Raw genomic sequence first — 64,941 nt, 5'->3', positions numbered from 1 at the left:
TTCCATCCTCACATACTCCACTCCTATTCACCCTACTCCCTCTTGTCTTGACTCCTCCTAATAATAGTAATAATAATAATAATAGTATTAGTAATAATAATAATAGTAATAATGATAATAATGATAATAATAATAATAATGATAATAATAATAATGATAATAATAATAATAATAATAAATACATACATATACCAAAGGCTCTTTCCCCCTAACAAGTGAGGTAGCCAAAAAACAAAGGCATAAAATCCACTCCCACCCATTCCATCCTCACATACTCCACTCCTATTCACCCTCCTCCCTCTTGTCTTGACTCCTCCTAGATGAGGGTTATCCCTGCATCTTGCCCACTGCCCTGGGTCACAAGCAGTGTCGCAAGACTCTGTCTGGGATATTGGCTTATGTTATTATGGGGTTAAAAGCTGCTCAGTAGCATGTAGCTGATACTTCAGGGTCTATATGGGGCACCCCTGTGGACCAGAGCCACACATCATTTTGTCTGTGGTAGAGGAAATCTGTATTCATAGAGAAATGATACTTTATTATACTGCGACTGTCTCTGTTATGCTGTCCCCCTCACTCTTGTTACTGTCCCGTACCATTTCTCTAAATATTCACTTCTCATTTCGTTGAACCCTGTGGTGGGGGAAAAGTATACTACCCCCAAGTATATCCATTTGAGTCATAAAATGCGACAAAAACGGGACGGGAATAGGACTAGGTATCCTTCTCCCTGTAGCCCCAAAGGGAATATTCCTTAAGAAGAAGAAGAAGAAGAAGGAAAAAAAGGCATAATAGTAATAATAATAATAGTAATAACAATAATAGTAATAACAATAATAGGAATAACCATAATAATAATAATAATAATAATAATAATAATAATGATAATACATATACCAAAGGATTTCCCCCCCCCCCTACATGGGGGGTAGCCAAAAAGAAAAAGGCATAGAAACCACTCCCACCCATTCCATCCCTTACATATTCCACTTCCCTCCACCCTCATCCATCCCTCTCATCTTGGCATCTCCTGGATATAGGGTCATCCCAGCATCTTGTCCACTGCACTGGGTCAGAAGCAGTGTCACAAGACACAGCACATCCACAGTAAGGCCGCTTCATTAATTTGGCGACCCCCCTCTCCGTCCCCTCATGCAGAAAAGGAGATGGGGAGAAATCCCTTCGGGCTGCATCAAATTATTTCTCATACATTTCTCACCCCCCATCTCTCACCCACTCCCCCTCATGCATCACAGCATCATCCTTTTCCATTCACCTCGATCTTTTGTTCTCTCCCGTCCTTCCTCAACAGACACTCCTCTCTTTTGTAATGCCCCTTTTACCTCATCCATCCATCTCATCCTAGGATGCCCCCTCATATTCACTCCTTTCACCTCTGCCTTCCACACCTCTTTTACTAATCTTTCTTCACTCATTATTTCCATGTGTCCAAACCATCCTAATACTCTTTCAGTTTTACTTTCATCCACATTAACTTTGAAGAAACTTCCTTCCACTCCACTACACGCTTACCTATCTCTTGACCAGGAGGCTTTAGTTTGATTAACTACTGTCAGACTGTGAATATTTGAACTACATGAAACAGAGAGGTTATTAGCCAGGTTCGGAGTAGTTCATTGATAGAAAAACCTAAAAACATTTATGAAAATTGATTAACTATAAAATTGAACAACTTTGGCCTTTGTAAAGAGGAACACAACGGACTTTGCAATGGAAGGAAACAAAAACTAATTACAAATACATTAAAAAAATTACAATATGAAAATTATTAAAATGGATTAAAACTCCCGCTTTTAACTTTTTGCTAAACCAAAAATAAAACACTCCTAAGATAAGATGAAAGTCTGCTCCCCACGTGTCTCACTGAAGTACAACGAAAAGGGTAACTAGAAACACACTTGGTTACCTTTAACTCACAGAAGGCGGCAGCTTTCTCTTCGGGGGGGAAAGATGGAAAAAAGCCTCTACCCTCGTCTGGTCAGTTCTTACATAGTCTGACATGACCACGGGGTTGCCAAAGACCGCTTAGGGCATGGGCTGGCACCAAATGGCTTTTGAATAAAACAAGAAAACTCAATCCTTACTAATCTTAAACCTATTCAGAAACCATTACAATACTTATGGGACTCAACCCAAAAATATTAAATGCCATACAAACAATAAAAGATACGATGATCTGGCAATTCCCCTTGAATTGCTGGTCAGACCCAAAGTCAACGGAAGCTTGTGCTTGGCATAGGAAACCCAAGCCGTGGGACAGTCCTGGGTGCCCACTGGCTAGCCATAAAAATGTCAAAACTGACAGACTGCAGAATCCCTTGAAAACGGCGGGGGACCGTGAGAATGGGAAAGGTAAGAGGGAGAAAGAAAAATACGTATACGAATTGGGAAACGTGATACGTGACAATACATACATAACCAAAGGCTTTTTCCCCCATACAATGGAGGTAGCCAAAAAACAAAGACATAAAAACCACTCCCACCCATTCCATCCCCACATACTCCACTCTCATTCACCCCCTTCCCTCCCTCTTATTTTGTCTCCTACTGGATGACGGGTCATCCCTGCATCTCGCACACTGCCTTGGGTCAGAAGCAGTGCAGCAGGACACAGCACATCCAAAGCAAGGCTGCTTCATTAAATGGGCAACCCCCCTCTCTGTCCCTTCATGCAGAAATGGAGAAGACGGGGAAAAATCCCTTCGGGCTGCATCAATTTATTTTTCACACATACTCTCTCATCCCCATCCCCCACCCACTCCCATGCATCACAGCATCATCTATACACAACCACTCTCCATTTACCCCTATCTTCTGTCCTCTCCTGTCCTTCCTCAACAGACATTCCTCTCTTTCCCAATGCCCCTTTTACCCCCATCCAACCATCTCATCCTTGGTTGCCCCCTTCATGTTCACTCCTTCCACCTCTGCCTTCTACACCTTTTACTAATCTTTCTTCACTCATTCTTTCCATGTGTCCAAACCATCCCAATACTCTTTCATCAACCCTATCTCCCAACTCCCTTTCCACCCCTGTTCTCCTCACCTCCTCGTTTCTCATTCTATCCAGCCTAGTAACCCCTATCATACTTCTCAGGCGCCTCATCTCAAACACATTTACATTCCACCTCTCATCCTCTCTTATGTTCATGTTTCTGCCCCATACAGTGCTGTCGTTACAATCACTCCTTCACAAAATCTCCTCTTAGCATCCATTCCCAAATGTCTATTTCTCATTACAATTTTTAATCCCCCAAAACATTTAATTGCTTCTCTCAATCTACATCTACCTCTACCTCCACTCCTCCCTTTCCCGCCACATTCGCACCCAAGTACAGTATCTAAAATTATCCCCTTCCTCCAGTTTCATCCCATAACACTCACTTTCAGTTTGCTGCCACATTCTCCCCTTGTACATCTCATCACCTTACTTTTACCCACATTTATCTTCAACTCTCTTCTTTCGCACACTTTCCCAAACTCTGATCCTGCCACAAGCAGTGTCATCAGCAAACAACAACTGCCTTATCTCCCACTTTTCTCCATTTCCTTTAACCATCTCCAGTCCCTGACCCATTACCCATGCATTTACCTCGCGCAACACCCCATCCCTGTATAAATTGAACAACCAAGGCGACATAACACATCCCTGGTGAAGTCTCTGCTTGCGGACACTTTCCAATCACCGACCAGGGCCATAATCACGCGGTCCAAGAGGAAACCCGCGAAAAGGAAGGCCCGCGAAGGCACGGTGCCCTGGACAATGACTGCCCCGTGGACAGTGGCGGGCCCAGGAATAGGCATCTAAAACTCACCACGACCATCTCACCACGCCCCTCTCTCCGCCAACCAATAGTCAGCGGCTGCCCGAAAGAAACGGTACAGCGCGAGAGGAAAATCTATGCGTACGCGTCGGAAGGTGACACACCAAGATGAATCCCTAAGGACAACAATCACATCGATGAAAAAACCCTCCGCGGAAACATATGCCAACATGTAAGACACAGGGGCTGCTGCCCCGCGCGCAGCTGACGTTCGTCTCCGCTTCGTCTCTGGAACTGCGGGACATCCCCCGTCGATCCGATGTGCTGTGGGGTTGCAGGCGTGTTTTCTCTTCTGTCGCCCTGCCGCGGCGCTCCGCGTTGACACTCCAACTCGCAGGACGCCACAGTGCATCGCGCTGCTGGCTTGTTCCTTGCAGATCTGTAGAAATCAACAGCGGCAGAAATCTTTGCACAGAGGGGGTGGGGGTATAAGAACGGATCACACCCACAAAAAGTATCTACTGCTACAATATTTTCATGAAAATCGCCAACACTAGGGAAGTAATGTTATGAAAAAAATACCTGGTCGCTGGTTTGAAAATATCTGCCAATGGTGGTAGGTTTGAGTTCCTTCGCACGTGTGGTGAACGCCCTTGCGTTTGTGTTTTTGCACACGGAAAGGTTACTTAATTTATACTTAATGTTACTGGTTTGCGTAGAATCGCTACTTTGAGGTAGGTAGTCACTATCCTCTAGTAGGTCTGAGCGTTCCTTCTCATGTGTGGGGAACGCTCTGCTAAGTTCTTATTTTCGCACACTGAGAGGTTTCCCTCTTGCTTGATCCTGTCTGTGTGGACACAACTCCCGGGCTGAGCGAATGTGCTTAATGCGGTATACGACAACGCTAACCCTTTTAATCTCCCTATAAGGGTCCTGGTACAGAGGCTGTAGTTTCTTTGCAACCCCTTGCCTGGGTCTGGCGGTGACGTATACTCTGTCACTGAGGGCGAGCTGTTTTATCCTTGCCCTTGGTCTTGTGTGTCTTTTATCTGTCGCAGCCTCGAGGAACTTTTGACATCTATCAAAACAAGAGTTGGCCAATGCCATTGTCTCAGCTGCCAAATTATCAGTATTGTACCAAGGGGTGCTTGGTTTTGTGAACTCAGTCATCGGTAGGACGGGGTCACAGTGAAAAAGAAGGAAATGTTGGGAATCTCGCAGGACTCTGGTAAGCCGAGGTACAGGCCAATACTTACAGAGGGAGCATCTGATCCCAGCCTGTCTGGTTGTCCTGGACAAGGGACCGTAAGATTTTAATGATGGTCCCATTCACCCTCGCAACTATTCCGTTGCTCGACGGGTGATATGGGGTTATCGAATGCTTGGTGTTCGCATTTTCCAACACCGCCTTGAACATTTCGTTCATGAACTCCCCTCCACTATGGTAGAATAGCACGAGCGGGTGTGAGGCTGAAAAAAACCGGTTGTGTTGGCTCACTTTATTGTGCAAACTGCGATTATATTTCGGAGTCTGAAGGGAAGAGAGGTGGCAAGTGGTACTTACTCTTTGTGGAGCAACGCCGTACTCTTTGTGGGGCAAAGCAAGCCGTGACCGGGCCACGCTGCCTCGGGGTGCCAGCGGGCTCTATGCCTGCGGAGACTGTCCAATCACATCCCAGGGCCACAATCACGCGACTTCGTTTGGGGTGGAGTAACCCTTGAGGACGCCACACTGTCCAAGAGGAAACCCGCGTTCAAAGGGGAACGCGTGAAAAAGAAGGCCCGCGAAGGCATGGTGCCCTGGACAATGGCTGTCCCGTGGACAGTGGTGGGTCCGGGAATAGGCGCCAAAATTCACCACAACCAAGTCACCACACTTACAAAGACCCACATATCCCTTCCCAGTTTCACCTTCATCCACATTAACTTCGAAGAAACCTTCCACTCAACCACACGCATACCTATCTCTTCACCTACTAGTATAGCCACCTCTTCTCTCCCTTGTCTCTTCACTCCTGAGACCCCACTCAATGCCAACACATCTTTCTTACAAACATACTGCCTATCTCTTCCCTTTTGCTCTCATCTGTACCACAACCACGCTCATTAAAAGACCCAACCTTAGGGTTCTGGTTGTAAAACTCCTCCCAGACCCTCATATGCCTTTGATTTTTTTAGTTATGTCCCCTTTGGGGCTGCAGGGAGAAGGATGCCTAGTCCTATCCCCATCCCGTTTTTGTCACCTTTTACGACTCAAGTGGAAATACTTGGTGGCAGTATCCTCTTCCCCCACCACAGAGTTTCGGCGAAATAAGAAGTGATGCAAGTCAGTAAAGTGGGGGGACAACATAACGGAGGGACAGTCCCAATATAATAAAGTATCATAATTTTTTCTATGAATAGAGATTTCGGACAATTTTTCACGTAATTTCATAACAGCTACACCCGATTGATACGTGATTCCTTCAATTCCATTTTCTCCCTGTTAATGGGAATAGTTGGGGGCGTAATGCTCCTCTAAATACTTAATACTAACACCTATCTATTATATTCTCAATGTATGTCCATTTATTTCAGTTATGGTCATGTATTTAATTTTACAGAACACACTGACATATTCATTAATGGGAGTAGTTGGGGCGTAGGCGTAAGATACAAGAAGCATAAAATGATAGGCGAACGCATTCGTATTTATGTGTAAAGCTACCGACTCCACCATCTCGCTTCTCAAGTCAATCCCTAGCCATCACAACCCCCCATATATATATATATATATATATATATATATATATATATATATATATATACACACACACATATATGTGGAAGAAAGTATACGCTGGACTCGACGTTCGTCAATTTATTCCGACGTTTCGAACCCTGTCTGGGGTTCGTCTTCAGGGTAATACAGTGGTAGCCATAGGAAATGTACATAAATAGGGGATACCTGGTACACTGGGACAGGTCTTCCGTTAAATTCCAACACCGGTAGAACATATAAAAAACACAAATGAAAAACAAAACAAAAATATTATTAAAACTATAATACAAAATGTGCAATGCTACCTTAAAAAACATTCACAGTTTACCATAGAAAATTAAAGAAATACAGTGATGGCTGTGATAACTCAACCCGCTGTTGATAGGCCCGCACCACAATGCACCCCGTGGAACAAATGTCACGCGTAGCATGCATTGTCACAGAACAAAGAAATTGGAACAAGAAGAACGTATAATCCATCAATAAAAAAAACATGCAAAAAGGAGTTCACATTAAAATAAAAAAAGAAAACAAAATGTAGTGTGAAAAATGCCCCCAAAGATTGGGTGTAAAAGCTGCACGCTGTGACGTTCCACAACAATACGATAAACTACAACTCGCCACGCGGAACAAAAATCACGTGAAACATGCACTGTCACAAACCCCAGAAATTGTAACCCTAAAGTGAAGCAAAACCGTCCCTCACAGTTAATGAATTACATAAATTAAATTACATAGATAAAAATTACATAGATAAAAATGTAATAATACAAAACACACCAAGAAACACATTACCGTCGTGTTAATACAAATAAAACAAATAAAACACACAACATAAACAAAATGAAAAATGCCCCCCTAAGATTGGGTGTAAAAGCTGCACGATGTGACGTGCCACAACAATACGATAACTACAACTCGCCACGCGGAACAAAAGTCACGTGGAGCATGCACTGTCACAGACCCCAGAAATTGTAACCCTAAAGTGAAGCAAAACCGTCCCTCACAGTTAATGAATTACATAAATAAAATTACATAGATAAAAAGTAATAATACAAAACACACCAAGAAACACATTACCGTCGTGTTAATACAAATAAAACACACAACATAAACAAATTATGACGCATGCTTCCTCTCCAGCCTATCCTTCGCTCCCTTATAAATTGGGTTTAGAGTGATGCATCTGTTGACACTATTATCGTCACTTGACCAAGCTTCCAAGAATAATCTGGCGCTTTTTCCACTACCTCCGTATTTCACCTCCGCATTCTGCCAGTCCATCTCGTGTCCCGTTTCCTCGCAGTGTCTTAAAATGGCCGAACTCATGTCCCTCCTACCGACAGCCCTCTGGTGTTCTATCAGTCTAGTCGCTAATTTCTTGCTAGTTTCCCCGACATAATGTGTCTCACAGTCCTTGCACCCGATGTCATAAACCACCCCTACTCGGTCCGCTTGGCTCACAGTGTCCTTAATTTTGGTCAGGGCTCTATGTAGAGTGTTCCTCGGTTTGTGTGCTATTTCAACACCGTGTTTTCTTAACAGTCTGGCCGCTACCTCAGAAGCCCCTTTCAAATAAGGGACCGTAACCCGCGGCGCGTCCGGTCGTCTGTCGTCCATCCTACCCCTCGGTTGTCGTGCCGTCCACCTTTTTACCACCGAATTTGGGTAACCGTTGTCCCTAAATACCTTCTTCAGGTGACTCCTTTCATTCCTCTTGCTATCTTCCGTGGAACACACCTTTTCCACTCTAGACCACAGAGTCTTAATCACACTTTTGTGCGTGGCCGGATGACAGCTGCCATAGTCCAGAAGCCGGGAGTTTATAGAAAGGACACCCATACAGACCGGACTATGGTGCTACTATAGCGTGAGGTCTACCACACTATAGCGTGAGATCTACCTCCCGTTAGTACTATAGCGTGAGGTCTACCGCTGCATTATTCATCCCTCATGGATATCATACATTTCCATACATTTATTTTAGCGATAAACACATAATTTGTACACATCCTAGGAATGACTTAGATAATTGGAGTTCTAATTACATCCATATTAAAGGAAGAAAGGTAAAACTAAACATGTTATCATATATTTCCATACATTTATTCTAGCGATATTCACTTCGTACATCTTCTAAGAATGACACAAATAGATCATTGAAGTCATTTTTCATCACTTTCCAGCAAAAATGATAAAGATAAGACTGGAACAGCAGACAACCAACACCTCGCGTTCTCTTCAGAACAATCGTTTTAGCGTTCAACCACGATCTTGCCTCATCAATTTAGACGGGGTTCTGTAGGGAAGAGGCCAAACGCAGAGTATGGGAGTCCAATATATTTTACGTTTCGCCCAGCAGGGCTTCTTCTGAAGAAGCCCTGCTGGGCGAAACGTAAAATATATTGGACTCCCATACTCTGCGTTTGGCCTCTTCCCTACAGAGCTGTTGCAGTCATTGCTGCCTTTACTCTTAGACGGGGTTGTCTGTTGTTCCGACCATCTTTCCTCGTCATTGATGAGAAACTATGGCTACACAGACCTCTCGGCACATGTTGAACCAATCAGTTACATTATTGGCAGATTTTCCTGTGAGAGTCGTTATTGTGGACATCGGTATATCCAATACAAAGAGAAATATTAATTCTAATATTTCACATAGGCTCAGGTTGCAGTGCAGTTTGTTGTTCATGTTCGTATAAATAGAAAATGTTATTTCCTGTACGAACAGACCGTGTACTTTGACACCTCTTTCGAGGGCAACGTAGCAAAGGCTTGAAGTCTCCTCCTTTGTTACGCTTTCTGTTTTTTCCTGCATAACAGAACCACGTTTATGGCATGGATCTGCTTCTTGAACAGCATCCAAGAGATTTTGCTCTTTTTAAAAGGCGAATGCTGCTGCTTCTGTCAGAATGGCTTCTGTAAAACTCTTTTAGCAACATTTTGAAGTACTCTCAATCGATGTTAACTATTTTAGGCAGAGGAGGAATCTGATTTAGGAGCTCCATTTGCATATGGTCAGGTCATGTGGACAGGTCACGTTTTTGATCGAGGTGGGCAGAGTCACATGTTTGATGTGTGTGTGTTTAATTTGGGAGAGAGGCTCCCACGGGCTTTAGGTGTGAGCCCGTTTGGTGGGTGATTGTACATACGAGTGTGTGTGGGCCCAGCCACACTCACTCATACATTCACAAGATGTGCACACGCATAAGAATGCGCATGCACATCTCCGTGAATGCACCCTTCTCAATGTAACTGAATTTGATGGTAGGTGGTGACATCTTCGTATATATAATGTAAGAAAAGGGGAGGGGGGTGATCCAATGTATGAGTGTGTGTGACCTTGGCCACACACACTCATACATACATTGGATGTGCATACGTATGCAATATGCGTATGCACATCACCATGAATACACCCTTCCTGACAATGAGCATATATATATTGAAATTAAAGGGGGGGGGAGTGATTCAATGTATGAGCGTGTGTGTCCTTGGTCACACACACTCATACATACATTAGATGTGCATACGTATGCAATATACGTATGCACATCGCTATGAATTCACCCTTCCGAACAGAGACATGTATATATAGTAATTAAAGGGGGGGCTGACACTCCACCAGCCGACGCAGTTCGTAATCGCTAAGGTGGCGGCATAGGCGACGCACAAGACCCTCAGATGTTGTCGGAGGCCCTCTCCTCAGAAAAGCAGTTGCGGGGCAATGCTTGAGGTAGTGGTTCAGGGTGGCTTCGGGGTGGCTGCAGTGACTGCATCTTCTTTCTTCAGGAGTGGAGTTGGTCTTTATTTCCCAGAAACAACGGTCCTCCAGCCGCAGACGGAAGAGCAGAGTTTCCACTTTTCTTGGTGTGGAGCGAGGAAGTACAAGGGGCTCATAGTCTGTGACTGCCCTGTACCACCTCGCCCTCTCTGACACCTCTGCCTCCAGTCTGTGCTGAAGGAACCGTTGTACCTGATTCAGAGCCCTGGTGCGTAGGCGCAACTGATTTCTGCTGAGGCATGTTTGATGGACAGGGGCGGGGAGCGTCCCGGAGGAGCGCGGGTCTAACGGTAGACCTCAGGCTGAACCTAGGTAGGCGACATATGACAGTAGACCTCACGCTATAGTAGCAAAAAAAAAAAAAAAAAAAAAAAAATTATATATATATATATATATATATATATATATATATATATATATATATATATATATATATATATATATATTCCTCTAGTGGAATCCTGAACTTTTTTTTTTTTCATACATACATATACCAAGGCTTTTTCCCCCTTTCAAGGGAGGTAGCCAAAAAGGGAAAGGCATATAAACACTCCCACCCATTTCATCCCTAATACACTCCACACCCCTCCCACCCTCCCTCTCATCTGAGCACCTCCTGGATGACGGGTCATCCCTGCACCTTGCCCACCGCTCTGGGTCAGAAGCAGTGTCGCAAGACACTTTTTTTTTTTTTTTTTTTTTCAATTCTGTTAAATCTTATGGTCGTAGTCGTCTCCGTCCGAACGCTTCTTAGTGACGTCACGGATGGGCGGAGCTACAGTACACTCGTACAATACACTCTAGAGTCTAGAAAAACGCAATTAAACGAAAATAATATTTTGAGTTTCTGGCCTTAGAAGGTGCGACTCCCAGAGCTTTGTAAAGACGGGAGGCGGGAATAAACGCATACGCACACACAGTAGATAAATAGTTGCCAATTAGTGAAATAACAAATAAAAGTAGACAGATCTCAGTTACTTCATATTTTGTAAATAAGATCGCCCTTTGCAAACGCTGAATAAGTTGTTGTTACTAATCAGGTTTGAGCTATAGAAATATAAGGAATTTTATTTTGATCAGTGAAAGATATGTTTCCATAGAAATGGGGATAATGTCAGCCGGTAGGCCACCATTACTTGTGATCTAGGGTCTGGAGCCACAGAATTCCTTGGTAACTGTGCGCGCAATATTGAACCAATGAAGATTAGCTGAGGTGCGATTATTGCTTGTTGATAGTGATGAACCCGCCTGTCGGCTAGTACTAGTCGGGTTTGGTAATTTTTGTGAGCCTGGTAGTCGGCTTAATGAAATCTTGATTGTCATTGTGCGTGTATGTAAATTTGTAAGGATTCACTGATAAAATAAATTCATAGAAAGTGTAAGTCTACATCCGACTTGATCGGATACATTATTAATTCTAAATTGTTAAACGTAAATACATTTACAGTATTGGGCTTATGAAGCGATTGTAAGCAAAACTTAGGTGTAGGCATCCTTCCCGTAACAAGTTAAAATGAACTGCCCCCTTGAACCTGTATCAAACACGAAATGGGATTCATTCACTCGCTGACGGAACAACATGTGGAAATACAAAGGATCGTTTTGATAAACTGCAGGGATCCACACTATCGTGGCCTCGTGAACACAGTGTATGTGGATCGAAGCTTTGCAGGCTTAATTATTATATGTACAGCTTGGATGAATATGTACAGACCGTTGGCAGTTATATTCTCAGAATCCCCAGATCTGAATAGGTTGCACACACACTCTTGCGGAAATAAGTCCCTTGTTGGGCCTTATGAGCTATCCCTTGTATATTATTATATTCTTACCTGTGACTCGGTCTATTCTTTACATTTGTTGATTGATTAATTTGTATTGGTTATTAGCTTGAATTGCTTGTAAAATTATTTCACACACACACACACACACACACACACACACACACACACACACACACACACACGTCAGAGAACCGGGGTTCGATTCCCCGGCCGGGCGGAGATAAGTTGGGTTTGTCTCCTTTCACGTGTAGCCCCTGTTCACCTAGCAGTGAGTAGGTACGGGATGTCAGTCAAGGAGTTGTGACCTTGCAGTCCCGGTGTGTGACGTGTGAGTGGTCTCAGACCTACCCAGAGATCGGCTAATAATGAACTCTGAGCTCACTGCCGTAGGATGGTGTCTGGCTGTCTCGACAAGAGGCTGGAGCAGATCCGTGGTGAATACACACACACACACACACACACACACACACACACACACACACACACACACACACACACACACACACACACACACACACACATATATATCTATATATATATATATATATATATATATATATATATATATACCTAACTGTGGTTACCGGGTTGCAGCATATAGGTTAGAGGTACTCAGATGGCTCAAGGGCCTTAACATGGCTGATGCAGGCAAGGTCATCATATTAATACAATAGGGCAGGACTCGTAGTGCTGGCCTTAAATTGGACAACTTTAGGTTTACGAGGGAAATAGGCAAGAACTGGTTTACCAAGAGAATGGTTAACGAATGGAATAAATCTAGTAACAATGTAGTGAGCGCTTAAGGGATGAAAGGTGGCAAGGGACATGGAACTGCCAAGTGTAGGCCTTATGGTCTTTTGCAGTCTCCTCCATTCTTATGTTGACAAAACTCGTGGGGCTCTGCCTAGTTTTGAATTCCCTTCTTGTTTCTAGTTTGGGTAATTTCGTATTCAGGACTAGTATAGAAAGTCCGTATGAAAAATCTTCTTTACATCCTTTTGGCATATATTTTTCTTCCTCTCCAATTTGTTCTCGTGACTTCTTGTCTCCTGTGTTCAGTCTCTTCTTTCACGTTTGCCTTTCCAAGATGGTAGGATCTTTCGGCATGAGTTTTATCTGCAAGGCTGAGATATCTTTTGTATTTTCTAAGTATTGTTGGTATTCTTCATTGAGCGGACACTAACACCAGCATGCATGATCATGTTTGTCATATACTCTGAAATAATACACTTGGTCATTTGCTAGAAAATTCCTGAATAATTCTTCTTCGAAAGGTCCATATGCAGACATTTAAAAAATTAAAGTTACCATTTTCTAATGGTTATATTGTCTGCGCAATTCATGACTCGAACTGCATGATTTCTCGTTACTTCAACTCTCGTGGGCGGGGAGTTGGGTGTGTGTACAAAGGATTACAAAGGCGGAGCACGCCAACAGGAGATCCGGTCCATATCCAGGTCGGATGCGAAAAAATCATAATAATGATAAATAAATAAATGAAAACATGATAATGTAGATAATAAATAAAATACATAAATAAATGCATAGGTATAGTTAAGTAATAAACAAACAGGTAAACAGTAAATTATAATAAATTGACATATAACTAATAGTAACTGAGTATCAAGCAGATAGTAGTAAACGGGCACATGATAACAAAACAAATAAGTCATTACAGCATCTTACAAAGGAGCATGCCGACAGGAGACCTTTTGGTCCATAACTAGGTCGGATGCGAAAACATATAATAATGATAAAGAAAAATATATAAATAAATGATAATAAATAAAATAAAATGCATAGGTATAGTTAAACAAACAGGTAAATAGTAAATAATAATAAATTGACAGGTAAATAATATTAAATGAAAATCAAGCAAATAATAAAACCAAACAAATAATAAGGGAACCCGGAGACAGCGGCTAGCAAGTTCGAAAACCTGGAAGGCGGCTTTTGTATAAAGGTTAGACATAACAACAACTATGTCACAGGAAACACTGTACGAAGACGACAATTTTATCACAGTCCTCAGATGGGGGGATATGTTCGATTTGCACGGATGGTAAAGGACTTTTGCCCACTCTGTGCAGAAGGGACAAAAATAAAATTAAATAATGAAAAGCTCAGGAGAGGTGTAATGTTGCATTTATTATTCTCAATCGTGCTGGAACAACGTATTGCATCTGTTCCTAACATAGAAACAACAATCACACGGAACACAGACATATTTCATATTGCACCTTCACTATTCCACTTATCTTGAAAGATCCATGCACACTAAGTTACCTTTAATAACTATCCAGCTCCTTTCCATTACTTTTGCCTGAACTGGGCAAGTGCCCTACACGGTAATCAAAATCCTTATTGAATGCGTTTGAAATTTTATAATATATAAATGATTCAAGTGATATCGCAAGCCTATCATTACTGTTTTTTCAACGAGAGCAAACGATAGTCCCGACCAGTTGTCAAATGACCATTAAGCGATAACGAAACATGCATACTACTTACGTTTGTGGAGCCCCAATCGGTTGGGGTGTGGGGGAGGGTGGTGGTGGAAATGTGTGTGTGTGTGTGTGTGTGTGAGGTCACAGCATTACCCATAGATCGGTCATACATGAGCTCTCACCTAAGAAGGTAGTAGCTGTCGATGACAAGTCCAGCACGTGATCCAAGACCATGAATTACACGCGCACACACACACGTTCATTGAGATTACTACTACTACGACAATTACTACTACTACTACTACTACGACAATTACTACTACTACTACAACAACAACAACACAGGAGTATAAGCTAATAATTAAAGTCATACCTATCATTTCCGTCCACGTCTTGAAATGTCCCACGGATTCAACATGTAAATACAGATTTCCTTGCTCATTATTTGATATAAATTATACTTAATACTCAAGTTATACTAAAGTATGTTTTCTTGTACAAATAAATATGTCGAATACTTGACAACAAACGGTGCATTTTATGTAACGCTCCGTCTGAGAAACTCCCAACTCGTATGCAAAATAACGGTCATCACCAAATATTCAAATTACCCAAGTTTGAATATACAAGGAACTGTTGATTATTTATTTAGCCTAGATCTAAGTTCTATGGCTAATGGTGTGCCTTATTCTTAATTTGTGTGCGAAGAATTCGGAGAATCATGACAGGATATGACGTCATACTAAGATTTAGTATAATGCATTGGGTGGGGGCCACATTAATACGGACATTTTGGAGTTAAGCTTTCTAGCCTATATTTGTTATTTTAAGAAAGTGGGTTAACAATTTTCATTATTTGGATCCGGTCAAACATGATATGTATTGATGTTTTAGTATTTACTTAGTTGTATTTTGCGGGAAGGGGAGCTACGCTCGTGATGTCCCCCCTTTGTATCTCGCAGTGTTTAGTTTGATCTTTAACTCGTGAATGTTTTTTGCGCACACTATTACATTGTCCAGTTTGTTCCAAGTGTCCACCACTCAATGTGGAAAACAGTTTTTCTTCAGATCTCTTCTGTAGCTATGTTTTTATGATTTACTTTCCACGTCCTCTTGTGCTTCTCTTGTCCCAGTTTAACAAGTCCTCTCTATCAAGTATTTCTGTGCCTTTCATGATTCTGTAGATGGTCAGTAGGTCACCTAGTAATTCGTGTGTGGTGATAATGTGTTTCATGTAGCTAGCTCTTGTTTTCCTCAAAAATAATTTGTGTTGAAGGAAATAGGAACATGATCTAAGCAATATGGTTTCTGAATTTATTAAGGAAGCTTCAGTTGCCAATTAGTGAAATAACATAAGAGTAGACAAATCTCGGTTATTTGATATATTGTGAGTAAAGTCGTCCTTTGCAAACATTGATTTATTTATTGTTACTAATCGTGTTTGAGCTGTAGAAATATAAGGAAGTTTATTTTGATCAGTGAAATTGGTGTTTCCATACAAATGGAATGGATCGTCAGCTGGGGAGCCTCCATTCCTTGTGAACTAGAGCCTTGAAATATTTGTATTACGTTAGCTTTGCGCAGTGGCAGTATCGTAACCAATGAGGTCCTACCGAGGTGCGATTATTGCTAGTTGAAAACTTTTCCCAATACCCCGCCTGTCGACTTGCTCTTTTGTAAGTCGGCAATGGCAATTTTTAGGAGCCCGTAAAAGGGCTATCTAACACAACATATAAGAAATCAATGACGTCGAGCTTAAATAGCAGCATCGAAATTATTTATGGAAGTAGGGATTGTAGGTCGGATGTGACATACTTTTTCCCAGTCAGTAGTAATGTTACGTCTGGAAATACTTGCTAATTAGTGAAATAAGAGTAGGCAAATATTGGATGCTACTATAGCATGAGGTCTGCCGCCATATGTCGCACAGTGTTGCCACTCCAGAATTTCGGAAAACACAAGATTGTCCCTCCAAAAACCACAAGATTGACCTAAAAGACATAATATATTTTTTTTATAGTACGTGAATATTTTCTCGTGTTACAATATGAAAATATGTACTACAATATTGTCTTACCTAGGATTTACATGTAGACCTGTAGTGGAAGCTCCTCCACATCTTCGTCCACTTCTTCCAACTTGGAGCAACTATCCATATAGCGGTGGTGACACTTTCCACTTTTGATGTCACTAAGCAGAGATTTTGATGGGCTCCAATTGCAGCAAGATCCCTCTCTAGCGATTGTTTGGTTTGCAACAGTTTCAGTTAATAACCTGTTGGAATGCTTGGTTTTGATTATGTTGATTTTCGAAAACATTCGCTCAACTGCAACTGATGAATGTGGCAAGACCAATATATCCCGCATGAATTCTGTAAGGGTAGAACATTTTGCTTCGCCTCTTGCATCCTTTACTTCAAATAATTCTTGCCAAAAAGATGTTGGTGACAGGCTTAATTTTCGAAGACTTTCCTTGACATGCAACAGATCTTCCCACTGTCCTTGCAAGGTCTGACTCTTTCATCAGTGTAGGGAAATGAACAGGCAAATGTGCAATTGATGTAACTTTTCGCTGTGGGGAGAGAGCAACTTTCGAATCAACAACTGAGAGTTGCGCTAGGACACCATCTTCTTTTAGGGGAAATTTCATTCTTATTTGCACACACAGTTCCACTAGGAACTTTTGGCAGTCAGCAAGGAACCTTACTTTTCTTTCCCCTACTGGATCTTTCACCATCAAAGCTTCACATCTTCCACCAAGCTTTGTTCTGTTCAAGTCAAGGTATAGAGATACATCACGAGGGTTAATCACAGATAGTTGACACTCAAGCACTTCATTCTTCTCAAACATACGTAGGATGCTTCGATATTCATCAGAAATCGAGGAGTAGAGTTTACTAAGCCTGAAGCATTCTGCTTGGAATTCTGTGTTCATCTTATCCACTTTTCCAAGTACGTAGTTCAGGAACAACAACATGTGTCTAGTTCCCCGATTTAACATTGTCTTGTATATTTGTGAAGCCCCATCGAATTTATCTGATTCCGAAAGAGATTCATAAGATCATCCCACTGCTCAAGTACTCGAGATATTACCTGCCCTCTAGACAACCACCGAGTACGTGAAAGTTTTAGAATTTTGTGCTTCGGGCTCTGAACGACCTCTTGAATCAGTTTAAACTGGTGCTGACGTTTGCTACTTCGCGAAAAGTAACAGCAAATGTCCTTAAGAAAGGCTTCAAGGAAGGATGGCAAGTGTGGAAACATGCATGGCTTGCACACAGCGCAAACGAATGGGAGACACAGCCAAGAATATACACGGATGGTACATCTCCCTTCAAGCGTGCCTGAAAACCACTACGTGCACCCATTATCGCTGGCAAAACCAATATGTTTGTAAGTGGTGTCTTTGCTTTGAAACCATTTTTGTACAACTTTGTACAAACTTTCTGCACTGACATCTTCAACCTCCAAGATGTCTAATAATGCATCCATCACTTTCCACTTGTTCTTGTCGTAGTATCTTACCATGACAGCAAGTATCTGCGACACTGATACGACTGTGCTTTCGTCGATCATCAAAGAAAACTTGTTTTTCTTGCACATCTCCGTAACTTCTTCCCGTTCTTCCCACGCTAATCCATATTGCATGACATATGAGGCTTTTGTTTTTTTCATAGTCATTTTCTTTGCAGTTTCACAGTCAGGAAACATCCTTTTCATTACCTCAATCAAATGGTCTACCTGGGAAAATGCTATTCCATGTTCTGCCATATATCCATACAACAATAATTCTGCATTGTGAACTTTATCTTTCGGGTCTTCCACCGCTTTCTTTATGAAATGCTGAATATTCACACATTTTTTCTTTGATTCATATTTTTTTTATATGCTTTGATGTAGCTTTGTGGCTTATCAAACCAACTTTGTTAGGATTCTTTAGCTTGGATTCACAGACTACACAATGAACAACATACTTATCTTTGGGATCTGGCTTGATCCAGTCTTTTAATTCAGGATCAGTTAACAAGTCCTTATTAAATGACTGGCTGTACCACATCTTCTGTTTTTATTTTATTTTATTTGTTTATTCGGCGGAGTTCTATCTCCACAGGCTTGCGGTAATAGAATCACTCATTGTTGCCACTTATCACTGCACCCGTTTGTAACCGCGATCTTCACCAAATTGAGCAAGGTATAAATAAAAAACAAAATGATAATGTAAAACATGACATTGAAACTCAAAATGTCTCAAAAAGAAATAATCACGAGTTTCTTAAAACCATGTACTTTAATGCTCGTAGTATTAGGAACAAATTTCAAGAAATACAGGCGTATGTCAAAAGCGAAAATCTCGATATGATAGGAATAACTGAGACATGGTTAAATGGTACAGAGTTCGAAGCTGATTTTAATATTGCGGGATTTAAACACTTTCATCAGGATAGAAAACACAAGAAAGGTGGGGGTGTTCTGTTGTACGTTAAAAACAATGTTCATGCTTGTGTTTTAGAGAAAGTGAAACAGGATGCATATGATAGTTTGTGGGTTGAGTTAACCCAAACAAATGGACAAAAAATGAATGTAGGTGTAATATATAGGCCAAAGACATTATCATTAGCAGACGACAAACTGTTATTTCAAGAAGTGTCTAGTTTCTGCAACCGGGATTCATTGATAATGGGTGATTTAAATTTTACTGACATTGATTGGATGACCCTTGAACATGGCCATATAGGTAGTCGCTTGATTGATTTTCTTGGTGACAATTACTTAATTCAGCATGTAAAAAAGCCCACAAGATATGGAAACTTACTCGATCTATTGATCACTAGCCGCGAAAGCATGGTAACTGATATAGAAGTCGGTGAAACTGTTGCAAATAGCGATCGCAACTTAGTTAGATTCAAACTCCTAAAAAAAATTAGAATAGATACTTGTGTTTCTAAAATACCCGATTTCAGTAAAGCTCAGTTCATAGGACTACGTCAGGAGCTTCAGTTTACAGATTGGGAAGCAAAATTAAACGAAAGACCTGTAGATCAGATGTGGGAAATATTTGAAAATACGCTCACTAAGATGATTGATACTTACATTCCTTTTAAGGACAGACGTTCCCCAAATCAGGCTCGCCCAAAGTGGCTCGACAAAGAAACTGAAAAAAGTATTGCTAAAAATAGACAGGCTTATAAGAAATATAAGTGCTCGGGTGCATCTAATGACTATGAAATTTATGTATCAATACAGAGAGATTTAAAAAAGACAATAAGAAAAAGAAAACGACAATACGAAATGAACATCGCTGATAAATCCAATGAGAATCCCAAAGAATTCTATAGTTACATTAGAGATAAAAAGGTTGTTAGGAATCACATTGGTCCACTATTATCTGCTGACGGTCAATGAATGTGTAATATCTTAAACAATTATTTTAGCTCGGTATTCGTAAACGAAACACCTCAAAGTGAACTCCAAACTGACCTGTGAAAAGTCTAGGGTAAACTTACTACGGTAAATAAAAAAAAAAAAAATAAAAAATAAAAAAAAAATAAAAGGTGTATAGATAAACTCAAAGTTAATAAAACACCAGGGCCTGACGTTGGCATCCAAGAATCTTAAAGGAAAGGAAAAATGAGATTGTTGTTCCATTAGAAATGATTTTCAAGAAATCCATCATATCCGGAGATGTCCCAAGAGAATGGAAGCTAGCTAACGTTACTCCCATATTCAAAAAACGTGACAAAAAGAAGCCAAATAACTATAGGCATATAAGTTTGACTTTTATCGTAGGAAAAATAATGGAAACTATCATCAGAGATGCTATCGAACATAATTTAGAAAGTAACCTTTTGATAGATGATGGCCAGCATGGTTTCAGACGGAAACGTTCTTGAGTGACTAACTTACTCGAAATCTACAACACAATTATCTCGAATTATGAAAAAAGAAACAATATAGATTTAATATATCTAGACTTTGCAAAAGCTTTTGATACCGTCCCACACGAAAGACTACTTACCAACTTAGCTTTACACGGAATAAGTGGTAGCCTATTAAGTTGGACTAGTAATTGGTTGAATGGTCGAAAACAGAGAGTTGTTTTAAAGGGAAAAACTTTTAGATGGAAAAATGTTACAAGTGGAGTTCTTGGTCCACTTCTATTCATAGTATATATAAATTATTAGACCATGGACTAAAATCTGCTGTTTCCAAATTTGCTGATGATACAAAACTGTGCGGAATGGCAAATTCAAGAAGATTTAGATAAATTACAGGAATGGTCTGAAAAGTGGCTAATGAAATTTAACACAAGTAAATGCAAGGTAATGCACATAGGTAAAAATAACAGTAAGTACGATTACAAGTTATTTGGAAATTCGTTAGCAAAAGTGGATAGTGAAAAAGATCTCGGCGTAATTATCAGTAATGACCTCAAATCAAATCATTTCAGCCTCTGAGAAAGCAAATAAGATTCTAGGACTGATTGCCTGGTCTTTCGATTTCAAAAGTCCATCACTCATTAACAAGCTATATAAATCGTTAGTTCGTCCACATTTGGAATATGCTGTTTCCGTATGGTCATCGAATCTCATTAAAGACATTGACAGACTGGAAAAAGTACAACGGCGAGCCACAAAACTGATTCCAAATATAAAAAATAAATCTTACGAAAATCGACTAAAACACATGAATCTGTTTTCCCTAAAAAAGCGTAGACTCAGAGGTGACTTGATACAGGTCTTTAAAATTCTAAAGGGAATTGACAACATCAAAAGTGACAAAATTTTCACATTGAATGAGAATTAGACAAGAAACAATGGTCTCAAACTGTCCGGAAATAGATTCAGTTTGGAAGTAGGTAGAAACAACTTTGCCAACCGTGTAGTTAATGAATGGAATAAACTTACTGCACAGGTAGTGCAATGTAGTTCAGTTCGAAGCTTTAAGAATCATTTAGATAAACACCTAAGCAATATTTGTAGACATGGACAACGATACGCCTATACTATCGAGGGCCAGCTCTATTGGGTTTTAATCGAATACATGAACAAGTAGAAAGGAAAAAATATGCCTGTATTAATAATTATTATTTGTCTATATTGGAAATAATACACTTTTCTCAGGATAGGGGAAGCACAGCCGCTAACTTCATTTGTAACAAGCCTGGCAGCGGCGCTAATACAGTTAGAATGCTTGTTGAAATAGGAGTGCCATGTTCAGAGAAGAAAAACAAAACATATCATATATGACGTAAGGGAGTTTTGTAGTAGCTTATAGTGTTTGCATCTTCTGCATGATGTGCATTCACTGCCGTGCGCCATGTGGATCAAAACATCTTAATTTACCAGAACGATCAGGCGACGATAAATACATTATTCCGGGCATTATTCATGGCCTTGTTATTAATTAATTTGTTTTAGACATTGATTAATTGTATTACTGCTATGTATGTAGAATTATAGCGCAAAATAACAATCGGTGGCGAAAAGTCCAACGAATGGGTGGCGAAATGTCTAGCATGTAATACCAATGAGTGGCGATAAGTCTCGGTGGCGATCTAAACAGGTGGCGAATTGTCAAGGGGGCGAATGTGAACGGTGGCGAAAAGCCATGTAGCCGATGTGACCTCACACGTGCGGAAACACACCCAACTCCCCGCCCACGAGAGTTGGAGTAACGACCCGCAGCACAGCGAAACAAATTATTTCGGCCCTGGACGGGAGTCGAACTCGGACCGCTGAGTTAGTAGTTGAGAACGGTACCACTGCGCCGTCGTGTGTGTGTGTGTGTGTGTGTGTGTGTGTGTGTGTTTCCCGTGCCCTACTTTTCGAAGGAAGGCCGAGCTGGGGAAGGGGGAAGATGTGGCTTTTTAATATTTAAGTGTCAAAATATGCGGGTAGAAATACTTGCAAGGATACTCTGACAAATGACTACATTGATAGTGTAAATCTACAGCCAACTTGATTGTATGCATTTCTAGTACTATATTGTTAAATATTAGGTAACTATGTAGAGGTATGAAAGGTGGCAAGGGACATGGAACTGCCTAGTGTACTTATGGTCTTTTGCAGTTTCCTCCATTCTTATGTTGACGAAACTCATGGGGCTATGCCTCTATTCTCTCCAACTAGGATACCTAGTTTTGAATTCCCTTGTTGTTTTTAGTTTGGGTAATTTCGTATTCAGAACTAGTATAGGAAGTCCGTATGAAAAATCTTCTTTACATCCTTTGGGCATATATTTTTGTTCCTCTCCAATTTGTTCTCGTGACTTCTTGTTTCCTGTCCCATTCCAAGATATCAATTACCTTTAGTAACTCGCAGTAATGTCCAGTCCCTTCTTTCACGCTTGCCTTTCCAGGATGGTAGGATGTTTTGCTAGAAAATTCCTGAAGAAATCTTCGAAAGTTTTAAGATGATATTACAAGGTCCATACACAGACATTTAGAAAATTAAAGTTACCATTTTCTAATGGTTATATTGTCTGCGCAATTCATGACTCGATCTGCATGATTTCTCGTTACTTCAACTCTCGTGGGCGGGGAGCTGGGTGTGTGTGTGTGCATGTGTATGTGTGAGGTCACAGCATTACCCTTGGATCGGTCATACATGAGCTCTCACCCAAGGGGGTAGTAGCTGTCGATGACGAGTCCAGCACGTTATCCAAGATCATGATCAATTACACAAACAAACACGTTCATTGAGATTACAACTGCTGCTGCTGCAGCTGCACAGGAGTATAAGCTAAACTAGCTACATACCATAAATATTTTGGTGAAACGTCCACAAAGACTAATTTTAAATAAAGTCATACCTATCAGTTACGTCCAAGTCTTCCAATGTCCCACGGATTTATCATGTAAATATAGATTTCCTTGCTCATTATTTGATATAAATTATATTTAATACTCAAGTTATACTAAAGTATGTTTTCCTGTACAAATAAATACGTCGAATACTTGACAACAAACGGTGCATTAAATCCCCAACTCGTTTGCAAAATAATGGTCATCATCAAATATTCAAATTATCCAAGTTTGAATAGACAAGGAACTGTTGCTAATTTATTTAGCCTAGATCTAAGTTCTATGGTTAATGGTGTGCCTTATTTTTAATTTGTGTGCGAAGAATTCGGAGAATCATGACAGGATATGACGTCATACATTGGGTGGGGGCATTTAATTATATTAGAACAGAAAATAACATATTACTTGAAATTTTTAATTATTAGATCCTTGGCTGTCTGTTTATGAGTCTGACACGTATGATTCACGTACTGTAGTATGGTACGTTTGTTAATCATCCCAGTTAACCAATATTAAGTAATTATTTATGTTCGTACATTATAATAATAAGGTACGGTAGCCTTTCATTTGCTGATTTACAGTAAGGAAAATACATTTGTTTGGGTCAATTGTTATTTTTGTGTTCCCAATTTAAATAAAATAAGTAACAAACTAATTATCTATCTTTATCAGTATAATCTCAAATGATATGTCTTCGATCGTAAAGTTGGCCCTCCATACCAACAGAGTCGTGCTAGTGGCCCTTTGGGATAAAAGGTTGCACACCCCTGCTGTAGATGGTGAGTAAGTCACCTAGTAATTCGTGTATGGTGATCATGTATGCTTCATGTAGCTAGCTCTTGTTTTCCTAAAAAAAAAAAATTGTGTTGAAGGAAATAGGAACATGACCTGAGCTATATGATTTGTGAATTTATAAAGTAAGCTATGAACAGGTGACAATGGGCTTGAAAGTTGCCAATTAGGGAAATAACAGAGTAGACAAATCTCGGTTATTTGATATATTGTGAGTAAAGTCGCCCTTTTGCAAACATTGATTTATTTATTGTTACTAATCATGTTTGAGCTGTAGAAATATAAGGGAGTTTATTTTGATCAGGGAAATTGGTGTTTCCATACAAATGGAATGGACCGTCAGCTGGGGAGCCTCCATTCCTTGTGAACTAGACCCTAGAGATATTTATGTTATGTTAGCTTTGCGCAGTGGCAGTATCGTAACCAATGAGGTCCTACCGAGGTGCGATTATTGCTAGTTGAAAACTTTTCCCAATACCCCGCCTGTCGACTTGCTCTTTTGGAAGTCGGCAAAGGCAATTTTTAGGAGCCCGTACATGGGCTATCTAACACATCATGGAAGAAATCAATGACGTCGAATCTAAATGTATGCATCGAAATTATTTATGGAAGTAGGGATTGTAGGTCGGATGTGACATACCTGTTCCCAGTCAGTAGTAATGTTACGTCTGGAAATACTTGCTAATTAGTGAAATAAGAGTAGGCAAATATTGGATGCTACTATAGCATGAGGTGTGCCGCCATATGTCGCAGAGTTGCCACTCCAGAATTTCGGAAAACACAAGATTGTCCCTCCAAAAACCACAAGATTGACCTAAAAGACACAATATATTTTTTTTATAGTACGTGAATATTTTCTCGTGTTACAATATAAAAATATGTACTACAATATTGTCTTACCTAGGATTTACATGTAGACCAGTAGTGGAAGCTCCTCCACATCTTCGTCCGCTTCTTCCAACTTGGAGCAACTATCCATATAGCGGTGGTGACACTTTCCACTTTTGATGTCACTAAGCAGAGATTTTGATGGGCTCCAATTGCAGCAAGATTGGAGCTATTGTTTGGTTTGCAACAGTTTCAGTTAATAACCTGTTGGAATGCTAGGTTTTGATGATGTTGATTTTCGAAAACATTCGCTCAACTGCAGCTGATGAATGTGGCAAGACCAATATACCCCGCATGAATTCTGCAAGGGTAGACAATTTTGCTTCGCCTCTTGCATCCTTTACTTCAAATAATTCTTGCCAAAAAGATGTTGGTGACAGGCTCAAATTTCGAAGACTTTCCTTGACATACAACAGATCTTCCCACTGTCCTTGCAAGTCATCAAGGTGTGACTCTCACCAGTCGGGAAATGAACAGGCAAATGTGCAATTGATGTAACTTTTCGCTGTGGGGATTTCAAGGAAGGAAACGTAAACAAACACTATGAACAACGGGGAGTATGCGATTCATATAAGGGTATACTTGGATAGACCTAATTAGGTAGCAAAAAACATGAAACATGATCACATTTTTTTCTTATTAATAAAAACTAAAGATTTGTTGGATTTTAAGAAAAAAAAAAAACTACAAGGTCGAAGCAAAAAATACAAGATCTAGTAGGAAACCATAAATAATGTGACCTGTCCACGTGACCTGACCTAGCCTAACCTATTTGTGTCATTTTTAGAAGATGTATGAAGTGTGTATCGCTAGAATAAATGTATGATAGCATGTTTATTTTTACATTTCTTTCTTTAATATGAATGTAATTAGAAATCCAATTATCTAAGTCATTCCTAGGATAAGTACAAAATATGTGTTTATCGTTAAAATAAACGTATGGAAATGGTAGACCTCACGCTATAGTGCTAACGGGAGGTAGACCTCACCAAGGTCTAAGTAAACAGGTCTAACCGCTGGAGCAGTTCTGCGCAGCTTCTGACGTCATTTGGATGCGTCCATTTTCTCTTTGTGATACACTGAAGAAAACTGTGAAACGCCAAGGAAGACAGGAACTATAATATTTTATATATTATATATCATATATTCATATATATAGACAGGAACTATAATATTTTATATATATTTATATATATATTTTATATAATATTTGTCAGAATATAACTAATTGAGTGGAGCGGTGCGAGCGAAGGCGACGTCATTTTCGAACGACGGACCAACTTCAACTGACAGCTATAGGACCCGCTAACCCCACTTTGAACAGCCAGGTGACGTTCACGGGCTCGCTGCGCCAACTCCCTCGAAATTCGGTCGGAAGTGGTTAGACCTTATATTCTTAGATCTTGCCTCACACTATAGTGAGGCGACACGTTTTGGGTGGGGCGACACTTTTGGTGAAAAGGAAAATCCAATTCCCCCTAATGTACTTTTAATGCATGATTTCTTTATGACGAGTTGTGTGTATGAATGATGTGTGTATAAATGTTGTTTTGCGGATGAATGTTCCATGTGAATCGTGCTAATGACCATCAGATGTGGAAGGTGGTGATAGTGGTGGTGTGTGTGTGGGGAGGGGGGGACACATTTCAATTCGCCTCGGGGCGGCACTTACCATGTCGGGGCCCTGGTAACAATGAATTAATCATTGTTTGCAAAGGGCGTTTTTACTCACAAAATATTAAATAACCGAGATTTGTCGACTCTTACGTTATTTCACTAATTGGCAACTTTGAAGACCATTATCACGTGTTTATAGTTTCCTTTATAAATTCAGAAACCATATAGCTCAGGTTATGTTCCTATTTCATTCAACACAAATTATTTTTTTGAGGAAAACATAAGCTAGATACATGAAACATACATTATTACCACACACGAATTACTAAAACATCAATACATTATGTTTGACCGGATCCAAATAATGAAAATAGTCAATCCACTTTCTTGAAATAACAAATATAGGCTAGAAAGCTTAACTCCAAAATGTCCACCCAATGTTGGTGCATTATACTCTTAGTAAGACATCACATCCTGTCATGATTCTCCGAATTGTTCGTACACAAATTAAAAAAGGCACACCATTAGCCATAGAACTCAGATCTAGGCTAAATAAATTACCAACAGTTCCTTGTATATTCAAACTTAGGTAATTTGAATATTTGGTATTGACCGTTATTTTGCAAACGAGTTGGGGATTTCCCAGACGAGCGGTACATAAAATGCACCGTTTGTCGTCAAGTATTCGACATATTTATTTGTACAGGAAAACATACTTTAGTATAACTTGAGTATTAAATATAATTTATATCAAATAATGAGCAAGGAAATCTGTATTTACATGATAAATCCGTGGGATATTAGAAGACTTGGACGGAACTGATAGGTATGACTTTAATAATTTAAAATTAGTGTGTGTGGACGTTTCACCAAAATATTTACGATATACAGCTAATTTAGCTTATACTCTTGTGTACCCGTAGTAGTAGTAATAGTAATTATACGTGTGTGTGTAATTCATCATGGTCTTGGATCACGTGCTGGACTTGTAATCGACAGCTACCGCCCTCTTAGATGAGAGCTCATGTATGACCGATCTATGGGTAATGATGTGACCTCACACCCAACTCCCCGCCCACGAGAGTTGGAGTAACGACTGGCAGCACAGCGAAACAAACTATTTCAGCCCTGGACGGGAGTCGAACTCGGACCGCTGAGTTAGCAGTTGAGAACGATACCACTGCGCCGTCGTGTGTGTGTATTCACCTCGGATCTGCTGCAGTCTCTGTCGAGACAGCCAGACACGACCCTACGGCAGTGTGTGTGTGTGTGTGTGTGCAATAAAACCACTTGGAAAATAGAATGTAAGGTGACCGAACGTTTTCGTCTATTTTTAAGACATTTGAAAATGTCTTAAATAGGCGAAAACGCTCGTTCACTTTTCATTTAATTTTCCAAGTGGTTTTATTACACATTTTGTGAATCACGTGTTTTTTATTTATTCGTATATAAATGACAGACAGGCAGACAGACTTTATTTGGCAATGAAGTAATGTACATGAAGTGCAAATAATGACAAGAACACATCGTTCGGAATAATAAATGCGAATTACCGAGGATAACACAAAAAGTATATATATATATATATATATATATATATATATATATATATATATATATATCTATATATATATATATATATATATATAGCTATTTTGGTGAAACGTCCACAGACTAATTTAAAATAATTAAAGTCATACCTATTAGTTCCGTCCAAGTCTTGAAATTTCCCACGGATTTATCATGTAAATATAAATTTCCTTGTTCATTATTTGATATAAATTATACTTAATAGTCAAGTTATACTTAAGTATGTTTTCCTGTACAAATAAATATGTCGAATACTTGTCAACAAACGGTGCATTTTTTGTACAAGAGTAAATCTCCGTCTGGGAAATTCCGAACTCAGTTGCCGATCCTCAATTCAATATAACTGTCATCACCAAATATTCAAATTACACATGTTTAAACATACAAGGAACTGTTGGTAATTTATTTAGCCTAGATCTAAATTCTATGGCTAATGGTGTGCCTTTTTTTATTTGTGCGATAAGAATTCGGAGAATCCTGACAGGATGTGACGTCATATTAAGATGTAATGCACCAACATTGGATTGACTATTCTTATTATTTTGGATCCGAATTAACATGATCTGATGTTTTGGTAATTCGTTTGTGGTGATAATAATGTATGTTTCATGTGCAGAAAGAAGGAGAAGAATTATGAACGACATTGTAAACATGATTTAGTTTCAGCTGCTGGACACGATATTTTACAGGTAACATTCCTACCTTGCTAAATTCTTCTATACCAATGTGACTACGTTGAGGTACTTTCATGCTAAATTTACCTCAACGTAGTCATATTGGTATAGAAGAATTTAGCAAGGTAGGAATGTTACCTGTAAAATATCGTGTCGAGCAGCTGAAACTAAATCAGAATCTAACTCAACGTAGTCATATTGGTATAGAAGAATTTAACAAGGTAGGAATGTTACCTGTAAAATATCGTGTCCAGCAGCTGAAACTAAATCATGTTTACAATGTCGTTCATAATTCTTCTCCTTCTTTCTGCACTTATCGCACTTCATGTATATTGATTCTTTGCCAAATAAGCTACTAATTATTATTACTATTAATAGTAGTAGAAATTTGTTAAAGGAAATAGGAACACAACCAGTTAAATGGCTTTTGAATTTATAAAGGAACCTACGAGCAGTGTATTTGGTTTGGGCAGATACATAACGGTTAGAACAGGTAACAATTGACTTCAGTTGCCAATTAGTGAAATAACAGAGTAGACAAATTCGGTTATTTAATATTTTGTGAGGAAAGTCGCCCTTTGCAAACATTTGATAAGTTATTGTTGTTAATCAGTTTTGAGCTATAGGAATATAAGGAAGCTTATTTTGGTCTGTGAAGTCGGTGTTTCCATACAAATGGGATGGATCGTCAGCCGGAGAGCCTCCGTTCGTTGTGAACTAGACCCTCAAGTTATAATATTAGTGTTAGCTTTGCGCAGTGGCAGTATCGTAACCAATGAGGTTCTACCGAGGTGCGATTATTGCTAGTTGAAAACTTTTCCCAATACCCCGCCTGTCGACTTACTCTTTTGTAAGTCGGCAAAGGCAATTTTTATGAGCCTTTAATTGGGCTTCCTAAATAACCATCTTTGAATGTCTTGCTCAGGATAGTAACTACAATACATTCAAAACTGTATTTTCTATGATTAATTTAGTTCTCAGTATGTGAAGTATCACGAGTAGACGAAGGTCATATTATTTATAGTAAAATCGCCCTTTGAATACGTTGTTACTCACAGGTTTGAGCTAAAGAAATACAAGGAAGTTTATTTTGATAGGTGAAAACGGCGTTTCCTTACAAATGGGATGGACAGTCAGCCAAGCCTCCTCTCCTTATGAACTAGTCTCAAGAAACCCCATTAATTGTGACGCGCATTGCGCAGTAACGATTTCGTAACAAATGAGGCATAACCGAGGTTACGGTATTACCAATATAATGGTGACTTTAAAATGGTCCGTATTTGGGTTTTATATCATCCAAAGAATATTTGGAGAAAATGTCCTACAGGTATATTCTAGCAAATGACCAATATTTCAGAGAATATGACAAACATGATCATGCATGCTGGTGTTAGTGTCCGCTCAATTAAGAATACCAACAATACTTAGAAAATACAAAAGATATCTCAGCCTTGCAGATAAAACTCATGACGAAAGATCCTACCATCTTGGAAAGGCAAACGTGAAAGAAGAGACTGGACAATATTGCGAGTTACTAAAGGTAATTGATCTCTTGGTAGCCCCATGAGTTTCGTCAACATAAGAATGGAAGAAACTGCAAAAGACCAGAAGTACACTAGGCAGTTCCATGTCCCTTGCCACCTTTCATACCTCTACATAGTTACCTAATCTTTAACAGTATAGTACTAGAAATGCATACAATCAAGTTGGATGTAGATTTACACTATCCATGTAGTCATTTATCATACTATCCTTGCAAGTATTTCTACCCGCATATTTTAACATTTAAATATTAAAAAGCCACATCTTCCCCATTCCCACTATCAATTCCCCAGCTCCGCTTTCGTTCGACGAGTAGGGCACGGGAACCACGCAACACACACACACACACACACACTTCAACGAACGGACGGCATAGACGACGTTCTGAAGAAAAAGTGAAATTTCGTGGATCCCAAAGCAAAGGAAGTACCTATTGTATTTACAGGGTTGGGGGGGGGAATTGCTCGTGGTGTAGGGAAAGTAAGGAAAAAGGAGAAGGGGAGGGATTACTGAGGGAAATGGAAGGAAATGAGGAAGGTGAGGACGTGGCCCAGGCAGGCAGGCAGGCAGGCAGGCCCAGGCAGGCAGACGAAATCTAAACAAACGAGGGCCGGACCTATTTAGCGATGACGAAATGTCTAACAAAAATGTAAAGATTAGAAGTATAGATAAGAGCAATACAGTAGAAGATGATGAGAATATTTTCCAGGGATTTAAAGAGGGTGGGGGGGACACAAACCCCCCCCCGATTAACAAGACTAGAAGAGAAACTCGATAAGATGATCGAGCACTGGGAATTTAAGTTCGGTCACGTTAACAACATTGTGCAGAGAGTTGAATAATTGGAAGAACTAGAGAAGGCGAACAAAAACTTAACTAAGGAAATTGAAGAATTAAAAAAACAGTTAAAAGAAGAGAATAAAGTCTTAAAGGAGAATAATAAGGAGAACAAGGAGGGTTGGAAAAAATCCAAGAAAATAGCAAAGATGCATTCACTGACATAATCAGACAGCAAATGAATGAACAAACTGAAGACTCAGTTATTAAAGTGATGAGACAGAAGGAGAATATAGTAAGAGACTTAGCAGACAGAAAGAAATGTATAATTATATTAGGAATGGAAGAGAAACATAACCCAGATAGAACCACAAGAATCAAAGAGGAAAATGAAAAAGTAAGAAATTTACTAGAATTAGTTCAGGAAGATGAACCAGAAATAATGAAAAATCGAAGATAAATTCAGGCTCGGGAAATATAGTACAGACAAAACCAGACCAATTAAGATTAAATTCAGGTCACAAACTACGGCTGAGAATATCTTATCCAAAACAGGGAAACTAGCAACAAGTGAACAATATAAAAAGGTATGGATAAAAAGAGAAATGAATAAAGAGGAAAGAGAGGAAGAAAAACAGAAAAGACTTGAAGCTAAGGAAAAAACGAGATAAGAACGGAGTCAGAGAAAGAGAGATTCTATTGGAGAGTAGTGAATATGAAACTAAAGAAAGTCGACATACAAGAGAAAAACAAAAGGGAAACAGAGAACACAATGGAAGTGACAGAAAACTAAGAGTGTCTTACACAAATATAGATGGATTAATAACAGGATTGAATGAGCTGAATGATTATTTGAAGGAAAAAGAACCAGACATAATGGGAATTGTAGAAACAAAATTAAAAGGTCCACTACCACCCAACAGTGTAGGACATGATGCATATAATTATTGGATTAGAAACAGAGTGAAAAAGGAAGGGGGTGGAGTTATGTTCCTGACTAAGAAGGATATAAACGTGAAGTGTGTCACATATGGAAAGAATACAGTAGAGATGATAATGATGGAAGTAGAAGACAGAGATAAGAAGAGCAGAAAGTTTGTGATAAATTATGTTCCCCCGAAAACAGCCTCATGGGAAGAGAGTGAACATAAAAGTATGTTAGAGGACACAAAGATAGCATTAAACAAGATAATGGAAGAGGGAGGAAGAATAGTTATGATGGGCGACTTTAATTGCAAAGAAATCTGCTGGGAAGAAATGACAATAAAGGGTGGAGACGGCTCATGGGGAAACGCTCTACTTAAGATGGTTACTGACCATACAATGACACAATGGATACAGGAGAACACTAGGTATAGAAATGAAGAAGAGCCATCGAGACTAGACCTAATAATTACATCTGAACATAGAATAGTGGACAAAATTGAATATAAAACACCAATAAGTAAAAGTGACCACATATTGATTGAACTGGAACTTAATGAAGAAAAATATATGAAAAGAAATGAACAATATAGAAAAGGAAGAATGATGTATGAAAAAACAAACTTTGATAAAATAAGAGAATTCTTTCAAAAGGAAAACTGGGAAGAAATATACAAAGAAGAAACAACAGTAGAACAGAAATGGAATGTCTTGACAAAAAATTACAAAAAAGGAGTGGAAAAGTATGTCCCAAGACAAAACAAGAAAAAGAATATGTAAAATGCTGGTACATCAAAAGTTGTAGGGAGTTAAAAGACAAAAGAGACAAAGCCTGGACCAGATGGAAAAAAGACAGAAGACCTGAAAAATGGAAAATATATACCTGTTATAGAAATGAATATGTACAAACGTGCAGAGAGGAAAAGAGAAAATATGAAAAAGATATCATAGAAAAGTGTAAAGATCAACCAAAACTATTCTACAGATTTGTAAACAATAAACTGAAAACCAAACAAGACTTGGAGAAATTAAGACAAGAGGGAGTTGAATACACTGAGGAAATGGAAATGGCGGAAATTATGAACAAACATTTTAAATCAGTGTTTACAAGGGAGAACATACAACCTGAAGAGAACGAATGGAAAGAGAAAGTCCCCCCTATGGAAGAAATAGAAGTAACAAAGAATGAAATATTAACACACTTGAGTAATCTTGATGTCAGAAAATCGCATGGACCAGATGAAATAGCAAACTGGATACTGAAAGAATGCAGGAATGAACTGGCAGACAAAATACATAGCATACTAAACAGTTCCTTGAAAGAAGGAAAAGTTCCAGAAGATTGGAAAAAAGCAAATATAGTACCTATATATAAAGGAGGAAATAAAGAAGAACCTACCAACTATAGACCAGTCTCTAACAAGTACAATAGCAAAAATTTGTGAAAGAATTATCAAAAGTAGATGGGTAAAATATTTAGAAAAAAACAAAGTGTTAAATCCAAGGCAATTTGGATTCAGACAAGGACGATCATGCGTCACCAATTTAATATGTTTCTATTCAAGGCTAATAGATATAATACAAGAAAGAGATGGATGGGCGGACTGTGCATTTCTAGACCTAAAGAAAGCTTTTGACAAAGTACCACATAAGAAGTTGCTTAAGAAATTAGAAACTGAAGGAGGAATACAGGGAAAACTACTAAATTGGATGGAAGACTTTTTGCAAGAAAGAAAAATGAGAGTAGTGATAAGAAACCAGCACTCAAAATGGGATGAAGTAATAAGCGGTGTTCCACAGGGAACAGTTCTGGCCCCAATAATGTTTGCTATATATATTAATGATATGGATGAAGGAATTGAAAGCTATATGAGCTTCTTTGCAGATGATGCAAAACTACTGAAAAGAGTGAAAACTGAAGAAGATTGTGAATCACTACAGAGAGATCTAAATAAAGTACAAGAATGGAGTAGGAAGTGGGAGATGGAGTTCAATACAAAAAAGTGTAGTATAATGGAATTTGGAAAAAGCAAAAACAGAATAACAGGAGCATATAAATTGGGAGAAGAAGGAATTAAAAAAGTAGAAAATGAGAAGGACCTGGGAGTCATTGTTATGAATAATATGTCACCTGAGAAACATATAAATAAGATTTTTGGAGAAACTTATAATTTAATAAGAACAATCAAAGTTGCATTTACATACCTGGATGAAGAAATGGTGAAGAAAATCCTAATCACCCTGATAAGACCAAGATTGGAATATGCAGCAACGATATGGTCACCAAGTACAAAAAAATGTATAAGAAAACTTGAAAGAATACAAAGAGCAATTACAAAATTGGCACCAACACTCTCAAAACTATCATATGAAGAGAGACTAGAAAAACTTGAACTACAGACACTAGAGCAAAGAAGAGAGAGAGGAGATTTGATAGCTATTTACAGAATCATGAAAGGCATAGAAATAACTGATAGAGAGAATCTGATATAATGGGATGACAGAAATACAAGAGGACACGGAAAGAAAATAAAAAAAGACAGCTATAGAAGAGACTTGAAAAAGAACAGCTTTCCTCACAGAGTAATAGACAGTTGGAACAAGTTAGATGAGAAAGTGGTGTGTGCAAAAACAATACATGAATTTAAAAATAGTTTAGATAAAATGAGATATGAAGACGGGACACTACGAGCATAGCTCCCCTTCCCGTAAAATACAACTAGGTACAACTAGGTAAATACACTTCAACGAACGGACGGCATAGACGCAAAGGAAGTACCTATTGTATTTACCGGGGGGGGAATTCCTTGTGGTGTAGGGAAAGTAAGGAAAAAGGAGAAGGGGAGGGATTACTGAGGGAAATGGAAGGAAATGAGGAAAGTGAGGACTTGGCCCAGGCAGGCAGACGAAATCTAAACAAACGAGGTCCGGACCAGTTTAGCGATGATGAAATGTCTAACAAAAATGTAAAGATTAGAAGTATAGATAAGAGCAATACAGTAGAAGATGATGAGAATATTTTCCAGGGATTTAAAGAGGGTGGGGGGGGGGGGGACAACGATCATGCGTCACCAATTTAATATGTTTCTATTCAAGACTAATAGATATAATACAAGAAAGAGATGGATGGGCTGATTGTGCATTTCTAGACCTAAAAAAAGCTTTTGACAAAATACCACATAAGAAGTTGCTAAAGAAATTAGAAACTGAAGGAGGAATACAAGACAAACTAATAAATTAGATGGAAGACTTTTTGCAAGAAAGAAAAATGAGAGTAGTGATAAGAGATCAACACTCAAAATGGGATGAAGTAATAAGCGGTGTTCCACAAGGAACAGTTCTGGCCCCAATAATGTTTGCTATATATATTAATGATATGGATGAAGGAATTGAAAGCATTGATTTATTTATTGTTACTAATCATGTTTGAGCTCTAGAAATATAAGGGAGTTTATTTTGATCAGTGAAATTGGTGTTTCCATACAAATGGAATGGACCGTCAGCTGTGGAGCCTCCATTCCTTGTGAACTAGAGCCTAGAGATATTTATATTATGTTAGCTTTGCGCAGTGGCAGTATCGTAACCAATGAGGTCTAACCGAGGTGCGATTATTGCTAGTTGAAAACTTTTCCCAATACCCCGCCTGTCGACTTGCATTATTGTAAGTCGGCAAAGGCAATTTTTAGGAGCCCGTATAAGGGCTATCTAACACATCATGGAAGAAATTAATGACGTCGAGACTAAATGTATGCATCGATATTATTCATGGAAGTAGGGAATGTAGGTCGGACGTGACACCTTTTCCCAGCCAGTAGTAATGTTACGTCTGGAAATACTTGCTAATTAGTGAAATAAGAGTAGGCAAATATTGGATGCTACTATAGCATGAGGTCTGCCGCCATATGTCGCACAGTGTTGCCACTCCAGAATTTCGGAAAACACAAGATTGTCCCTCCAAAAACCACAAGATTGACCTAAAAGACACAATATATATATATTTTTTATAGTACGTGAATATTTTCTCGTGTTACAATATAAAAATATGTACTACAATATTGTCTTACCTAGGATTTACATGTAGACCTGTAGTGGAAGCTCCTCCACATCTTCGTCCACTTCTTCCAACTTGGATCAACTATCCATATAGCGCTGGTGACACTTTCCACTTTTGATGTCACTAAGCAGAGATTTTGATGGGCTCCAATTGCAGCAAGATCCTCCCTGTCTAGCGAGTGCTTGCTTTTCAAGCATTCGGTTTGCAACAGTTTGAGTTAATAACCTGTTGGAATGCTAGGTTTTGATGATGTTGATTTTCGAAAACATTCGCTCAACTGCAGCTGATGAATGTGGCAAGACCAATATACCCCGCATGAATTCTGCAAGGGTAGAAAATTTTGCTTCGCCTCTTCCATCCTTTGTTTCAAATAATTCTTGCCAAAAATATGTTGGTGACAGGCTCAAATTTCGAAGACTTTCCTTGACATACAACAGATCTTCCCACTGTCCTTGCAAGTCATCAAGGTTTGACTCTTTCACCAGTGTCGGGAAATGAACAGGCAAATGTGCAATTGATGTAACTCTTCGCTGTGGGGATTTCAAGGAAGGAAACGTAAACAAACACTATGAACAACGGGGAGTATGCGATTCATATAAGGGTATACTTGGATAGACCTAATTAGGTAGCAAAAAACATGAAACATGATCACATTTTTTTCTTATTAATAAAAACGAAAGATTTGTTGGATTTTAAGAAAAAAACTACAAGGTCGAAGCAAAAAATACAAGATCTAGTAGGAAACCATAAATAATGTGACCTGTCCACGTGACCTGACCTAGCCTAACCTATTTGTGTCATTTTTAGAAGATGTATGAAGTGTGTATCGCTAGAATAAATGTATGGAAATGTATGATAGCATGTTTATTTTTACATTTCTTTCTTTAATATGAATGTAATTAGAAATCCAATGATCTAAGTCATTCCTAGGATAAGTACAAAATATGTGTTTATCGTTAAAATAAACGTATGGAAATGGTAGACCTCACGCCAAGGTCTAAGTAAACAGGTCTAACCGCTGGAGCCAGTTCTGCGCAGCTTCTGACGTCTTTTGGATGCGTCCATTTTCTCTTTGTGATACACTGAAGAAAACTGTGAAACGCCAAGGAAGACAGGAACTATAATATTTTATATATTATATATATATATATTATATATCATATATATTATATATTCATATATATAGACAGGAACTATAATATTTTATATATATTTATATATATATTTTATATAATATTTGTCAGAATATAATTAATTGAGTGGAGCGGTGCGAGCGAAGGCGACGTCATTTTCAAACGACGGACCAGCTTCAACTGACAGCTATAGGACCCGCTAACCCCACTTTGAACAGCCAGGTGACGTTCACGGGCCCGCTGCGCCAACTCCCTCGAAATTCGGTCGGAAGTGGTTAGACCTTATATTCTTATATCTTGCCTCACGCTATAGTGCTAACGGGAGGTAGACCTCACACTATGGTGAGGCGACACGTTTTGGTGGGGCAACACTTTTGGTAAAAAGGAAAATCCAATTCCCCCTAATGTACTTTTAATGCATGATTTCTTTATGACGAGTTGTGTGTATGAATGATGTGTGTATAAACGTTGTTTTGCGGATGAATGTTCCATGTGAATCGTGCTAATGACCATCAGATGTGGAAGGTGGTGATAGTGGTGGTGTGTGTGTGGGGAGGGGGGACACATTTCAATTCGCCTCGGGGCGGCACTTACCATGTCGGGGCCCTGGTAACAATGAATTAATCATTGTTTGCAAAGGGCGATTTTACTCACAAGATATTAAATAACCGAGATTTGTCTACTCTTATGTTATTTCACTAATTGGCAACTTTGAAGACCATTATCACGTGTTTATAGTTTCCTCTATAAATTCAGAAACCATATAGCTCAGATTATGTTCCTATTTCATTCAACACAAATTATTTTTTTGAGGAAAACAAAAGCTAGATACATGAAACATACATTATTACCACACACGAATTAATAAAACATCAATACATTATGTTTGACCGGATCCAAATAATGAAAATAGTAAATCCACTTTCTTTAAATAACAAATATAGGCTAGAAAGCTTAACTCCAAAATGTCCACCCAATGTTGGTGCATTATACTCTTAGTAAGACATCACATCCTGTCCTGATTCTCCTAATTGTTCGTACACAAATAAAAAAAGGCACACCATTAGCCATAGAACTCAGATCTAGGCTAAATAAATTACCAAGAGTTCCTTGTATATTCAAACTTGGGTAATTTGAAAATTTGGTATTGACCGTTATTTTGCAAACGAGTTGGGGATTTCGCAGACGGAGCGGTACATAAAATGCACCGTTTGTTGTCAAGTATTCGACATATTTATCTGTACAGGAAAACATACTTTAGTATAACTTGAGTATTAAATACAATCTATATCAAATAATGAGCAAGGAAATCTGTATTTACATGATAAATCCGTGGGACATCAGAAGACTTGGACGGAACTGATAGGTATGACTTTAATAATTTAAAATTAGTGTAAATGGACGTTTCACCAAAATATTTACGGTATACAGCTAATTTAGCTTATACTCTTGTGTACCCGTAGTAGTAGTAATAGTAATTATACGTGTGTGTGTAATTCATCATGGTCTTAGATCACGTGCTGGACTTGTAATCGACAGCTACCGCCCTCATAGATGAGAGCTCATGTATGACCGATCTATGGGTAATGATGTGACCTCACACCCAACTCCCCGCCCACGAGAGTTGGAGTAACGACTGGCAGCACAGCGAAACAAACTATTTCAGCCCTGGACGGGAGTCGAACTCGGACCGCTGAGTTAGCAGTTGAGAACGATACCACTGCGCCGTCGTGTGTGTGTATTCACCTCGGATCTGCTGCAGTCTCTGTCGAGACAGCTAGACACCACCCTACGGCAGTGTGTGTGTGTATTTACCTATTTACCTAGTTGTATTTTACGGGAAGGGGAGCTATGCTCGTGGGGTCCCGTCTTCATATCTCATTTTATCTAAACTATTTTTAAATTCATGTATTGTTTTTGCACACACCACTTTCTCATCTAACTTGTTCCAACTGTCTATTGCTCTGTGAGGAAAGCTGTTCTTTTTCAAATCTCTTCTATAGCTGTCTTTTTTTATTTTCTTTCCGTGTCCTCTTGTATTTCTGTCATCCCATTTTATCAGATTCTCTCTATCAGTAATTTCTATGCCTTTCATGATTCTGTAAATAGCTATCAAATCTCCTCTCTCTCTTCTTTGCTCTAGTGTCTGTAGTTTAAGTTTTTCTAGTCTCTCTTCATATGATAGTTTTGAGAGTGTTGGTGCCAATTTTGTAATTGCTCTTTGTATTCTTTCAAGTTTTCTTATACATTTTTTTGTACTTGGTGACCATATCGTTGCTGCATATTCCAATCTTGGTCTTATCAGGGTGATTAGGATTTTCTTCACCATTTCTTCATCCAGGTATGTAAATGCCACTTTGATTGTTCTTATTAAATTATAAGTTTCTCCAAAAATCTTATTTATATGTTTCTCAGGTGACATATTATTCATAACAATGACTCCCAGGTCCTTCTCATTTTCTACTTTTTTTATTCCTTCTTCTCCCAAATTATATGATCCTGTTAATCTGTTTTTGCTTTTTCCAAATTCCATTATACTACACTTTTTTGTATTGAACTCCATCTCCCACTTCCTACTCCATTCTTGTACTTTATTTAGATCTCTCTGTAGTGATTCACAATCTTCTTCAGTTTTCACTCTTTTCAGTAATTTTGCATCATCTGCAAAGAAGCTCATATAGCTTTCAATTCCTTCATCCATATCATTAATATATATAGCAAACATTATTGGGGCCAGAACTGTTCCCTGCGGGACACCGCTTATTACTTCATTCCATTTTGAGTGCTGATCTCTTATCACTACTCTCATTTTTCTTTCTTGCAAAAAGTCTTCCATCCAATTTAGCAATTTACCTTGTATTCCTCCTTCATATTCTAATTTCTTAAGCAACTTCTTATGTGGTACTTTGTCAAAAGCTTTTTTTAGGTCTAGAAATGCACAATCAGCCCATCCATCTCTTTCTTGTATTATATCTATTAGCCTTGAATAGAAACATATTAAATTGGTGACGCATGATCGTCCTTGTCTGAATCCAAATTGCCTTGGATTTAGTACGTTGTTTTTTTCCAAGTATTTTACCCATCTACTTTTGATAATTCTTTCACATATTTTTGCTATTGTACTTGTTAGAGAGACTGGTCTATAGTTGGTAGGTTCTTCTTTATTTCCTCCTTTACATATAGGTACTATATTTGCTTTTTTCCAATCTTCTGGAACTTTTCCTTCTTTTAAGGAACTGCTTATTATGCTATGTATTTTGTCTGCCAGTTCATTCCTGCATTCTGACAGAATCCAGTTTGCTATTTCATCTGGCCCATGCGATTTTCTGACATCAAAATTACCCAAGTGTGTCAATATTTCATTCTTTGTTACTTCTATTTCTTCCATAGGGGGGACTTTTTCCTTCCACTCAATCTCTTCAGGTTGTATATTTTCCCTTGTAAACTGATTTAAAATGTTTGTTCATAATTTCTGCCATTTCCATTTCCTCAGTGTATTCAACTCCTCCTTGTCTTAATTTCTCCAAGTCTTGTTTGTTTTTCAGTTTATTGTTTACAAATCTGTAGAATAGTTTTGGTTGATCTTTACACTTTTCTATAACATCTTTTTCATATTTTCTTTTTTCCTCTTTGCACTTTTGTACATATTCATTTCTATAACTGGTATATATTTTCCATTTTTCAGGTCTTCTGTCTTTTTTCCATCTGGTCCAGGCTTTGTCTCTTTTGTCTTTTAACTCCCTACAACTTTTGTTGTACCAGCATTTTACATATTCTTTTTCTTGTTTTTGTCTTGGGACATACTTTTCCACTCCTTTTTTGTAAATTTTTTGTCAAAATATTCCATTTCTCTTCCACTGATGTTTCTTCTTTGTATATTTCTTCCCAGTTTTCTTGTTGGAAGAATTCTCTTATTTTATCAAAGTTTGTTTTTTCATACATCATTCTTCCTTTTCTATATTGTTCATTTCTTTTCATATATTTTTCTTCATTAAGTTCCAGTTCAATCAATATGTGGTCACTTTTACCTATTGGTGTTTTATATTCAATCTTGTCCACTATTCTAGGTTCAGATGTAATTATTAAGTCTAGCCTCGATGGTTCTTCTTCATTTCTATACCTAGTGTTCTCTTGTATCCATTGTGTCATTGAATGGTCAGTAATCATCTCAAGTAGAGCATTTCCCCATGAGTCATCACCACTCTTTACTGTCATTTCTTCCCAGCAGATTTCTTTGCAATTAAAGTCGCCCATCATAACTATTCTTCCTCCGTCTTCCATTATTTTAGTTAATGCTATCTTTGTGTCCTCTAACATACTTTTATGTTCACTCTCCTCCCATGAGGCTGTTTTCGGAGGCACATAATTGATCACAAATTTTCTGCTCTTCTTATCTCGGTCTACCACTTCTATCATAATCATCTCTACTGTATTCTTTCCATATATGACACCTTTCACGTTTATATCCTTCTTAGTCAGGAACATAACTCCACCCCCTTGTTTTTTCTCTCTGTTTCTAATCCAATAATTGTATGTATCATGTCCTACACTGTTGGGTGGTAGTGGGCCTTTTAATTTTGTTTCTACAATTCCCATTATGTCCGGTTCTTTTTCTTTCAAATAATCATTCAGTTCATTCAATCCTGTTATCAATCCATCTATATTTGTGTAAGACACTCTTAGTTTTCTGCCACTTCCATTGTGTTCTCTGTTTCCCTTATGTTTTTCTTTAGTATGTCGAACTGCTTTATTTTCATGTTCACTACTCTCCAATAGAATTTCTCTTTTTCTGACTCTGTTCTGTTCTCGTTTTTTTCCTTAGCTTCATGTCTTTTAATTTTTAACTCCTCTCTTTCCTCTTTATTCATTTCTCTTTTTATCCACACCTTTTTATATTGACCATTTGTTGCTAGTTTCCCTGTCTTGGATAGAATTTTCTCTGCCGTTGTTTGTGACCTGAATTTAATCTTAATTGGTCTGGTCTTATCTGTACTATATTTTCCGAGTCTGAATTTTTCCTCAATTTCCTTTATAATTTCTGGTTCATCTTCCTGGACTAATTTTAATAAACTGCTTACTCTTTCATTTTCCTCCTTGATTCTTGCGGTTCTATCTGGGTTATGTTTCTCTTCCATTCCTAATATAATTATACATTTCTTTTTGTCAGCTAATTCTCTTACTATATTCTCCTTCTGTCTCATCACTTTAATAACTGAGTCTTCATTATGTTCTTTCAATTGCTGTTTGACTATGTCAGTGAATGAGACCTTATTCCCTTCTTGGGTTCTCCAATTTTTAGCTTCTGTAGCTATTTTCTCTCTGTTTTCATTACTATTCTTCTTCAATTTCTCATTCTCCTCCTTTACATTTCCTAACTGTCTTTTTAGGTCCTCTATTTCTTCAGTTAAGTTTCTGTTAGCCTTCTCTAGTTGTTCCAACCTTTCAATTCTCTGGAAAATGGAGTCTACATTACCTAACTTACGTTCCAAGTCCTCGATCACCTTATCAACTCTCTCCTCTAGTCTTATCAGTCGGGGGGGAGGGGGGGTTGTGTCCCCCCCACCCTCGTTAAATCCCTGGAACATATTCTCGTCACTGTCTACTGTATTGCTCCTCTCTATACTTCTAATCTTTACATTTTTATTAGACATTTCATCCTCACTCAGTCTTTTGTTTACCTTTCGCTTGTCTGGCTGGGCCAAGTCTACTCCCTCCTCATTTCCTTCCATTTCCCTCAGTAATCCCTCCCCTTTTCCTCTTTCCCTACTTTCCCACTACTCCACGAGCAATTCCCCCCCCACCCTGTAAAAACACTAGGCACTTCTCTTTGCGTTGGGATCCACAGACTTCAGTTTTCTTCAGAGCGTCATCCAAGCCGTCCATTCGCTGAAGTGTGTGTGTGAATGTGTGTAATAAAACCACTTGGAAAATAGAATGTAAGGTGACCGAACGTTTTCGTCTATTTTTAAGACATTTGAAAATGTCTTAAATAGGCGAAAACGCTCGGTCACTTTTCATTTAATTTTCCAAGTGGTTTTATAACACATTTTGTGAATCACGTGTTTTTTATTTATTCGTATATAAATGACAGACAGGCAGACAGACTTTATTTGGCAATGAATTAATGTACATGAAGTGCAAATAATGACAAGAACACATAGTTCGGAATAATAAATGCAAAATGCCGAGGATAACACAAAAAGTATATATATATATATATATATATAGCTATTTTGGTGAAACGTCCACAGACTAATTTAAAATAATTAAAGTCATACATATTAGTTCCGTCTAAGTCTTGAAATTTCCCACGGATTTATCATGTAAATATAAATTTCCTTGTTCATTATTTGATATAAATTATACTTAATACTCAAGTTATACTTAAGTATGTTTTCCTGTACAAATAAATATGTCGAATACTTGTCAACAAACGGTGCATTTTTTGTACAAGAGTAAATCTCCGTCTGGTAAATTCCGAACTCAGTTGCCGATCCTCAATTCAATATAACTGTCATCACCAAATATTCAAATTACACATGTTTAAACATACAAGGAACTGTTGGTAATTTATTTAGCCTAGATCTAAATTCTATGGCTAATGGTGTGCCTTTTTTATTTGTGCGATAAGAATTCGGAGAATCCTGACAGGATGTGACGTCATATTATGATGTAATGCACCAACATTGGATTGACTATTCTTATTATTTTGGATCCGAATTAACATGAGCTGATGTTTTGGTAATTCGTTTGTGGTGATAATAATGTATGTTTCATGTGCAGAAAGAAGGAGAAGAATTATGAACGATATTGTAAACATGATTTAGTTTCAGCTGCTGGACACGATATTTTACAGGTAACATTCCTACCTTGCTAAATTCTTCAATACCAATATGACTACGTTGAGGTAGATTCATGCTAAATTTACCTCAACGTAGTCATATTGGTATAGAAGAATTTAGCAAGGTAGGAATGTTACCTATAAAATATCGTGTCGAGCAGCTGAAACTAAATCAGAATCTAACTCAACGTAGTCATATTGGTATAGAAGAATTTAACAAGGTAGGAATGTTACCTGTAAAATATCGTGTCCAGCAGCTGAAACTAAATCATGTTTACAATGTCGTTCATAATTCTTCTCCTTCTTTCTGCACTTATCGCACTTCATGTATATTGATTCTTTGCCAAATAAGCTACTAATTATTATTACTATTAATAGTAGTAGTAGTGGTGGTGGTTCTTGCTTTCCCCAGAAATTTGTTAAAGGAAATAGGAACACAACCAGTTAAATGGCTTTTGAATTTATAAAGGAACCTACGAGCAGTGTATTTGGTTTGGGCAGATACATAACGGTTAGAACAGGTAACAATTGACTTCAGTTGCCAATTAGTGAAATAACAGAGTAGACAAATTCGGTTATTTAATATTTTGTGAGGAAAGTCGCCCTTTGCAAACATTTGATAAGTTATTGTTGTTAATCAGTTTTGAGCTATAGGAATATAAGGAAGCTTATTTTGGTCTGTGAAGTCGGTGTTTCCATACAAATGGGATGGATCGTCAGCCGGAGAGCCTCCGTTCGTTGTGAACTAGACCCTCAAGTTATAATAATAGTGTTAGCTTTGCGCAGTGGCAGTATCGTAACCAATGAGGTTCTACCGAGGTGCGATTATTGCTAGTTGAAAACTTTTCCCAATACCCCGCCTGTCGACTTACTCTTTTGTAAGTCGGCAAAGGCAATTTTTATGAGCCTTTAATTGGGCTTCCTAAATAACCATCTTTGAATGTCTAGTAATTACCATACAATAATTACAATACATTCAAAACTGTATTTTCTATGATTAATTTAGTTCTCAGTATGTGAAGTATCACGAGTAGACGAAGGTCATATTATTTATAGTAAAATCGCCCTTTGAATACGTTGTTACTCACAGGTTTGAGCTAAAGAAATACAAGGAAGTTTATTTTGATAGGTGAAAACGGCGTTTCCTTACAAATGGGATGGACAGTCAGCCAAGCCTCCTCTCCTTATGAACTAGTCTCAAGAAACCCCATTAATTGTGACGCGCATTGCGCAGTAACGATTTCGTAACAAATGAGGCATAACCGAGGTTACGGTATTACCAATATAATGGTGACTTTAAAATGGTCCGTATTTGGGTTTTATATCATCCAAAGAATATTTGGAGAAAATGTCCTACAGGTATATTCTAGCAAATGACCAAATGTATTATTTCAGAGAATATGACAAACATGATCATGCATGCTGGTGTTAGTGTCCGCTCAATTAAGAATACCAACAATACTTAGAAAATACAAAAGATATCTCAGCCTTGCAGATAAAACTCATGACGAAAGATCCTACCATCTTGGAAAGGCAAACGTGAAAGAAGAGACTGGACAATATTGCGAGTTACTAAAGGTAATTGATCTCTTGGTAGCCCCATGAGTTTCGTCAACATAAGAATGGAAGAAACTGCAAAAGACCAGAAGTACACTAGGCAGTTCCATGTCCCTTGCCACCTTTCATACCTCTACATAGTTACCTAATCTTTAACAGTATAGTACTAGAAATGCATACAATCAAGTTTGATATAGATTTACACTATCCATGTAGTCATTTATCATAGTATCCTTGCAAGTATTTCTACCCGCATATTTTAACACTTAAATATTAAAAAGCCACCTCTTCCCCCTTCTCACTATCAATACCCCAGCTCCGCTTTCGTTCGAAAAGTAGGGCACGGGAACCACGCAACACACACACACACACACACACACACACACACACACACACACACACACACACACACACACACACACACTTTCAACGAACGGACGGCTTGAAGAACGTTCTGAAGAAAAGTGCAGATTGTGGATCCCAACGCAAAGAGAAGTGCCTTTTTGTATTTACAGGGTGGGGGGAAATTGCTCGTGGGGTAGTGGGAAAGTAAGGAAAGAGGAGAAGGGGAGGGATTGCTGGGGAAATGGAAGGTAATGAGGAAGTAGAGGACTTGGTCCTAACAGACCGCCGAAAAGTAAACAAGCGACCGCAAGACGAGCTGGAGGACGACGGAATGTCTAATAAGAATGTAAAGATTAGAAGTATAGATAGGAACAATACAGTAGAAAGTGATGAGAATATTTTCAAGGGATTTAAAGAGAGTGGGGGGGACACAAACCCCCCCCCCCGACGGACAAGACTAGGGAAGTAGGTTGTTAAGTTGATAGAGGACTTGGAGAGTATTATAGCTCATATGAACACCATTTTACAAAGGGTTGAAAGATTGGAAGAACTAGAAAAGGCGAATAAAAACTTAACTGATTAAATAGAAGACCTAAAAAGACAGTTAAGAGATGTAAAGGTGGAGAATGAGGAATTGAAGAAGAATAGTAAAGAAAACAGAGAGACAATAGCTAAAGAAAGTAAAAATTGGAAGAAAACCCAAGAAGGAAATAAGGTTTCATTCACTGACATAGTCAAACAGCAATTGAAAGAACATACTGAAGACTCAGTTATTAAAGTGATGAGACAAAAGGAGAATATAGTAAGAGATTTAGCAGACAAGAAGAAATGTATAATTATATTAGGAATGGAAGAGAAACACAACACAGATAGAACCACAAGAATCAAAGAGGAAAATGAAAAAGTAAGCCAATTACTAGAATCAGTTCAGGAAGATGAACCAGAAATTATGAAACAAATCGAAGAGAAATTTAGACTCGGAAAGTATAGCACAGACAAGACCAGACCAATTAAGATTAAATTCAAGTCACAAACAACGGCTGAGAATATCTTATCCAAAACAGGGAAACTAGCAACAAGTGAACAATATAAAAAGGTATGGATAAAAAGGGAAATGAATAAAGAGGAAAGAGAGGAAGAAAAACAGAAAAGACTTGAAGCAAAGGAAAAAACGAGATAAGAACGGAGTCAGAAAAAGAGAGATTCTATTGGAGAGTAGTGAATATGAAACTGAAGAAAGTCGACATACAAGAGAAAAACAAAAGGGAAACAGAGAACACAATGGAAGTGGCAGAAAACTAAGAGTGTCTTACACAAATATAGATGGATTAATAACAGGATTGAATGAACTGAATGATTATTTGAAAGAAAAAGAACCAGACATAATGGGAATTGTAGAAACAAAATTAAAAGGTCCACTACCACCCAACAGTGTAGGACATGATGCATATAATTATTGGATTAGAAACAGAGTGAAAAAGGAAGGGGGTGGAGTTATGTTCCTAACTAAGAAGGATATAAATGTGAAGGGTGTCACATATGGAAAGAATACAGTAGAAATGATAATGATGGAAGTAGAAGACAGAGATAAGAAGAACAGAAAGTTTGTGATAAATTATGTGCCCCCAAAAACAACCTCATGGGAAGAGAGTGAACATAAAAGTATGTTAGAGGACACAAAGATAACATTAAACAAGATAATGGAAGAGGGAGGAAAAATAGTTATGATGGGCGACTTTAATTGCAAAGAAATCTGCTGGGAAGAAATGACAGTAAAGGGTGGAGACGGCTCATGGGGTAAAGCTCTACTCGAGATGGTTACTGACCATACAATGACACAATGGATACAGGAGAACACTAGGTATAGAAATGAAGAAGAGCCATCGAAACTAGACCTAGTAATTACATCCGAACCTAGAATAGTGGACAAAATTGAATATAAAACACCAATAAGTAAAAGTGACCACATACTGATTGAACTGGAACTTAATGAAGAAAAATATATGAAAAGAAATGAACAATACAGAAAAGGAAGAATGATGTATGAAAAAACAAACTTTGATAAAATAAGAGAATTCTTTCAAAAGGAAAACTGGGAAGAAATATACAAAGAAGAAACAACAGTAGAAGAGAAATGGAATATTTTGACAAAAATTTACAAAAAAGGAGTGGAAAAGTATGTCCCAAGACAAAAACAAGAAAAAGAATATGTAAAATGCTGGTACAACAAAAGCTGTAGGGAGTTAAAAGACAATAGAGACAAAGCCTGGACCAGATGGAAAAAAGACAGAAGACCTGAAAAATGGAAAATATATACCGGTTATAGAAATGAATATGTACAAATGTGCAGAGAAGAAAAGAGAAAATATGAAAAAGATATCATAGAAAAGTGTAAAGATCAACCGAAACTATTCTACAGATTTGTAAACAATAAACTGAAAAACAAACAAGACTTGGAGAAATTAAGACAGGAGGGAGTTGAATACACTGAGGAAATGGAAATGGCGGAAATTATGAACAAACATTTTAAATCAGTGTTTACAAGGGAGAACATACAACCTGAAGAGAACGAATGGAAAGAGAAAGTCCCCCCTATGGAAGAAATAAAAGTAACAAAGAATGAAATATTAACACACTTGAGTAATCTTGATGTCAGAAAATCGCATGGACCAGATGAAATAGCAAACTGGATACTAAAAGAATGCAGGAATGAACTGGCAGACAAAATACATAGCATACTAAATAGTTCCTTGAAAGAAGGAAAAGTTCCAGAAGATTGGAAAAAAGCAAACATAGTACCTATATACAAAGGAGGAAATAAAGAAGAACCTACCAACTATAGACCAGTCTCTCTAACAAGTACAATAGCAAAACTTTGTGAAAGAATTATCAAAAGTAGATGGGTAAAATATTTAGAAAAAAAAAACAAAGTGTTAAATCCAAGGCAATTTGGATTCAGACAAGGACGATCATGCGTCACCAATTTAATATGTTTCTATTCAAGACTAATAGATATAATACAGGAAAGAGATGGATGGGCAGACTGTGCATTTTTAGATCTAAAGAAAGCTTTTGACAAAGTACCACATAAGAAGTTGCTTAAGAAATTAGAAACTGAAGGAGGAATACAGGGCAAGCTACTAAATTGGATGGAGGACTTTTTGCAAGAAAGAAAAATGAGAGTAGTGATAAGAAACCAGCACTCAAAATGGGATGAAGTAATAAGCGGTGTTCCGCAGGGAACAGTTCTGGCCCCAATAATGTTTGCTATATATATTAATGATATGGATGAAGGAATAGAAAGCTATATGAGCTTCTTTGCAGATGATGCAAAACTACTGAAAAGAGTGAAAACTGAAGAGGATTGTGAATCACTACAGAGAGATCTAAATAAAGTACAAGAATGGAGTAGGAAATGGGAGATGGAGTTCAATACAAAAAAGTGTAGTATAATGGAATTTGGAAAAAGCAAAAACAGAATAACAGGAGCATATAAATTGGGAGAAGAAGGAATAAAAAAAGTAGAAAATGAGAAGGACCTGGGAGTCATTGTTATGAATAATATGTCACCTGAGAAACATATAAATAAGATTTTCGGAGAGACTTATAATCTAATAAGAACGATCAAAGTTGCATTTACATACCTGGATGAAGAAATGGTGAAGAAAATCCTAATCACCCTGATAAGACCAAGATTGGAATATGCAGCAACGATATGGTCACCAAGTACAAAAAAAAATGTATAAAAAAACTTGAAAGAATACAAAGAGCAATTACAAAACTGGCACCAACACTCTCAAAACTATCATATGAAGAGAGACTAGAAAAACTTGAACTACAGACACTAGAGCAAAGAAGAGAGAGAGGAGATTTGATAGCTATTTACAGAATCATGAAAGGCATAGAAATTACTGATAGAGAGAATCTGATAAAATGGGATGACAGAAATACAAGAGGACACGGAAAGAAAATAAAAAAAGACAGCTATAGAAGAGATTTGAAAAAGAACAGCTTTCCTCACAGAGTAATAGACAGTTGGAACAAGTTAGATGAGAAAGTGGTGTGTGCAAAAACAATACATGAATTTAAAAATAGTTTAGATAAAATGAGATATGAAGACGGGATCCCACGAGCATAGCTCCCCTTCCCGTAAAATACAACTAGGTAAATACAACTAGGTAAATACACTTTCAACGAACGGACGGCTTGAAGAACGTTCTGAAGAAAAGTGCAGATTGTGGATCCCAACGCAAAGAGAAGTGCCTTTTTGTATTTACAGGGTGGGGGGAAATTGCTCGTGGGGTAGTGGGAAAGTAAGGAAAGAGGAGAAGGGGAGGGATTGCTGGGGAAATGGAAGGTAATGAGGAAGTAGAGGACTTGGTCCTAACTTACCGCCTAAAATTAAACAAGCGACCGCAAGACGAGCTGGAGGACGACGGAATGTCTAATAAGAATGTAAATATTAGAAGTATAGATAGGAACAATACAGTAGAAAGTGATGAGAATATTTTCAAGGGATTTAAAGAGAGTGGGGGGGACACAAACCCCCCCCCCCCCGACTGACAAGACTAGAGAAGAAGGTTGATAAGGTGATCGAGGACTTGGAGAGTAGGTTAGGTCATATGAACACCATTTTACAAAGGGTTGAAAGATTGGAAGAACTAGAAAAGGCGAATAAAAACTTAACTGATGAAATAGAAGACCTAAAAAGACAGTTAAGAGATGTAAAGGTGGAGAATGAGGAATTGAAGAAGAATAGTAAAGAAAACAGAGAGACAATAGCTAAAGAAAGTAAAAATTGGAAGAAAACCCAAGAAGGAAATAAGGTTTCATTCACTGACATAGTCAAACAGCAATTGAAAGAACATACTGAAGACTCAGTTATTAAAGTGATGAGACAAAAGGAGAATATAGTAAGAGATTTAGCAGACAAGAAGAAATGTATAATTATATTAGGAATGGAAGAGAAACACAACACAGATAGAACCACAAGAATCAAAGAGGAAAATGAAAAAGTAAGCCAATTACTAGAATCAGTTCAGGAAGATGAACCAGAAATTATGAAACAAATCGAAGAGAAATTTAGACTCGGAAAGTATAGCACAGACAAGACCAGACCAATTAAGATTAAATTCAAGTCACAAACACCGGCAGAGAATATCTTATCCAAAACAGGGAAACTAGCAACAAGTGAACAATACAAAAAGATATGGATAAAAAGAGAAATGAATAAAGAGGAAAGAGAGGAAGAAAAGCAGAAAAGACTGGAAGCTAAGGCAAAAAACGAGAACAGAACGGAGTCAGAGAAAGAGAGATTCTATTGGAGAGTAGTGAACATGAAACTAAGGAAGTTCGACATACAAAAGAAAAACATAAGGGAAACAGAGAACACAATGGAAGTGGCAGAAAACTAAGAGTGTCTTACACAAATATAGATGGATTAATAACAGGATTGAATGAGCTGAATGATTATTTGAAGGAAAAAGAACCAGACATAATGGGAATTGTAGAAACAAAATTAAAAGGCCCACTACCACCCAACAGTGTAGGACATGATGCATACAATTATTGGATTAGAAACAGAGAGAAAAAGCAAGGGGGTGGAGTTATGTTCCTGACTAAGAAGGATATAAACGTGAAAGGTGTCATATATGGAAAGAATACAGTAGAGATGATTATGATAGAAGTGGAAGACAGAGATAAGAAGAGCAGAAAATTTGTGATCAATTATGTGCCTCCAAAAACAGCCTCATGGGAGGAGAGTGAACATAAAAGTATGTTAGAGGACACAAAGATAACATTAAATAAAATAATGGAAGATGGAGGAAGAATAGTTATGATGGGCGACTTTAATTGCAAAGAAATCTGCTGGGAAGAAATGACAGTAAAAGGTGGAGACGACTCATGGGGAAACGCTCTACTTGAGATGATTATTGACCACACAATGACACAATGGATACAGGAGAACACTAGGTATAGAAATGAAGAAGAACCATCGAGACTAGACTTATTAATTACATCTGAACCTAGAATAGTGGACAAGATTGAATATAAAACACCAATAGGTAAAAGTGACCACATATTGATTGAACTGGAACTTAATGAAGAAAAATATATGAAAAGAAATGAACAATATAGAAAAGGAAGAATGATGTATGAAAAAACAAACTTTGATAAAATAAGATAATTCTTTCAACAAGAAAACTGGGAAGAAATATACAAAGAAGAAACATCAGTGGAAAAGAAATGGAATATTTTGACAAAAATTTACAAAAAAGGAGTGGAAAAGTATGTCCCAAGACAAAAACAAGAAAAAGGATATGTAAAATGCTGGTACAACAAAAGTTGTAGGGAGTTAAAAGACAAAAGAGACAAAGCCTGGACCAGATGGAAAAAAGACAGAAAACCTGAAAAATGGAAAATATATACCAGTTATAGAAATGAATATGTACAAACGTGCAGAGAGGAAAAGAGAAAATATGAAAAAGACGTCATAGAAAAATGTAAAGATCAACCAAAACTATTCTACAGATTTGTAAACAATAAACTGAAAAACAAACAGGACTTGGAGAAATTAAGACAAGGGGGAGTTGAATACACTGAGGAAATGGAAATGGCAGAAATTATGAACAAACATTTTAAATCAGTGTTTACAAGGGAGAACATACAACCTGAAGAGATTGAATGGAAAGAGAAAGTCCCCCCTATAGAAAAAATAGAAGTATCAAAGAATGAAATATTGATACAATTGAGTAATCTTGATGCCAGAAAATCACATGGACCAGATGAAATAGCAAACTGGATTCTGAAAGAATGCAGGAATGAACTGGCAGACAAAATACATAGCATAATAAGCAGTTCCTTGAAAGAAGGAAAAGTTCCAGAAGATTGGAAAAAAGCAAATATAGTACCTATATATAAAGGAGGAAATAAAGAAGAACCTACCAACTATAGACCAGAATAACAGGATCATATAATTTGGGAGAAGAAGGAATAAAAAAAGTAGAAAATGAGAAGGACCTGGGAGTCATTGTTATGAATAATATGTCACCTGAGAAACATATAAATAAGATTTTTGGAGAAACTTATAATTTAATAAGAACAATCAAATTGACATTTACATACCTAGATGAAGAAATTGTGAAGAAAATCCTAATCACCCTGATAAGACCAAGATTTGAATATGCAGCAACGATATGGTCACCAAGTACAAAAAAATGTATAAAAAAACTTGAAAGAATACAAAGAGCAATTACAAAACTGGCACCAACACTCTCAAAACTATCATATGAAGAGAGACTAGAAAAACTTGAATTACAGACACTAGAGCAAAGAAGAGAGAGAGGAGATTTGATAGCTATTTACAGAATCATGAAAGGCATAGAAATTACTGATAGAGAGAATCTGATAAAATGGGATGACAGAAATACAAGAGGACACGGAAAGAAAATAAAAAAAAGACAGCTATAGAAGAGATTTGAAAAAGAACAGCTTTCCTCACAGAGTAATAGACAGTTGGAACAAGTTAGATGAGAAAGTGGTGTGTGCAAAAACAATACATGAATTTAAAAATTGTTTAGATAAAATGAGAAATGAAGACGGGACCCTACGAGCATAGCTCCCCTTCCCGTAAAATACAACTAGGTACAACTAGGTAAATACACACACTTCAACGAACGGACGGCATAGACGACGTTCTGAAGAAAAAGTGAAATTTCGTGGATCCCAAAGCAAAGGAAGTACCTATTGTATTTACAGGGTGGGGGGGAAATTGCTCGTGGTGTAGGGAAAGTAAGGAAAAAGGAGAAGGGGAGGGATTACTGAGGGAAATGAGGAAGGTGAGGACTTGGCCCAGGCAGGCAGACGAAATCTAAACAAACGAGGTCCGGACCAATTTAGCGATGATGAAATGTCTAACAAAAATGTAAAGATTAGAAGTATAGATAAGAGCAATACAGTAGAAGATGATGAGAATATTTTCCAGGGATTTAAAGAGGGTGGGGGGGACACAACCCCCCCCCCCCCCGATTAACAAGACTAGAAGAGAAACTCGATAAGATGATCGAGCACTGGGAATTTAAGTTCGGTCATGTTAACAACATTGTGCAGATTTGAAAAATTGGAAGAACTAGAGAAGGCGAACAAAAACTTTACTAAGGAAATTGAAGAATTAAAAAAAAGTTAAAGTAAAAGAAGAGAATAAAGTCTTAAAGGAGAATAATAAGGAGAACAAGGAGGGTTGGAAAAAAATCCAAGAAAATAGCAAAGATGCATTCACTGACATAATCAGACAGCAAATTAATGAACAAACTGAAGACTCAGTTATTAAAGTGATGAGACAGAAGGAGAATATAGTAAGAGACTTAGCAGACAGAAAGAAATGTATAATTATATTAGGAATGGAAGAGAAACATAACCCAGATAGAACCACAAGAATCAAAGAGGAAAATGAAAAAGTAAGAAATTTACTAGAATTAGTTCAGGAAGATGAACCAGAAATAATGAAACAAATCGAAGAGAAATTCAGGCTCGGGAAATATAGTACAGACAAGACCAGACCAATTAAGATTAAATTCAGGTCACAAACTACGGCTGAGAATATCTTATCCAAAACAGGGAAACTAGCAACAAATGAACAATATAAAAAGGTATGGATAAAAAGAGAAATGAATAAAGAGGAAAGAGAGGAAGAAAAACAGAAAAGACTTGAAGCTAAGGAAAAAAAAACGAGAGAAGAACGGAGTCAGAAAAAGAGAGATTCTATTGGAGAGTAGTGAATATGAAACTAAAGAAAGTCGACATACAAGAGAAAAACAAAAGGGAAACAGAGAACACAATGGAAGTGGCAGAAAACTAAGAGTGTCTTACACAAATATAGATGGATTAATAACAGGATTGAATGAGCTGAATGATTATTTGAAGGAAAAAGAACCAGACATAATGGGAATTGTAGAAACAAAATTAAAAGGTCCACTACCACCCAACAGTGTAGGACATGATGCATATAATTATTGGATTAGAAACAGAGTGAAAAAGGAAGGGGGTGGAGTTATGTTCCTGACTAAGAAGGATATAAACGTGAAGTGTGTCACATATGGAAAGAATACAGTAGAGATGATAATGATGGAAGTAGAAGACAGAGATAACAAGAGCAGAAAGTTTGTGATAAATTATGTGCCCCCGAAAACAGCCTCATGGGAAGAGAGTGAACATAAAAGTATGTTAGAGGACACAAAGATAGCATTAAACAAGATAATGGAAGAGGGAGGAAGAATAGTTATGATGGGCGACTTTAATTGCAAAGAAATCTGCTGGGAAGAAATGACAGTACAGGGTGGAGACGGCTCATGGGGAAACGCTCTACTTGAGATGGTTACTGACCATACAATGACACAATGGATACAGGAGAACACTAGGTATAGAAATGAAGAAGAGCCATCGAGACTAGACCTAATAATTACATCTGAACATAGAATAGTGGACAAAATTGAATAAAACACCAATAAGTAAAAGTGACCACATATTGATTGAACTGGAACTTAATGAAGAAAAATATATGAAAAGAAATGAACAATATAGAAAAGGATGAACGATGTATGAAAAAACAAACTTTGATAAGATAAGAGAATTCTTTCAACAAGAAAACTGGGAAGAAATATACAAAGAAGAAACAACAGTAGAACATAAATGGAATATTTTGACAAAAAATTTACAAAAAGGAGTGGAAAAGTATGTCCCAAGACAAAACAAGAAAAAGAATATGTAAAATGCTGGTACAACAAAAGTTGTAGGGAGTTAAACGACAAAAGAGACAAAGCCTGGACCAGATGGAAAAAAGACAGAAGACCTGAAAAATGGAAAATATATACCGGTTATAGAAATGAATATGTACAAACGTGCAGAGAAGAAAAGAGAAAATATGAAAAAGATATCATAGTAAAGTGTAAAGATCAGCCAAAACTATTCTACAGATTTGTAAACAATAAACTGAAAACCAAACAAGACTTGGAGAAATTAAGACAAGAGGGAGTTGAATACACTGAGGAAATGGAAATGGCGGAAATTATGAACAAACATTTTAAATCAGTGTTTACAAGGGAGAACATACAACCTGAAGAGATTGAATGGAAAGAGAAAGTCCCCCCTATGGAAGAAATAGAAGTAACAAAGAATGAAATATTGAAACACTTGAGTAATCTTCATGTCAGAAAATCGCTTGGACCAGATGAAATAGCAAACTGGATACTGAAAGAATGCAGGAATGAACTGGCAGACAAAATACATAGCATACTAAACAGTTCCTTGAAAGAAGGAAAAGTTCCAGAAGATTGGAAAAAAGCAAATATAGTACCTATATATAAAGGAGGAAATAAAGAAGAACCTACCAACTATAGACCAGTCTCTAACAAGTACAATAGCAAAAATTTGTGAAAGAATTATCAAAAGTAGATGGGTAAAATATTTAGAAAAAAAAACAAAGTGTTAAATCCAAGGCAATTTGGATTCAGACAAGGACGATCATGCGTCACCAATTTAATATGTTTCTATTCAAGGCTAATAGATATAATACAAGAAAGATGGATGGGCGGACTGTGCATTTCTAGACCTAAAGAAAGCTTTTGACAAAGTACCACATAAGAAGTTGCTTAAGAAATTAGAAACTGAAGGAGGAATACAGGGCAAACTACTAAATTGGATGGAAGACTTTTTGCAAGAAAGAAAAATGAGAGTAGTGATAAGAAACCAGCACTCAAAATGGGATGAAGTAATAAGCGGTGTTCCGCAGGGAACAGTTCTGGCCCCAATAATGTTTGCTATATATATCAATGATATGGATGAAGGAATTGAAAGCTATATGAGCTTCTTTGCAGATGATGCAAAACTACTGAAAAGAGTGAAAACTGAAGAAGATTGTGAATCACTACAGAGAGATCTAAATAAAGTACAGGAATGGAGTAGGAAGTGGGAGATGGAGTTCAATACAAAAAAGTGTAGTATAATGGAATTTGGAAAAAGCAAAAACAGATTAACAGGAGCATATGAATTGGGAGAAGCAGGAATAAAAAAAAGTAGAAAATGAGAAGGACCTGGGAGTCATTGTTATGAATAATATGTCACCTGAGAAACATATAAATAAGATTTTTGGAGAAACTTATAATTTAATATGAACAATCAAAGTTGCATTTACATACCTGGATGAAGAAATGGTGAAGAAAATCCTAATCACCCTGATAAGACCAAGATTGGAATATGCAGCAACGATATGGTCACCAAGTACAAAAAAATGTATAAGAAAACTTGAAAGAATACAAAGAGCAATTACAAAATTGGCACCAACACTCTCAAAACTATCATATGAAGAGAGACTAGAAAAACTTGAACTACAGACACTAGAGCAAAGAAGAGAGAGAGGAGATTTGATAGCTATTTACAGAATCATGAAAGGCATAGAAATAACTGAGAGAATCTGATAAAATGGGATGACAGAAATACAAGAGGACACGGAAAGAAAATAAAAAAAGACAGCTATAGAAGAGATTTGAAAAAGAACAGCTTTCCTCACAGAGTAATAGACAGTTGGAACAAGTTAGATGAGAAAGTGGTGTGTGCAAAAACAATACATGAATTTAAAAATAGTTTAGATAAAATGAGATATGAAGACGGGACCCTACGAGCATAGCTCCCCTTCCCGTAAAATACAACTAGGTAAATACAACTAGGTATTTACACACACACCGATATATATATATATATATATATATATATATATATATATATATATATATATTTATATATATATATATATATATATATATATATATATATATATATATAGCTATTTTGGTGAAACGTCCACAGACTAATTATAAATAATTAAAGTCATACCTATTAGTTCCGTCCAAGTCTTGAAATTTCCCACGGATTTATCATGTAAATACAAATTTCCTTGTTCATTATTTGATATAAATTATACCTAATACTCAAGTTATACTAAAGTATGTTTTCCTGTACAAATAAATATGTCGAATACTTGTCAACAAACGGTGCATTTTTTGTACAAGAGTAAATCTCCGTCTGGGAAATTCCGAACTCAGTTGCCGATCCTCTACTCAATATAACTGTCATCACCAAATATTCAAATTACACATGATTGAATATACAAGGAACTGTTGGAAATTTATTTATCCTAGGTCTAAATGCTATGGCTAATGGTGTGCCTTTTTTTATTTGTGCGATAAGAATTCGGAGAATCCTGACAGGATGTGACATCATATTAAGATGTAATGCACCAACATTGGGTGGGGGCTACACTCTTCAATGCAGACATTTTGGAGTTAAGCTTTCTAGCCTATATTTGTTATTTCAAGAAAGTGGATTGACTATTCTTATTATTTTGGATCCGATCTAACATGAGCTGATGTTTTGGTAATTCGTTTGTCGTGATAATAATGTATGTTTCATGTGCAGAAAGAAGAAGAATTATGAACGACATTGTAAACATGATTTAGTTTCAGCTGCTGGACACGATATTTTATAGGTAACATTGCTACCTTGCTCAATTCTTCTATACCAATATGACTACGTTGAGGTAGATTCATGCTAAATTTACCTCAACGTAGTCATATTGGTATAGAAGAATTTAGCAAGGTAGGAATATTACCTGTAAAATATCGTGTCCAGCAGCTGAAACTAAATCAGAATCTAACTCAACGTAGTCATATTGGTATAGAAGAATTTAGCAAGGTAGTAATGTTACCTGTAAAATATCGTGCCCAGCAGCTGAAACTAAATCATGTTTACAATGTCTTTCATAATTCTGCTCCTTCATACGTGAGCCGTAATTTTACGTTATCTGCTGAGAACTGAACCCGGAACAGTCAATGGTCTTTTATTGTAACTTATGCAGGTCCCTTCACCAAAAACAGCTTTCACTTCACAGATGTTTAACTATGGAACTCACTACGTGTGTCCATTAAGCAGTCAGATAGCAAGGTTACTTTCAAGAAAAAAGTCAAGGGCATATGCCTCAGCTATGGGCCGAGAACAGCCTTGATTTGATATACTACTAGCCTAGTTAGGGTTACCTGGCTTCATGAGTAATACCATCCAAATCTGGTTCACTCATAACTGTTCTGACCTCCTATTTTGTCCTTCAGAGGTTTAGTTTAGTTTAACAATGTTTGATGTTCAAAACTGGTTTCCACCTTTGATTTGCTTGCCATAGTATTGCATATGTCTCAGGTAGGGTCCGAGAACAGTTTTGATCTGACCATAATACAAGCCTGGTGAATCAGGGCACCAGGCAACAAGGTAATTGGACCTTTCCCTTGATCTTGTTTCATTCATACGAGTACTGCTCCCCTGTACCCTACTTCTGGTGCTTCAGGTTATAATGTACTACTTCCTAGTGCTCATACTAATTGCCCACTCCGTCCTGAGGTACAGGTAAAATTTAGAATTAATTAATAGGTGAACCTAGCTGCGATGTAGCATTCACTATGACAACATGTTGATACAGCAGTTGAATAATGTAGTGTATCATTAATGGTACTACTCAGATATGCAATGTTCCTTATTGTGATGGTGCTCAAGTTTTGGTCTCAATAACCTACGTGTTTCAAACATTTTAGTAATATTAGCAAAGCCATAATGTTTATGTGCCATATGTGTACAGATTTAGCTAGGTCAATATGAAAATGGAATTCCTGATATTTGAGCTGAAGTAGTTCTCATGGGATGGAAAAAGTCGCTATGAGTATAATGCAATTTGATTTATCCATCTAGCTGTCATAGTTCTCGAGATATTGCATTTTGAATGGAATGAAATCGGGCCTATTTTGTCCGAGGAAATCGGGCCGAAACGTGCGGTCTGACTAATCGCCGATCAAACGTAAACAATGACGGTTTTTACTGACAAGCACAATTTTATATAAAAATTAGCATAAGGTTGCATTATTTGACCTATTTTCTATAAGATGTGTGATTTCCATGTAATTTGATCATATAATTACGTTTTTATCCTCTGCAAAATTACCCACCACAGCTACGAATACCGTAAAATTACATGAAAATCACACATTTTAAAGAATATAATTTGAATAATTCAATTACATGCAAGGTATTACGCTAATAACCCAATAGTAACAAACTTAATAGTGTAGTTTGATCCATACCACCAGTGATCATAGATAGCGGGCAGGACGAATCGTAGCTGTGGTCCGTAATATTACGGAGGATGAAAACGTAACTTCTCTTCGATCAAATTACATGAAAATCACACATTTTAAAGGAAATATTTAAAATAATTCAACTATAAGTCTATTACACTAATAACATAATAGTAAGAAACTTAATAGAGTGAAGTTTGGTCCATATCACCAGTGATAGATAAGATGGCGGGATGGATGTTGTTGTTGTTATCCGATAATCCGACCCGATAGAAAAAAAAACTAAATTTAACAACCAATTTCTCAGCTCTACCGTAACATACTGACTGTATTTTGGTATTAGAATAGTCCACGATACTAGTAGTTTTTGTTCATTATGTTCAGTTTCCCGCACAAAAAAATTGTTAGCTCATTTTTTACGTTGAAACATATATCAATTTTTGATCTACTGCTGAATGCAGGCCGCCATGTTTATATAATGTTTTTATTGACCGTCATGTAACTGATGATGTGAATGTTTGAAATTTATTACGATCGTAGTAAATACACTCACACAACATTTTTATTAATTAAATTTCCCGCGGTATGTAAATTTGGCCGTTTGAACGGCGTGCGCATAAAATGACGCGCTATTGTGCTCGTCATCGACGGTGGCGCCTCTGGTGGTGTTTGACCTACCTAACAAATTGGTATTACTCATGACTGTCTCTGGCCCCCTCAACCCCCTACTATGTTGTCTGTGTAACTTGGTGTAGAAAAGCAGTCTATTGAGGACCACAATAGAAATATTACACGGCAATTGTAACTTTTATTTCGAACTCTGTGTTCTTGTCATTATCTGCACTTCATGTATATTGATTCTTTGCCAAATAAGCTACTAATTATTATTACTATTAATAGTAGTAGTAGTAGTAGTAGTGGTTCTTGCTTTCCCCAGAAATAATTTGTTAAAGGAAATAGGAACACAACCAGTTAAATGGCTTTTGAATTTATAAAGGAACCTACGAGCAGTGTATTTGGTTTGGGCAGATACATAACGGTTAGAACAGGTAACAATTGACTTCAGTTGCCAATTAGTGAAATAACAGAGTAGACAAATTCGGTTATTTAATATTTTGTGAGGAAAGTCGCCCTTTGCAAACATTTGATAAGTTATTGTTGTTAATCAGTTTTGAGCTATAGGAATATAAGGAAGCTTATTTTGGTCTGTGAAGTCGGTGTTTCCATACAAATGGGATGGATCGTCAGCCGGAGAGCCTCCGTTCGTTGTGAACTAGACCCTCAAGTTATAATAATAGTGTTAGCTTTGCGCAGTGGCAGTATCGTAACCAATGAGGTTCTACCGAGGTGCGATTATTGCTAGTTGAAAACTTTTCCCAATACCCCGCCTGTCGACTTACTCTTTTGTAAGTCGGCAAAGGCAATTTTTATGAGCCCAGATTTGGGCTTCCTAATTATTCATCTTTGAAATTCTTGCTTAGTACAGTAACCACCATACAATCAAAACTGTATTATTATGACTAGTTTAGTTCCCAGTATGTGAAGTATCACGAGTAGACGAAGGTCATATTATTTATAGTAAAATCGCCCTTTGCAAACATTTGAATACGCTGTTACTCACAGGTTTGAGCTAAAGAAATACGAGGAAGTTTATTTTGATAGGTGAAAACGGCGTTTCCTTACAAATGGGATGGACAGTCAGCCAAGCCTCCTCTCCTTATGAACTAGTCTCAAGAAACCCCATTAAGGGTTGATGCACACTATCGGTACGGTCGCGCTCCACTCCCGCTACGCTCTCGGTCCGGTCCAATATTGTCTCATTAATTTCAATGGAAGCATTCACACTGGCGCGCTCGCTCCGGTCACGGTTCCGTCAAAAGATATTTTTACCGGAGCGAGACTGGACTGTGAGCACCAGTGTGAACTCAGTTGCCACGGTCCTGCTCCACTCCAGTCGAGATTCAGCCTTCATATAAGCAAGTAGTGTTACCCTCTGTCCTACCAAACGATGGATAATCCAAATGAAACACCACAATGGGATAATGAGAAAGTTAGAAAAATGATAAAAATACATTTTCTTTTTATTTATCACTGATACAATGACAATGCGTACAGCGAGGATATTCATAAGCACCAACTGAATACAATATAACTTACAAAACTTACTTTAATTTTGTGGATTTATATGAAATGCTAATAGAATTAGTCAAAAGGTAAACCAGAGCTGTATGACCTGACTTCGCTGCACTACAGTGATAATGTTTGCATACTTATCATATTGCCAAGGTACTGAGAGAAAAAAATACACATTAACCGAAGAAAGAAATTCCATATGTATAATAACAACCTATTATCCACTGCGGAAATGCATCTCCTTAGCTCACTCAACAAATATTCCTACACAAGTTTGTTTGTCTACTTATATTTTATCATTTTGCCAAGGCATTGAACCAGCTGGGGAGCTGAAATAATCTTTCAGTGTTTCTCTCGCGCCAAAAGCCTCCTTTGTAGCATTTCCCCCTCTTCCTCTCATTGGACGTACTGTGTTTGATGGAGGCATGACAACAGTATCTGGTAATGCAACAGCATTTGGGTGTATCAGATTGTGAAGTATGCATGTTGTTGTAATGATTGCATTAGCGTTAGAAGGCATAGCTTTAAGTTTCCTTAAATATATTCTGAAGGTTTGCACTAGAATACCAAATGTGCACTCAACTATCCTCCTGGCTCTAGATAATCTATAATTAAAAATCCTCTTCTCTATCTTATGTTCAGTCTGTGAACCTGGGTGGGCCTCATCAAATTTCTCTTCAGCGGGAAAGCCTCATCTCCCACTATAACGTATGGTGCAAGCACATCAGTGCCAGGAAGTGCAGCATCTTCTTGTACATTTCAAGTCATCCTCAATTTTGGATAGTATTTTCTCAAATGTTCCTTTGTTCATTCTGAAATAGCTGTGGAATTTACTCTCATCATCAATAAGACGAGGATACAGAGTATGAAATTCTCCTTCAGTCTTCCTATCTTGCAACATAGGATGAACCCACAATCTCTTTCTTTTTCTATTTTGTTTTCCTTCTTCTTCTTCTTCATCAAGTGCAATAGCGAATATTGCCAACTCGGCGTCAGAAAAGTCACACTTCCTTCGTAACTGATGGTAAGACTTCTACTGGTATCGAGGGAGGGGCGATGACGGGAGCGAGACCGGACCGTACGTGTGAATGCCTCAGAACCGAGAGCAGACCGGGAGTGGAGCGTGACCGGACCGATAGTGTGAATCCACCCTAATTGTGACGCGCATTGCGCAGTAACGATTTCGTAACAAATGAGGCATAACCGAGGTTACGAGCAAATGACCAAATGTATTATTTCAGAGAATATGACAAACATGATCATGCATGCTGGTGTTAGTGTCCGCTCAATTAAGAATACCAACAATACTTAGAAAATACAAAAGATATCTCAGCCTTGCAGATAAAACTCATGACGAAAGATCCTACCATCTTGGAAAGGCAAACGTGAAAGAAGAGACTGGACAGTATTGCGAGTTACTAAAGGTAATTGATCTCTTGGTAGCCCCATGAGTTTCGTCAACATAAGAATGGAAGAAACTGCAAAAGACCAGAAGTACACTAGGCAGTTCCATGTCCCTTGCCACCTTTCATACCTCTACATAGTTACCTAATCTTTAACAGTATAGTACTAGAAATGCATACAATCAAGTTTGATATAGATTTACACTATCCATGTAGTCATTTATCATAGTATCCTTGCAAGTATTTCTACCCGCATATTTTAACACTTAAATATTAAAAAGCCACCTCTTCCCCCTTCTCACTATCAATACCCCAGCTCCGCTTTCGTTCGAAAAGTAGGGCACGGGAACCACGCAACACACACACACACACACACACACTTCAACGAATGGACGGCTTAGAAGACGTTCTGAAGAAAAGTGAAGTCTGTGGATCCCAACGCAAAGAGAAGTGCCTAGTGTTTTTGCAGGGTGGGGGGGAAATTGCTCGTGGAGTAGTGGGAACGTAGGGAAAGAGGAAAAGGGGAGGGATTACTGAGGGAAATGGAAGGAAATGAGGAGGGAGTAGACTTTGACCAGCCAGACAAGCGGAAGGTAAACAAAAGACTTAGCGAGGATCAAATGTCTAATAAAAATGTAAAGATTAGAAGTATAGAGAGGAGCAATACAGAAGAAAGTGACGAGAATATGTTCCAGGGATTTAAAGAGGGTGGGGGGGACACAACCCCCCCCCCCGACTGATAAGACTAGAGGAGAGAGTTGATAAGGTGATCGAGGACTTGGAGCGTAAGTTAGGTAACGTAGACTCCATTTTTCAAAGAATTGAAAGGTTGGAACAACTAGAGAAGGCTAACAGAAACTTAACTGAAGAAATAGAGGACCTAAAAAGACAGTTAGGAAATGTAAAGGAGGAGAATGAGAAATTGAAGAAGAATAGTAATGAAAACAGAGAGAAACTAGCTACAGAAGCTAAAAATTGGAGAATAACTCAAGAAGGGAATAAGGTTTCATTCACTGACATAGTCAAACAGCAATTGAAAGAACATAATGAAGACTCAGTTATTAAAGTGATGAGACAGAAGGAGAATATAGTAAGAGAATTAGCTGACAAAAAGAAATGTATAATTATATTAGGAATGGA

At 37.8% G+C, this 64,941-nt stretch overlaps 6 non-coding genes and 1 pseudogene across 6 annotated transcripts; all 7 read left to right on the top strand.

Moving 5' to 3' along the window:
* Positions 1 to 11,503: 11,503 nt before the first annotated feature.
* On the top strand, positions 11,504 to 11,630 carry LOC143017659 (U4 spliceosomal RNA; annotated as a pseudogene).
* Positions 11,631 to 16,133: 4,503 nt separating this feature from the next.
* LOC143017650 (U4 spliceosomal RNA) lies at positions 16,134 to 16,277 on the top strand. The gene has a single exon (XR_012965680.1). It is a non-coding gene; the product is annotated as a U4 spliceosomal RNA (small nuclear RNA).
* Positions 16,278 to 24,552: 8,275 nt separating this feature from the next.
* On the top strand, positions 24,553 to 24,696 carry LOC143017653 (U4 spliceosomal RNA). Its single transcript, XR_012965683.1, has one exon. It is a non-coding gene; the product is annotated as a U4 spliceosomal RNA (small nuclear RNA).
* Positions 24,697 to 29,670: 4,974 nt separating this feature from the next.
* On the top strand, positions 29,671 to 29,814 carry LOC143017652 (U4 spliceosomal RNA). Its single transcript, XR_012965682.1, has one exon. It is a non-coding gene; the product is annotated as a U4 spliceosomal RNA (small nuclear RNA).
* A 5,910-nt stretch (positions 29,815 to 35,724) lies between these two features.
* LOC143017649 (U4 spliceosomal RNA) lies at positions 35,725 to 35,868 on the top strand. Its single transcript, XR_012965679.1, has one exon. It is a non-coding gene; the product is annotated as a U4 spliceosomal RNA (small nuclear RNA).
* Positions 35,869 to 44,969: 9,101 nt separating this feature from the next.
* On the top strand, positions 44,970 to 45,113 carry LOC143017651 (U4 spliceosomal RNA). Its single transcript, XR_012965681.1, has one exon. It is a non-coding gene; the product is annotated as a U4 spliceosomal RNA (small nuclear RNA).
* Positions 45,114 to 61,567: 16,454 nt separating this feature from the next.
* On the top strand, positions 61,568 to 61,711 carry LOC143017647 (U4 spliceosomal RNA). Its single transcript, XR_012965677.1, has one exon. It is a non-coding gene; the product is annotated as a U4 spliceosomal RNA (small nuclear RNA).
* Positions 61,712 to 64,941: the final 3,230 nt, after the last annotated feature.

The sequence above is a fragment of the Oratosquilla oratoria genome, chromosome 32 (assembly GCF_046742065.1).
Source record: "Oratosquilla oratoria isolate Oo_2021 chromosome 32, ASM4674206v1, whole genome shotgun sequence".
NCBI lineage: Eukaryota > Metazoa > Arthropoda > Malacostraca > Stomatopoda > Squillidae > Oratosquilla > Oratosquilla oratoria.
The sequence above is the reverse complement of the archived record's forward strand: the minus strand, read 5'-3'. Positions and strand labels throughout refer to the sequence as shown.